We start from the raw sequence: 72,089 nt of genomic DNA, 5'->3' as shown, positions 1-72,089 counted from the left end.
TGACAATCACCTGCAGATAACAGGAGAGCTGTGCTATTTCATTTTAGTGATTTATTAAGTAGCAAAAGACAAGCACTGGACTCCATCCTTTTATGAAGCAATTCCTGCTGCTGGAATTTGAACTGAAGGATGGTTCCCTGGTAATTTGTAATGGCTTGGGTGACAGGGCTGCCTAAGCTGGGCAGGGCTGCAGATGAATCAGCAGCAGCTCCCCCAGGTGAAAATAGCTGTGTGTCTTTTAAATTTTTAATGGAGATTAACACTTTGTCACTGCAGTGCATCACTCAGTGCAGCGTGTGGAGAGATGCTCTGTGCTGGGCAAGGAGACGAAGCTCTGAACAGATCCAGTGACAAATCCCTGCCATAAAGCCTGTCCTTGTTTGAACCAGCACTTGCCTTTCCAAAATAAAGGCAGGCACATTCCCATGACAGAGGACATGGGATGGCTTTCCATTTATTTGTTAGTGGATGTATAAATCCGAAGGAGAAAGTTAATTAGACTCCCCGTGTGCAAGGCAGTGGAGTACACTCTGATTGCTAATTATTTTAATATAGGTAAACAGCTATTGACAGTACAAGTAATTTTCCCCCATCTCCAGTTAAGAGGCTGCCAGGTATCAGTCTAACAGCTCCGAGCGAACCCGAGGCAATTTAAATTTTGGGTTTTAATCAATATGTAAATTGTTATTGTAGAACCCATCCATGATAGCTTGCTGCAGCTGCCCCACCACTCCTCAGACCTGGCAGCTGCTGGCTCAGGTCAGGCTGGGATTGCTGCTCCTCAGCCCAAGTCTCAGAGCTGACGCTCCTTTATCTCCTCATTCTCTACTCCGAGCATCCCTTACTCAACAAAACCCCCTCCCTGCTGCTCCCCAGGCTCAGCCCTCCCTGTCTGTGGGTTTGAGGAGGGGGCTTTGGGGACACCGATGCTCAGAAGTGCCTGATCACATTTATTTGCTTTTGGCATTGTCACCCAGAGGCAGTTCTGCCTCAGAGCTTTTGGAAAGTCTTTCAGCTCATCTCTCCCAGCAGCCAGCTCACCTTGTATTGACCTCTAACTTTCAATTTACTCGTTACCTTAGCAATAATAACAAAAATTAATAACCACCCCAACTTATTATCTCGTAATTTCCTGTACTACAGCCTTTAAGGCATAGCCTAATTTAAAACTGTCCAGTTCTCAGTGTTTTGTACTTAATATTTGAGATGTAGCAAATGATGGCTCATTTGTTCTTGCAATTCTGTCAAAAAGCTCTGCAATATCTTCAATTTTAGTGAGCAAGTTTCTCTTGCAGTTTAATTACCACGTTGCACATTTTCCTTTGGTGGAATTAGATTTAATGCTGATTTGGTGAATGATAGCTGAGATTCTTTTCTTTTTTATTTAGTTGTAAGTTTAATGGCTTGGGAGCCATTTCTGATCCCCTCTGATATAGTCAGAAGTGGAAAACAGAGAGGTCCTCCAACATTGCTCCTTCCAGCTGGCCTCAAAAACATATTTCTCTAAACCATGACTAAAAATTTATGGTTTGGATCAACTTTGGATTGAGCAAGGCCAAAAAAAAAAAAAAAAGTGCAGCAATTAATATTTTCCCTCCTTCCAGAGACCTGCAGAAAGCAGCACAGAGTAATTGGTCATATTTTTCTGCCCCAGAGGTGTCCAAAGTGCTTGGTAAAGTAAAGGATAAATACAAAACCACTCCAGAAGAGGGTAAGAGGCAGAGAAATTAGCAAAGAATTAGTCTGAGAAGAAATACAGAGCAAGAAGCCCAGTGGACAGAGGAAGAGCCTCTCCATCAGCCTGAAGGTTCCTGTTTTATTGTGGAGGGCTGTCCTGGGGCAGCACCAGGGACAAATTTGGGTGAATTCATGTTTTGGCACCCACCTCTGGCCCTGGGCACAGTTCAGCGACCACTCAGGATCTGCACAAGGCCCACCTTGGCTGTGGTTGGCACTGGAGGGGATCCATGACCCAACTTGGAAGAGTTTGGAATCCCTCCGTTAACCACCACCCCACTTTCAGAAAATCTGGTGAATTGCTGCATTTATTACCCAACCCTTGCCCGTCCCAGCCCATCAGACATTGTTTGTGCTAGGTTCTGTTGGGTTTGCCCTCATGGACATCCCTGGGGCTGCTCACCTGCCACCTCCATGAGCTGCTGGTCACTCCCTGCAGGGTTGGCCTTCAGTCCCTACTCCTTCCCTTCCATTTGGAGCAGGAGCTGGCTCTATTCCTGAGCATTCAGCATACCTTCTGGCCTTTTTGGGGGAAAAAAAAATTTTTACTTGAAACCACCAAAATACATCTCCTTAAAAATGAATTTTCCATGATACCGTGCTCTTGTGGCCCCCTGTTCTTCTGCAACCTTGAAACTGCACTGAATTCATCACCAACATAGAAATTGGTTCTTCTGTACCCCTGAAACACCCAGCATGCTTTGGGCAAGAAAAAAAAAAATAAGATTAACATTGTGAAAAGTTTCAGTTCTTTGGCTTAGTTTTGAGAGGCCGATTCCGTGGGATCTGTGGACAGTTATTTTTATGCATTCATTGCTCATTGACCAGGATAATCAAATAGAATATTCCATTTGCTTCCTGATGTTTAAGTGCCTAATTCAGAGCTAATTGAAGTCAATGGGCAGATATTCACAGGCTTTAATGGACCAGCCATAATCTTATGTCTACCCTTGTTGTGTAAGTTATTTTATTTATCCTAATTATTTTCATCTTCCCATGCATGCACGACCAATTATTTATTTTATGTGCATAATCATCATCTGTAAGTGGAAGTATTTTAAAGTAGTTATTAAAAGGTATTTCAAGGCACATATTTGCACAGACCTGTGGCTATGATAATGGCACAGAGAGAGATTTTAACACACTATTGCTTTGGTACCCACGATAACAGTTAGCACTATAAAAATGTGTTTAAATGACAAGGGTTTTTTGTCTCTGCAGCTCCATGGGCAGAACTTGAGCCCCTAATGTGATTATAATAACAATCTATACATATTTATGCCCTAATGGCACAACTCTTCAGCTGCTGGGAGCAGAATATACCCTGAACAAGAGACAAAGTTTGAGATCTCTGGAAAAAAAAAATATGCTTTGGACTTTGTCATTAGTGTTTCCCAGGAAAAACAAACAAAAAACCCCAAAAGAAAACAACATAAAAAACCCACACGCACACAAAAAAAATCCCAACCACGCAATGAAAAACAAATGAACAAAACAAAGCAAAACAAATACAAAAGGAAAAAAAACACAACCAAGGCAAACACAACAGAACGATCCTCCAAAACCACAAAAGAAAAACCCATATGTCAAAACCTATGGTTGTTTCTCTGCATATTAAAGCATTTGCATTTTAAAATAAAATTTTAAAAAAACCCCACTCATATTTTTCAGCTTTTTAAGCTGAGATAGGCAATGAAATCAATACATTTTGTTAATGCTGATGGCTCTGAAGTTGGAATAATTCTGGAAAGAGGATGTGAATCAGGAAAACCAATGACATTTACTAATAATTCATACTCCCTTCTTTTTTCTCAGCTTCTGAGCATTCCTAAAGTCCCCAGGGTGCTGCAAAGTCTTATGTCACTTGTTGTGAAGGTCTGGATCTTTTGTGACAAACTACAACCTGCCTTTTCACCTTTCTCAGAGGTTTCTTTTTGTGGGTTTACATTTTCAGGAACATTTGCATATGCTGTAAAAATTCCTGTTATGAGCCCTATTAACCAGGAGAAAACAAAATCCTGCTCAGTTCAGTTTTGCCATTGTCTCCCACCAGGGTAAAGACAAGTCAGCCTCAAGTGTTTGGGAAAATTTGATTTTCTCCTGCCACACAACCAGCACAGAACCCAAGCCCATAATTACCATTCCATACACACAATATTTGGATACTTAATAGTGCATTAAGCAAGTTACACTGAATGTTTTGATATAATTTAATCTCTCAGTGTGTCAATATTTAGCTCCTAATTAATAGCATATTTACTTCCCTGCCATACATTGGTGTGCCAATTAGGAGCTTAAACACCCTTCCCCAGCTCAGTTCTTGCCATGGAAATTAAACACACCAGGCTGAACCTGTCTGTGGTGGAACTTAATCAAAAACAAGGAATTTGCTCCCAGAAAACCTTTTATTTTTTTGATCCACTACAAGGGTTAATGCAATCTGAAGGTATTTTGTGGATTATATTTTCCTTCTGTGGTCGGTGTTGCTTTGATGAGTGTTGTACATCCCCAAAAAACACAGACCTGCATCAAGAGGACTTGAATTGCCACCTCTTGTTTCCCACACATGGATTATTTCCAGTTCATCTCCCTTTCAGGTTTATTTGGGCAATAAATTTACAATTAACTCAAGCCCAGCAAGTACTACAAAAACTGAAATTGTGCCTGACATGCTATTTTTTTTTTTGTTCCAGAACTGATTAATTAAGAGGTTTAGGCAGTCATTTTTCATCCAACATTTGAGGAAGAATTTTGACAGACCCACATTCAATTAAAGTGTCTTCCATCTCCTTTCACCTTCCCCCATTTAGCCCTTGGTCTCTGCAGAATAACTCTGTTATGCAGTGTCTGTGAAGAATTTATAAATATTCCAGTCTATCCTTTTTTCTGGAATTAGGATAGTGGAGCTTTACCCTACAGACATTTTCTTTTGAGTTTTCAGTTTAGAAGAAATTCCATTGCATTTTTGTCCTATCTGGATATATATATATATATGAAATGATATGATACATTAATAACTTTAAAGTAGAAGATTTAGCTAAATACAAAACTTACATAGTTTTTAATATAGAATCATGTATAATTATATATTATCACATTTATATGTAATTATATATATTATAATATATTACACCATAGTATTATAATATATTATATATAATAAATATTAATATAATAGGTATAATAAATAGTAATATAATAAATACTAAATTAATAAATGATATAATGGATAGATAATAATGAAACTAATATAGTAAATAATATTATATAATAACATTGTAATAGTATATATTATAATATTATCTTATATATATGACATACATATTATGCATATTATATAAATTTATATTGTTACATTTATATTATTACACTAATATAATATATAAAATATATATAAATTTATATTTAAATTTTCCAATTCCACACTATAATAAATATAATACAATATTGGACCTATTTTAAGCTAAATAATTTATAATGAACATGTATATTAAAATACAATATCTTATGAAAATATAATATATTTACATATTTGCATTACATGAAATTCTGGTTCTATGTGAAATAACTGCCATACAAACATTCCTCAGTATCTCTGGCATCTTTTAATGTAACAGACTCTGCATTTAGTCTACATTAAATACACGAAGCATTTTAAGACAGCAGATGAAAAAAATGCCCTGTTAAAAACTCTTTTAAATCTAAGACAAAAGTGCCTGTGGGGCTATGTACAAGGAAGAATTTTAATTTCAAGAGCAAATGTGCCACTCCTGCTCAGAAAATTTTCCCCAGAATGTTCAAACTTATATTCCATGCTCAGTTTTTTCACAGCTTGCCTTGTTGGAGGTGATCACTAAATGAAGCAGAAAACTAAGAAAAGGGGAAGATTATTCTTTTGTGATGAAGCCATTAGACAGAGACAGAGAGAAGCTATTTTTGATGGAAATACTCATGAGGCTGACAAACATTAATTTTCTACTTTATTTTGCCTGTTTAGTATTGAACTTTTGCCTCTTCTTTTTTCCGCAGAACGTCTGATTGACTCACCCCATTTTCAGTTTGAATGGAGTTACATGTCATGACTGCTTGCAGGTTTTAATTCATTTTCCATTCTACTTAACAAAGCTATTTAAATACCTAGAAACATGAATTAATAAAGTTTTGTCTCTATTAGTTGCTGCCTTACCCATCACCTCTTGTTCACCTGGCTGACTCGTTTTACTGCTGTTGATATTTACTTTACATATAAGCTGATTAGTAATTTTTGCCATTTTTTCCATTATCAAATATAAATCTAATTATCACCTCTACCATTTTTCAGACTCTCTCCCAAAAATATTTAATTTAAATATTTAATCGAGTCAAGCTTCTGTTGTTTTACCCATTTTGGATTGACTGACTCTATTTGGAATCATGGACGAGTTTTGCTTTGAAGAAAGCAGAAGACTCTTGCCATTCAAAAGGGCAGTTGAAATGCTGGCTGGAAAACAGAGCAGAAATGAGCTGAAGTTCTCTCCCTGTGTTGCTCTGGCTGGTTGGTGCTATCCTTGCAGGATAAATAATGAACCAGAGCTAAACTGAGTCATAACAAGGCTCAGCTTAACAGCCCACATGTGATTAAAGGGTGACATGAAACTCTCAGGCTCATGCCATGACTCATAATTGTTATTAATCTGGTTAAAACAATTTGTTACTCAGAGCTCAAGGGTGAAACTCAGACTTTTTCTGTTGCTTCGTGCCGTGATTAATTTCTTCCTATATGCAATAAAATGATAAATAACCTGGAATGTTTCTTTTCCAATGGAGGCATTAAGGCTGTCAGTCATTGAACATTTTTATGGCAGAACTTGAAATCAAGTTCATTCTTATGTTTGCTGTTTAATAAGAAAATTGATCAAGGTGATAAAAGGGGATAAAAATGATAAAAAGCAGATGTTTCCAAGCTGTACTTCACTGGTAACAAATGCTGTCTCTTAAAATTTTATATTGAGTCTCCCAGAACCACAAGGTAAATCACGCAACTTGCTCCTTAGTGCTTTGAAACATTTACATCAAATAAAAAGGTAAATGCAAATCAAGAAGGAAATTAATTATAAAATATTCACCTTGAATGCATACAGCTTGTGTACACAGTCTGTTCCAGGAAGGCATTTTTTGAGGCTGCTTCTCTCAGAAACAGTACTGGAAAATATTGCAGGAGTGAGGAGAGGATCTGCCCAAGTGTCTGCTGTGGGGGAATCCAACAACATTCTGAATTTACACAAAATTACAATGAAAACCAAGGGAGGAACTTCTGCACAGAACACAGATAATTACGCCACTTTATTTAATATAGTTGCCATTAATATTATTAAAACCATTAATGTTAATCAGCTTGGAATTTGCATGAGAATACCAGCATTCATTCTACACTGAATGTTATTCCAAATTTTGTTATTGGAGTTTGGGCTCAGTAGAACTTGAAAGACACACAGTCTTATGAATCTTCCTTCAAAATTTATTTACCTGTAAATTCAAATGGTTCTCATGTAAATGAGATTAAAGTGCTTGGGAAGGAGGGAACTGAAAAAATGCCTTGCTTTGTCTGCTTTATATAAATACAAATAAAAAATAAAAAATAAAAAATATTTATGTTAAAATATAATTTTATAAAATATAAATAGTATTTATAAAAATAAATAATTTACAATATATAATTAATAGTTAATATATAAGATATTATAATATATAATGTATTAGAATATGGTATAATAAATATATTAAATATAATTATAAATATATCTAAAATAATGTTATAATATATAGCAATTCAGAAATAAAATAATCTATCATAATATATGAATTTTATATTATTATTATATAATATTTGTTATAAACTATAATTTTATAATGCATATAATTAATAAATAATATTTATATAGCTATAGATAATAAAAATAATAAAATATTTCTATAACAATGCCTTGCTTTGTCTACTCTATATAAATATATCCAAAGAGGGAGCTGAGTTTTGCAAACAGGGCTTAAGCTGAGCTGGATGAGAAGAACCACCAGGCCCTTTTATGCCAAGATCACAGAATTTTAAATCCAAAACCACAGAATCCCAGGGTTATGGGATGGTTTGGGTTGGAAGGGACCTTAAAATTTATCCCATCCCCCCTGCCATGGCAGGGCCACCTTCTCCCATCCCAGGTCGCTCCAAGCCCCAGTGTCCACCCTGGCCCTGGATATTTCAGGGAATGAGCTGTCTTTATTTTCTGGCTTCTTTCTGCCACCCTGGTTGTGCAAAACAACCACAGACTTAATCGAGCAACTCAGGGAAAATAATGAGATGTTCTTTTGTCTGCTCAGGTCAGCAGCACATCCCAAAATCCGAGAGGTGACACCCCCACAAAGGGTTTTATCATCTTCCTCATGTCCTAGGGATGTCTCATCTGCACCCCACAGGAATGCAGGCAGGGTTATGTTGTTTGAAGGAGCAAAGCTGGAATCCCGTGGAAATCAGGGAATGGCTGAATCTGCTCCTCTGCCTCCCAAGCACAGGCACAGCGTGTGCTGGGGGGACAAAGGGAACAGTGACTAAAACTTCTCCTTTTTGTTGTTGAAAAGACATTTCAACACTTTAAAATAAACTTCTTTGCAGACCCTACTTTTATTTCAGCCAGGTACTGGGTGCTTTGGCAAACCTGCTAATTCAAGGAAACCCTTAGGAGTGCAAGTCCCATTGTAAATCCTTATGGTAATAAAGATCAAATTGACAGCCTTTTCTGTCTCATTGCTCTGTTTGAAACTGCAAAGGGTTCTTGAGCTGCTGCTGCTCGTGATTAAATTTGCTTTCTGTCACGCAATTACATTTTTAAAATTCTGTTCAGTAAAATATTTCTAACTCCATTACAATAAATTGAACCCGGTGTCACACGGACGCATGAGTCACATTAACAACTGTGCTGCTGCTGCTGCTGCTGCTGCCTGTTGATGAGCTTCCAGCAGCAAATGGGGGCTTGGATGGAGCTTTTTTCCTTCTCCTTCAGAGCTACATCCATCCCCAAATTGTGAAAATAAAAGTGCTATAAAATAGGAAAAATTAGGCTGTTGCAGGTGATCTGCTAAGCCTTGGCTCGTTCCTGTTGCCAGAGCACAGATTTGCTCTTTAGCTGTCACTGAAATGTTTGACATCTGTCACAAAGGACCCAGTGGCTCCTTAAAGATCTCTTAGGCTGCTCTTTTTTTCTGACAAGCTGCTTCTACCAGGAACACATCTCTAACTGTGAGGAGAAGGTGAAAAACGAAGGGAAATACCCCAAATTTACCCAACAAACCATCTGACAAAACCTGCTGGTGGGTGTTAAAATCAAGAATATCAAAACAGAGCCCCAGCACCTGCTCTGTGTGGTTAAGTGACAAGGATCACACTCAACCCCTCCCTCATTTGCTTCATCTGGCATTTTTCTTTGCAAAAGACAGATGCTCAATTAGAAAAATAAGGTGTTTTATTAATAATCGAGAAAATGTCTGCCTACTGGTTTGAATTAATTTTTATTCTTCCTTTATCTGGCTGAGCCTTTTAAACTGTTAATGTACTGAACTTAACCAGCTTCAAACTTTTCTTCATTTACAGTAATTTGGCCTATCAGAGTCAATATAAAGATAGTAAATATAACATATAGGGAAAATACGTAAGGATAGCAGGTGGAAAAATCAGGCCATGTATGAACCCAAGTGGTTCTTAGAAAAAACTCACCAGGAAATAATTTAGCACCAAGGTTTGCAGAAGTTCAGGCAATAATGCACTATTATATTTCTTTTCTGACCACAGTCTTTTCCTGCAAAGATCACTACAAAAGTTATCAGCTTCTTATTCATCCCTTTCTACATTTAGTGGCTCTCTTTCAGAAGGTTCAAAATTTCCGTTTTTGTAGATTTTTCATTCAGAATGAAAGTTAAAAATTTAGATTCATGTTTATAAATTAAATTTACGTCATTTTCTGACTATGTAGTTGTCAGAAGGGAAGTCAATTAAAAAGAGTAATACTTGCTCTGAGTCATACAAATTTACCCCAGCAAACAGATTTTTTTCCACAGCATGACTGTTCAGATATTCTATTCCTATATCATAATCAAAACAAAGGTAGGCTTTTAATTTCTTCAATGAGATAAACCTTAGCAGGGAAAAGTTAAAATGCAATAAAGCAACAGAGCTGAATTTAAAAAATAAGGAAAAAAATCCCTTTTCCTCCAAACCAAACCAAATGTTTTTTCCACCCTTTACATTGTTTTTGTGGATGGCACAGAGAAGGGAACTTGTCCTGCTCGTTTTGTGAATTTATGCCCCATGGCCACACAAACGAAACCAGAAGTTTGTTCTGGAGCCTGATTCCCCCCACGGGTCAGGATGTGACCTGGCAGCTGCTCCTGCCCACTGCCTGTGCATTACTTCTCTCTTAGTGACCTTTCAGAAGTGTAGAACAGCTAAAGTTTCTTTATCTAATTATTACTTGCAATATTCGAGTCATTTCTGTGTGAACAGTATTAAATCCTTCAAGCATCTGCCCTTTTGTGTTAAATGAATTTAATCAACCCTACTTTGACTAAAATGGATTTTTTGATTAGAGGCAAGATTGCTGAAAGCAGTTATTTATTTATTTTTATAGTCACAAATTATTTACTCTGCAATCCTAACATTTATTTTTTATGGGCCTGAATAATGAAAGACTAGAGATGGTGTTTGAGGGGAGAGAGACAGTTCATGTCTGCAAATCAAGTCATGGTCTCTGATGTCAGAGATTGATCAAGTATAAATATTAAACAAATGGGAAACTTCTGAATAAAAAACCTGAAGTAATAAGAATTATAGATACAACATCAATGAGTTAACTCCAGGAGAAATTCCATCTTTTTCCTTTTTCAGTGGTCTGATGTATGACATGACTGGTACCTAAATAAGAAAAAGTGGGCAAATCATTGTCACAGCCTAACTCTGAGTGTGGTTTAAAAGAAAAGAGATTATACACACAGATATTTGAAATCAATGAAGGCAGCCTGGTTTTAAGAGCACGGATTTCCACAGAATTTCCCACAAAAACTGCATGACAAAACTGAAAGCTCTGTAAGCATCTCCTTGCTGCCAACATGCAAAATTTGAGACGAAATTGTCTTTTCTTTTTTTTGTGGCAAGAAAAATACTGCAAATTTTTACCAGACCAGTGGTCAGACAGGTCAGAAGGGAAAAAAGAGCTAAAAATAAATTCATACAAACGCATGAACATTTGGCCACTTCCAAAAAAAATAAAGGAATTAAAATTCTTTAGCGATTCAAAATCAGCTTTCCGTAGACAATTTCCTCAGTTATATAATTCATGACTGAACTGTCGTGAAAACTTTTCACTTCAAAAAAATCTGAATAGTCTGTCTTCTGAACAATGCTTTTGAACTGCCAATATGGCAAATAATCCCAGTGCGTTTTCCGTGGGGGAGAGGGAATCGTGGGCTTTGTTCTCCTACTGAACCAGCAGAAGTTTTGCCCTGGACTTCAATGGAAAGAAGAGGAGATTTTGTGCCTTTAAAGAGGGAAGAGCATCAAAGTGGACACTACACAATGCACAGATGCATCAGGAAGGGATTTTGTGCTGTAAATCACAAAATCTAGGCCAGAGTAGGGGAGTGATTTCCAATTCTGTTTCATTTCTCGGCATCTCCCACTCTCTGCTCCTGCATAATGAGAGGATGAAGCTGAAGTTGCCTCCATCACTTTGTGAGCTGACAGTCCTCCTAAGATGTATTATGTATACAAATGATGATACTTAAGGAAACTTTTGTTCTGAGGAAATCTCATCAAAATGAAGTCCTTTTCAAATGAAATAATTAGCCATGCCATTTGATGTAGGAGAAAACACAACACGGCTTTGGTGGAACCATTGCCATGTCTTTAATGCCTAAGGCCTTACATGCACTGGGGTTTGGAAAAATTCATCTTTTAAAACTTCTGAACTTCCTTTTTGAAGACTCCTCAACAAGTTAACAGGGTTTTTTTTTCAAGCAAAGTCATTGATGAATCTGACTCTGTCTTAAGATACCAACTGGCAGAGGCTTTGCAGAGTGAATGGGCCAGAAATCCATTTCATGGACAAAGCACCTGGGATCTAAGCAGCCAAATTTTTTTGGATGAGGGTCTCGTTTTTCCCTTGATACCACAAATTCTCCCATAAATTTCTGTGCATCCATAAGAGATTGGACTTTTACTCTGCACCATGGGTCTGAATTTGAATCCCATAATCCAAACCCATCCCAGAGGATTGTGTACACCAAGGAACAGGAAACTGGGGACAGAAGTTAAATAGCTTTTCTTGTTGGGCTTCAAGGACATGAAACCCACATATGTAGGGTGCTTGGGCAAAGGTGAACAGGTGAACCAAACAATTTAATAATCAGCTGTGTTTATTGACTTAATTTGTTCAGCAGTTTCTAAAGGGCTCATCCTGAAACCTCTCATTGAGTTCTCAGTACTCCTGGAACCACTTTTTTCACTTAAGCTGATAAAACTGTCACATTTTGGGTGTTTTATTCAGCTCCATTTCCAGAGGGGAAGTCAAACACTCAATCCCAGCTGCCCTTGGAGCAGGGAATTTACACGCCCTGTTGCTTTGTGATGGCTGTGTTGTCAAAATAAATGACTCCAGCACTGTGAGTGTATTTCAACACCAGAATAAATTCATTGTGTGTGGTTAATGTCACTGCAATCCAAAATCCTCACAGGAAATATAGGGGAGAAGCTTTGAGAGGACAGGCAGGTTTTTCTAGGTTGGGTGGGACATGGAATCATAAAGGGTTTGGGTTGGAAGGGACATTAAAAATCAACCCATTCCAGCCTTTCCCATGGGCAGGGACTCCTTCCACTGTCCCAGGCTGCTCCAAGCCCTGTCCAGCCTGGATTTGGACACTTTTAGAGATCCAGGGGCAGACAAGCTGCTCTGAGCACCCTGAGATGTTACTGGTCAGGAAAAACTCTTTATCATTTATTTTTTCCTGTTTAGCAGCCACAGATATCTAAACTCAGAATAGACACAGAGTGTATGTTAAAAAATTCCTAGACTCATGTGTAGAAGGATCAGCAGGTGACTGACATCTCCCAAGAGAGGTTCCTCAACCACAGAAGGCTCAGACTGATCCCAATCTTCATCTCTTGGTCCTGCAGGAATTACTGCAGCACGTGGGCAGAACAAGGAAATCAGAACTTCCCAAGGCCACGACTTGCTTTATGTATGTCTTGCAAATATACCTCAGATCTTCTTTTGACTTTTAAGAAGCTCTGTGGACAGTCTTTTCTCTAAAGCCATCAGTTATTAAAAGGTCAAGAAAATGTAGCAGTCCTAGGAAAAGAGATCAATTAGGAATGCGTGCTGGTGAGCTGATTAAGTTTTAAAAGCTCTTCATGCTAAAATAACATCTTTGAGATAATGTATGCCACTGCACCCACCACCCTGCCTCCAATCTTTGGTGCCTCTGTGAACTTTTGAAAAGGTTCTTCAAGAAAAGAAAACAGTTAAACCCTTTGAATTGCAATAAATTAAAACTCTAATGAAGAAATTAAAACTGGAGGAAACACAGTTTCTTTTGCCAGGCTCTCATCAGTATTTTCCATGCAGATGTTATGCTAACACCAGGATACCGTTCTTTGGAATGCTTTAATTTCTTCTCACATGCTCTCAGGAGTTCCTGCTATCATCTGAGACCTCGGTTTATCAAGGTGATTAAGCTTGTGACTGATTTGATTGATCTGTCCCATAGTAGATATTCACATTTTTAAGAGACTGAGGATCCAGGCTATTAGCCAAAAAACCCACAGCAAACCCAAACCAAAGAAATGAAAATCCCATCCAACCCCAAAATGAAGCCTGGGTCTGTATTTCTCTCCTTGGGTAAAGCCAAAGAAATAAAAGAAAAAAAAAATCCCACCCAAACCCAAAATGAAGTCTGGGTCTATATTTCTCTTCTTGGATAAAGCCATGGGCTTTATTGATGGGCTGGGTTTAAACTTCCTGAGAGAAGAATTCCCAGTTATAACAGCAGGGTTTGTATCCAGAGCCTAATCCTTCTCTCTAATTACACACAGTGTGTAGCAAAAGTACCAGGAGATACAAACACAGGACAGCAAGGAATTTGGTGCAATAAAATCCACATCTAATTTTTCCTCTAGTTGCTACACGACTCCGTAATATTTTCTTGTTTCTCCCTAAAACCTTTTTGTGCTTTCCCAGCTGAGAGTAAAGATAGAGGAAATCAATGCAAAAGCAGAGTTTCTGCTGATATTTAATGGGGTAAACAATCTATTCTAAACTCTTCTTAACAGACAGCTCCTCTGAGATGTACTTGGCAGATGCTTCTCAATCCAGATAAAATAGATCCCATTATCTTCTTTTCATGTGGTAGTCACTTGGCTCCTCAAAGATTCATATCTCTTCTCATTTGGAAATTTTTTATTCTACAGGGAAATGGCTTTTCTCAAAGAAGCAGGTACAGAAGAGGAGCTCTGACAAAAGAATGACTCAAAGGGAATTAATACCTTCCAGACCTGAGGGGAGTTTTGTGTCAGCTTCACCAAGTCAGAAACTGAGGATCCCATGCCCAGATTTATTAAAATTCCACTTTATTTCTAATTATTCTTTTTCTTTGTTAGGACCACAGCTTTGCTGCTTGTCATTGGGATAGGGCATCTGAGTCAATGCTGTGAGAAATGTTATGAGATGACTGAATTAAAGATTTTTTTAAAGAAGAATACAAATTGCAAGTTGAACAACTGGGATCAAACTGAAATATTAGTGGAAAGTGGAGGTGAAGCTTGTTTCTAGTGGCACATCTACTGAAGGAAGTTGTTCTGTCTGCCAGGGTTGTTTTTCCTGGCAGCTTATTTTCTGCTCATCTTTATTTTAGAACTCCAAACACATTGATGATAAAAATTATAATTCGTAGCTAAACCAGCAGCTCACTGACCATTCTCAAGACTGAGATTTACCTAATATTCACATCTTCTGCTTCTAAGCTTCCAAACCAGCTCTGACTCCAGGCAGCCCCTGAGCCATTCCCTAATTCTGTGGCTTTAAGAGGAACCTTTTCTCCAAGGTTAAGCTCCTGTTTATGTGGCTTTTTGAGAACTCAGATGTTTTCCAGAGCCATTTGCTACAGTTTTTGGAATTAGGCATCAGCATGGAGTAACCCACAGGTTATAACTCCTGCAAATGTGCAAATGCAGCCCCAGCTGATGCCAAACGGATTATGGATGCCTATCTTGGATATCTAATCCTGAAAGCTTGTCCTTGGGGAGCTCAGACAAGCATAAAGTCATATTAATAACTTTCTATCATCTTTCAGAGATGAAAACTTGAAGAGGCAAAATTAAAAAAAGGACCTGAAGCATTCAAGAAACACTTTAAAAACAAGATTAGGAATGACAGGTTATTCTCAGGATTGTCTGTCAGCTCTCTGGAGGATATTCTGTCTTCTGCTGTTCATATCCATAAAAGTTAAAGGGCTGTAAATGGAAGGCTGAGAACAGGGTTTCCATCCTTGGGCTGTGTAAACCAGGAGTAACTCCAGTTTATGAACCTCTTAAAAAAAAAACCAAAAACAAAATCCAACAATCCAACCAAAAAAACTCAAACAAAAAGTCAAAACCAACAAAAAAAAAAAAAAGCCAACAAAAACACCAAGCAACCAACCAAACCACAAACAAATCCACAAAAAGAAAGAAAAACAAACAAATTTTTAAAAACCCCAAATCAAAAACCAAAAAAAGAGAACCCCCAAAACCCAAACCATACCAAAACAAAATAAAACAAAGGGGCGAATTTTCAATTTAACTCTAGAATAAAAAAATAAAAGGTTGTTGTTCAGTAGAACTCATATCTAATACAAATATCCCTACAAACCTTGGTTACTCCTGGGATGCTCCACATATCAGGAGTTTAACTCCAAGTCTTGGTGCATTATTTATTGCCAGAATATTAAACAACATCCCCCACTATTTGTTCAGGCTCCCAACCCCGGTGTCAGAACAGCTGCGTCTCTTCAGAAGTTCATCAAGCTGTGCAAATTATGAAGATTTTCATATTTTAATAGTAAGCCTTTCATTTCAGGAAATGGAACACAGTTATTTCCTCCGTGCAAAACTTCAGAAACAATTACCTTTCAGGAGTGGACACTGCTGCAGGTTGAGGCTGTCAGAATTGCCTGTGCAGCCTCTTGCTGTAATGGATGCGATATTCACACCCTAATTTCCATAAAAATAGGTTTTACAGAGTAACTGTTCTGGGATTTATTAGATTTTCCTGCAAAGCATTATAATTATCTCATACATCAACCATAACTAGTGCTTGTTATAAATGCCAGTTGCAATCATTCCCTGATTTTGTTGATGCTCTAAGAATATTGGAGTTATACTTCGGTTTATTGGGAGAAGAAATTAGTTCATGTGATTACAAACTGTGCATTCACTTCATTGTATTTAAATTAATGACAAACTTCAAACTCTTCATCATTTGAAGTTTCATTGACGCAAAAACCATCACACATATTAAATGTATTAATTAAAAAGCTCAGGGCTTTTTTAACACCCATTATTTCAGAAGTGTTTGGGCAGCACAATCTTGAGTTTGGGAAAAATATAAAGCAAAAATATTCAAATTTTCCCACTAATATGCAGATTGACAAGAAAATGTGCACACTAATTATGCTAAGCAAGAGTTTGGGCTAAATACCCTCCTTGGGTCCCTCTGAATCTGAATTATCCTATCCTGAATTATCTTTATTATTAAAGATCATAATCTATTCAATGTTCAGTCTCTGAAGGATTAGACAAAAATCTGGCTTGAATTGCAGTAAAAATCCCTGGGCTTTAAATAAAGGTGACACAGCCCAGGAGTTCACAGCTGAATTTTCAAAACCCAAACAGGAGAAACAGCTGCTCTACAAAAATGGATGGATGCTTCCTTCTACCAATATCCTGAAATTTCAGATTATTTTCCTGTTTGGCAGAGAACTCAGAGATCTTTGCTTTGTTTCTTCCTACGTAGATTATTTCTCTGAGTTTCTCATAAATGGTGCTACTGTCTGGGTTTTCACAAGTGTGAGCGCCACTTCAAGACTGAAATGTTGGGTTTGACATTTAATCTGTTAGGCAATACTTACAGAAAAGTTACTCTTTTTTTTTTTTCTTCTTTTTTTAATTATATATTTTTATTTTGTTCAAAATAGAAACGTTTCATAAAATGGCTTGGGTTGGAAGCCACCTTAAAGATTATTTATTTCTAACCTCCTTGCCATTTGGGGTTGGGACATTTGCAAATCCTCTCTCTGATGTAAAAGTGGTTAAAAGTATTAGAGAAGGAAGGAAAAAAGAACAATTCAAGTAGCTGGACCAAACCAAGCATCTGGTTTAGCTCACCTTTACTGAGGTCTTTGCACTGCTGGTCGGTGCTGCCCAGCTGCAGAGAGATACTGAGCAGGTCGAGAGAAGGAAAAACCTCTTCAGTGGGGCAGTGATCAAGAATTGGAATGCATTGGCAAAGACAGCTTTGATGTCCCCATTGCAGGACTGAGGTTTGCCCTGCTTGAAGCAGGAAATTGAACTTCCACACTTCCAAAAATCCATTTCTGCTTTTTTTCCCTTTTTTCCTCTCCTTTGTTTACCCTTGATCATACATTATTCTATTTGAAATACCTCTAGGCTAATAGAGAGTGAAAAAGAAATTTCAAGTTTAGTTGAATAAGCCCCTTTGGTCTGGGTGACACCAAACCTTTGGGTGACAGGGTGTTCATCAGCTGCATTTCTTAGGTTCCCTCTGTGAAATACAAAGCTGTGTTTCGTGTCAGGTACAAGCAGGTGACGTGTGTATTTGTGAGTGCGAAATGTGTGGAGTCCAACAATGGGAGAGCTGCAAATTCTAATAATAAGTGAGGAAAATAAAGCATGGAAAAAGGCCTTTGAACCTATCTTTTGTTTGCAATTAACCCTGGTTGATTTAGGAGCATTGGAATTAAGGTGTTAAGGATGTTGCTTTTTGCTTGCAGTTAATCCATAAAGAGCTCTGCAATAATAACCTTTTGAAGTATAATTTTAGAATATTACTTGGATCCTTGAAACTATAGCTTTGGAATATATATAAAGGATATATGCTTGTCTCACACCTTATGGAAGCAGAGAAAAACAGCTTGAGAAAGGAAGATGAACGTCACCTCAAGGATTTATGGTTTCGACCAAGGGAAGCTGGACATCACTGTTATTAGATTTAAAGTCTCTGCAATTAAAAGGTGGGCACACATCTGGGGAGCTGGACTCCACCAGATGGGATTCGTCTTTCTTCTTTCGGAAACTGGACTGCCACCATCTGGGATCCTCCTTTGAAAATACATCCTGAGAGAAATTAAATCACAATAGTGTATAGAATTGTGATGTAATAATTTGGAATAAAAATTGCTGATGAGTAAAAATTTGCAATAGAAACTGCTGAAAAAAGCTGAGGAGTACCCCTATAAATACCTATAAAACCCTCAAGTATCGGTGTGCAGTTGGAGGGAAAACTTCCCCCTCTGTACCCAGCACTGTATTGCTCATACTTTACCATATTAAATAATAAATTGATTGCTGCTTGAATATTGGCCTAGTCAAGCTTCTTATTCCTAACACCTCCCACAAATACAACTGAGATATTCTCATCTTATGAGATAAATATGTTTTTTTCCCCAGGAGGAAACAGGGATGGTGATCTCAGCCAGAAACACTGTCAGAAGCTGAGATTCACAACATTAGCACTTCCATTAAGCACAGAGCAGAAGCAAAACAAGGTGGAGAGGAGAAGAGGCCATAACCTGGTTTGTGCTTCCACAAAGCAATTTATAAATACTACATTTCTCCCAGAAAAGAGAGGAGAGTTTTCGAAAGTCTCAGAGGTAATTAGCCAGACAGGTTTTGGCACTTGATTGATTGCTTTTTGAAAAACATTAAAGCCCCCAGAGCTGCAACAAAGTTAAAAGCTTAGGTCTAGACATGAGGTCATCATTCTTCATTATCACTTTATGTGGAGAAATAAAACAGCGATGCACTTGTGATTGAAACCGAAGCACTTATTGATAGAACTGTGCACCATAAACCTCCTTTCCCCCTCTCTGCCTGCTAACAAATTATCCTATTTACCAGACAGCTCTTCCAGGTGCTTCCTAACAGGTTCCTCACTGCAGCCTGGAGCTGGCAAATTGAGCAAACAGGGGACGGGAGTTAAAGCCACGCTGGTGTGCCGAGCCAGAGCTGATGGATTGTTATAAATTGTGCCCTTCCACAGCGCCCAAACACTCCTGGGCTGAGAGGGGGAGACCTTGGGAGCCTGACGGGCCATTATTTATGTTCCCCAGCATTGAGATCTCACAAAAAGCACAGTTTCTGCAAGGAAACCTTCCAAGGCTGCCAAAGCCTTGGAGGAAGGAGCAGCAGTGATTCATGAGCTGATCTCCAGCCCACTGCACCCATGGCCCTGCTGGCATCAGTGGCTTCACCATGTAAAAAAGCTTCTGTTGCATTTCAGGTGGATGAAAAATACACCCATCAGTCATTTCTCACTAATGTATCGCACAGATCTCCCAGGACTGCAAAAAGAAAAGAGTGCAAACACCCCTGGTGACCAGGAGTACTTATGGAAAATGTATTTTGAAGTTTATAGTAGGAATATTGTGATGGTGAAGTTTATATTAGGAATATTGTGACATTTCTGGGTGTCTTGTACAACTCCAAGAGGTCTGGAACTGATAAGGGGTTTGTGAAGCCAGGAGATCTCAGCAGCTCTGTGTTGCACTGTAAGGGAGGTGCTGGAGGAGTCTCTCCTCTGTAAAATGCACAGAGATCCCATTGTAAGTATTCAGGGACTGAGATTCAATAAAAGTTCCTCAGAAATATCTCAGGAAAGCTGATCCTGCTGTGGACCAGGAGGAAAAATCACAGACTTCTTTCACTTCCTTTATGCCCTGCATTTTGTCATCTGAATTTGCAAAAGGATTGAAGTGCAGCTTTTGGTTAGATTGAGCTAAAGGTGACTCCTCCCCAACTGTCCTGATTCATGCACAAAGTTTATTGAAAAGGTAATAAACTCCAAATTATCTACAGTGATGTCTGGCTTTGAAACCACTGGGTGAAAATCTACATGGAAAAACCCTTGCACTGCATCCACAACTGAACTAAAATATAAATTAAAGATGCAACCTGAACTTGGTGACTGCTGTTCCACAAGAGGGGATCGTTCCAAGGAGTTTCTACGCACTCCAGGTTTGGAAAATTGGAATATCTCAGAATGTCAGAGTTCATCACCGGCAGTGATGTGACATTAATGTGACCTTTGTTTGACAATATTGATATTAAAACAATAGTTCTGTGAAATATTGGAAGGGTGCTGCTGTCCAAGTGTTTTGTCTCAGGTTATCTCAGTGCCAAACCCATGTGGTTTTACTGCTGCTTTCTCTTACAGTCACAAAAGTTATGGGCATGCCAATGAGAGTCAGAGCTAATGATAAACAGCCTGATGTATCCCCCACCAACAGAAAATTCATCCTTCTCACTTTTAAAACATTCCAGCTCCTAAATCAAATCCTGCTGTTGAACAGAAGCCCTGCACCACAGCATGGGTCTCTGCAATGTGGTACAGAGACACAATTTCTGTTATTTTTCCTTGCTCTGAGAAATCTACAGTAGTGGGTTTGTACATGATTAGATTTAAAAATGCACCATTTTTTCCTTATAGGGAATTTATTATTTCCTAATAGCATCAGTTGTTTCTTCACAGAATTCCCTCCTAAACCCCACTTCAAACCAGCCACAATAACGAAAAAGAACCCCAAAAAATAAAAGAACAAAAACCCCCAAACCCTCCCACATCCAGACATGACAAACTGACTAGAAGTTGTTATTAAATATGGATCAGTTGAAATTTTTCCTTTGACAAGAATCCTGGGATACTCCTGAGTGGAAAGGCAGGGCTGGCCCAGCTCCTCAGGAAGGCAGATATACAGCAGGTTTGATGGAGAGAGGGAGAAGTCAGCTTTTATTACATGAGAAGGGGAAAAAAAAAAGCACCAAGGACTAAGGGAGAGAAAAATCCATAGCTGTATTTTCTGTGAAAAATTCGAATGACTGCTCCACTTTTAAATGTACTCACTACACCTATCAAAAGAAAATTAAGAATAAAAGTTACCTGAACATCTTGGGACTAGAAGTATTTAATTTCACAGCCCAGCCAGACTGATCCTAATTCATATAAATCACAGCCCAGCTTAGCAGAGAAGCCATTTCCAGGGATTGCCAAGATATGTCTCTTTCAAACTTTTGAAAACACTATTTCACTCCTCACATAAAAGTGACTGGAGAAGCTGACTGAAAGTCCACAGGTTCCTCTGGCTGACTAAACCCCATTAATATATTGGGCCATTTGCTTTGGTGAAAGCCACGTTCTGGGCTCTGGACAGGAGGCTGATGGCTCTGTGGCTCTTCATATTTCACTTTATCACCTATTTTGTGCAAGTGGCAACAGCTGAGTGCCTGAGATTTGTTTCTGGATAAAACACACCATGAACAATTTCAGCTGCTCCCTGGATTTTCTTTGCTGCAGCCATCACAATAAACTGTACTTGCAGCTCCCATCATTTCACCTTTTCATTTTTTTGGCCACCTTTCCCTCCAATGGCCTGCAGCACATTCCGCTCATCTCGCAGTATTAATAACACTTCCACCCTAATGCTAGCCTGCTTGTCAAATCAGAGAAGAAAAATAACTACATGGGCTTTAGGTTGATTAAAGATAGTAAAACTCCAAGTTACAAAGATGTGAGATCAATACTTTATGTGAAATCTGTGCTCTGTTAAATCCTGCTTCCAGCAAGGCTTTAAAAAGTCCATCTAAAGCCTGGCCCAGTGCAGGCTCTGCCCAGGTAGCTTTTGTCTCTAAATTTTAACACAAATTGGACAAGACATGTCCAATGCCTTGCACATATTTTAGTGTCTGCCTGGAGCCTGCATATAATTTATTCCAGAGAAGACAAGCCTTTCCCTCCTCCTAAAAAAGGTGAGAGTCTCTCAGCGAGTGTCTAAGAGGAAATGCTCCAGAACTATTCAGAGGCAGATGCACATTTTTATTTATTAAGAGATCTGGGAAAAACAGGTAAGAAACATCAGCCAGTTGAGCTGTTTCAGGAGGAAAGGCAAAAAGCTGGAGAATGGTCACCCTATGGCCATTTTACCTTTTTTCTTGATACCTCTTTCCCTTGTAAAAGAATCCTTCAGTCTCTCCAGCTCAGTCCCAGCATTTCTCCCAGAGATTTCCCCATCAGTTACACAGGGATGGGGAGGGAGGAGGGAGCCCCAGCAGCCAGGGGCAGCTTTTCCAGGTGTCTCCATCCTCCTCGGGCAGGGCTGCAAGAGAACATTAAAGAAAGGAAGGATTTCATTTCTTAATATTCCTCAACCTTCCTGAGAGGAGACACAGCTTCCCGGGGCACCAGGGCTCTGCCCGGCTGCGCTGTGCCTTGCACCCAAATCCTGCCTCTCACCCCTGAGCTGATTGCTCTCCCTCAGTGCAATTATTTAAACTTTCTCCCCTCCTCGCCCTCCCCTGGTGATGCCATTTTCCTGGTGAAGAGCTTTCCTCCAGGTGCCACCTGCCTGGCAGAGCTGAGAGGAGCACACACCCCTGCCAGCCTGGATTGTTCATTCCAGCACCCAGAGCTGCCCTTCTGAGAGCCCCCAGGAACTCTGGAGATGCAGAAGCACGGGATTGCTCCTCCAAGGACACAGGCAGAGGCTTCTAAAGGCCTTCAGCACCTCCCAGAGATGCTGACACACGAGGTTTTGAACTGATGGGACTGGCACCTCATTATATCAAAATGTGAGGGCTCTGGAGGGGGGACAAGGCAGGGCTGACTGCAGGGGCTGCTCAGGGGTCACATTTTCTGACTGCCAGAGGGATGGGCAGTCCTGCTAAAATTATCATTCATAAAAATATAAATTATATAAAATACATTATATTTATTTTTATATAAAATATAAAATTATCATTCAATTGCTTGTAAAGCACCTTCAAGACATGGGCATTTGCCTGGTGTTGTTATGACACGTTTCAGGACCTCCAGCAAGACTTCCCTGGGATTGTATTCAATGCTGTGGAAATGTCCCTACAGTGTAAGGCAAAGGGGCTGCCAAATTAAATTACTATTACTATTACTATTACTATTATTACTTTATTAATTCTTCCTATTATTATAATTATTGTTGGTATTGATCTTATTATTAATTTTATTTATATTATTGTTATTATTAATATTATTATTATCTCGGTTAATCATGATAAATACCCTAAGTACAAATTGTGATGAGTTTGGTTATTCTACCCCAGTTCAGGTTTATCAGCTCTGAAAAAAGCATAGAAAATAAAGTATTAAAAAAAGGAGGAAAAAGAAATCTTAACTCTTCTGGCAAACTGGTAAAGCTGAGCTTTGCCAGGGAGAGGGGGGAAAACAATCAACATTGGATTAAATTGGTAATAAAAAAAAACTTTAAAAAGAAATTAGCAAGTTGAAAAGCTTATTGAGATTTGGGGAAGAAATCAGAACATTTGTGTGAAGGAATAAACCTTTTTGTGGAAAGAAAAACCAATGATTTGCAGTAAAAGCTGTCTTGCCTTGACCTAGGAGGGAACACTCTGGAGCTCGTAACAACCTGCAAAGGAAGGGAGTTTACAAAACCTTTAACTACAGGACTCATTCAATTTAACGTTCTTATCACCTGCTCTTATTTCTTTGCTCCCAAGAGATGGCTGGGGAAACTCAGGATGGTTTCAGTGTACAAGCACTATTTTTTAAAGATGCAGCATTTAATAAAACACTCAGGTTGCTTTGTGTGCTATGGCTATGGAAAAAAAAAAGGGAAAGAAATCCCAGTTTTTCTCAGAACTTCTGTCACAGAGGATCCTGGCTCAGATACACAAAATAATCTGGAGCAGTTCCCTGCTATTCACAAATAGCAGGTCTATTTTCAAAATTTAACCATCAGGCATTGAGGTTTTGTTTCTAAATTAATTTCCTAACGTAATTGTGTTATAATAATTCAGTTTATTTTTTAATTTAAATGATTCTCACTTTGTGTCACATAATTTTACTATTATGTATTTTACATTATGCTAGGTCTTTCTCACTTATTCAGTCAGAATATTTTTTTCTTAAAAACGTGCAAAAGAATCCAGTAAAACACAGGTAAAATATTCAGATAAAACCCAGTCTTCTTCATATGCAAAAAAACCCTATTCTTAATGGGTAAAATTTGAGTTGAAAACCTGTTGAAATCTGACTGGAAACAGTTGTCAGTTTGAAACATCTGAAACAATTAATTCAAAGCTTAATTTTATTTAACAATATTATGACCTAAAGCAGCTATTATTCCTAATTGTTTTATAATTCAACTATTCCACGCTGCTCTGTGCTTGGTTCTGTTAGCACAAAATCTGAAGCAAGATAGTAATTGATTGAATTTCAAATGTCAGCTGTCTTCATGGAGCAAACACCTCCTGCATAAGAACAAATATTAATGAGGAATTCCTTCCAGAAGGGACAGCTGAGGGGTTGTTATTTATTTTGATTAGAAATTGAGTGTCTAAGAGGTGCTCCATTATTCGGGTGATGAGTGGAGGGTGTGGATGGAGCCAGTGGGGTTTAACCAAGCCCAGCTCAACACACAAAGGGAAGCAGCAAGGAGCTGATTCCACCCCTATCAAACCCAATGGAAACCCTGGAGGGAAAGATAACAGAATGCAGTGCACAGGCTCCCAGAGTGCAGGGCAGAGATAATCAGCTCTGCCTGAAGCTGCCCAGGCAGAAATCTGGGGCTGGGCTCCCCTTTTGAGGAGATGCTGCAGACCCAAACCGCCCTGCGAGGCTTCTCCCGTCCTTGTCTTGCTCCCACAGCAGCTCTGCCCTGCATTTCTGGGGGCAAACCCCCCAGTTCCACATTGGGGAGGGTGGGAATCCCAGAGGAGGAACAGCTGCTAGAAAAGAATTCAGAGAATCCAGGATGGTTTGGGTTGGAAGGGACATTAAAGCTCATCCAGTGCCACCCCTGCCATGGGGACACCTTCCACTGTCCCAGGCTGCTCCAAGCCACAGCCTGGCCTGGGACACTGAATAATTCAAGGGATTTATGGACTGGGTCTCCAAGTGGATGAGCAGTGAAATTAGGCACTGGCCAGAAGAACAGAAAGGATTTTTAAGAGGTTTCTTCCCTCTCCCGTGTGCACCAAGTCACAGATGCACTAAATCTGCTTTAATGATTTATTACATCACAGCTCTTTGGGCAGAAGGATAATCTAATTAGCTGCTCTGGCAAAAAGGGTTGTCTCACATCAATAAAATAAATCACCAAGATAAAATTAAAAAAAAAAAAATCCCCAAGAATTGGCCAGGAAGTCCAACTGGTCCAGTGGAAGATGTCCCTGCCCATGGCAGGGGTGGGATGAGGTGGGCTTTAAAGTCCCTTTAAAACCAAACCACTCTGTGACTCTATGAATTAATATTTACTAAACAAAACAAACCAAAAAACCCTGAGCAAACCCACCAGTATGAGACAGTAGAATGATAACATCCCAGAGTAGCTCTGGTGAAAATCTGTAAAGATTTAGACATCCCCTATCAAAGCCTTTTTGCCTGTAAGAAATACTTCAAAGGGAATTGGGGAGTTTTATGCATAATGTGGATGTATTTATTTATTTCACAGGAATAAAAGTATGATTTGAGTGGAAAACAAATGTGAGAGAGGATTTTAGAAAGCATCTACAAGGTAATTTTAGAACCATTTTGCCTCAAGCATTAAGAATTAAGAAGGCTGAAAAAAAGTAGGAGATTGTTGGTTTCATCACCCTCTTCCCTAGCAAAGGGCTGTAAAAAATGAGTGCTATTGAAGAATATTGAATTTCCAACACATAATGTATCATGCATCAGAATGTTATTGCATTTTCCAGCATAATTACAAACCTGAAACCAGGAATATATTGAGATATCTGAGCCAACTGGAGTCACTGCCTGATCCCATCAGTGGGATGTCTTTAAAAATTACAAGTCTTAATGTACAAAATTATTGTAGCTTGCTTACAAGGTGACTTCCAATATGACTGGAAGATTGAGAACCCTTCACCTTTCACTGCTGGAAAGATTTTTTTCCTTAATTTTTTTTACTCCATCTCTTGCACCCTGAATTTTTGGAATGATGATGCAAGGAGAAATAATGGGAAAAGAGGCTGATCTGAAAAACCAGGGAAAGTTAAAGCAGAAAATGTAAGAAGAGTTTGGACATCAGTTTGATTTTAAATTAAGATATTTTAGAGGATTTGAGATTCCTTTTTTCTAAGTGCCTGAACACAGCAAGAAAGTTTCTAGCACACTTGTTACAGTATACAACAGCAAATAAGTCAACTTTTAAAATAATAATTTGTTTTAAGCCAGGGACTTTATGTTACTTATTAACCTCACTAACTGGTCTCTGCATCAATTAATGTTGCTGACATCCATTAACTAGCTGTGAAATAGTTTTGAAGTATTTGGGGTAAAAATATTAATAGAAAATAATCTGAAACACCAGAAATAGTGCGGGTTTTTCAGAGCTATCTGACAGACTGAATCATCTCTGATGCACACCAAGGACTTATCAAAAGCCCTGAAATTATCTTCCACTTCCCTGATTTAAAATCTCCCAAAACAGGAGAGAATTCACACCAAAAATGAAACCTTCCTTTCAGATTCCTGATTGACACAAAGCTGATTCCTGATCCTCCCTGGCTACAAAAATGGTGCTGAGCACCGGAGTGAATTGTGGAGGAGGAGAGAAAATTTGGGGCAGAGCAGAAAATCTCACCTATTTGAACTGATCTCCAGCTCCTTCTTGAATTTCTGGGGATATTTTTGAGCACATAACTCTTCTGCAAGGAGAGCATTGTTCCTGAGCCCCTCGAATTCAAGAGTCAATTACTGCCACAACACCCCAGAAAAGGCTTTTGTCATGGTCCTGTCCAGGTGCTGAATGAATCATCACTCTCCAGGCTCTCCCTGGCATCACAGCACCCTTTTAATCATCACTTTCATTCTCTTGTGGCCATCAGAGACCATGGAAACCCTGGTGGCTTTGCCCTGAGAGCAGAGGGAGTGTGCAGGTGCCTCTTGCCGGGCCACCTCCAGTTCCTCAGCACATTAATCCCTTCTGCTTCTTCCCCAGTGAACAAAGAGCCTGGCTCCCATCACAGCTGGGCTTTGGGAATGGGAATTATCCCTTCTCTCTGCTTGGGAGGGATGCACTCCAAAATAGCTGTGGCATTTTCCCCTAATAGCCTCACATTTCACTTATGTTTAATTTGTTACCTGCTGTCTCTCTCGGAATCTTTTCTGCATTCCTGCCCTCTGTTCTGCTCTCCTGTATTTTATTTCTGCTTGTTATTCCTTTTTTTTCCCCTGCCCCTCGAGAGAAATGCCTTGCATTTATCCACTTTCAGACACAAACCCCTGGATTTAATCCAAGTTCTGAACTCTCCAGATTTTTCTGTGCACCCTCCCTTCTCCTGCCCTTTGCCAGCAATTTGCCTCGTTGCTTTCCCAGAACAAAACTTGTTTGGTTTTCCTTTAGTTCAGGTTCTCAACCATTAATTTCACTGATTGGAAGGAAGGATGGGAAGGCAATGAATGTGAGTGAAAATCAGATAAACTTTCTATTGGTTTTACCTTTTTTTTCCGGAAGTCTTTGCTTTCTGGTCACCAAGGGCAGTGACAAACAGGATGAGAAGCAGGAATTGGTGAAGGATTTCTGGTGGCAGCAGTGCCAGAAGGAACACAGACATCTCCCAGACCATTTTCATTCTATAGCAGCTGATGAAGGGAGAGGAAAAAAATCAAAATGTAAAAAGAGGTTTATATGGAAATTTGCAAGTGGCAGATTCTATCTTCCCTCTTAAAAAGTTGGAAAATAAACCTCATTGTCAATCTATGGATTATATGGAAAAAGATTTTTTGGGAGCCACTCTGAAAGAGCTTCTAATATTGATAAGCAGAGAAGAAAGGTACTCACTTTATTACCCCCATTTTCATATTCATCCTCTCAATGATAATCTCAACAAGACCCTTTCTATTTAGTTATTAACTCTCTTTCTACAGACATACAGTCAAACAAAACAGCAAGCAAGGAATAAAGAGTCCACGGGGATTTTGGTAAAATTTATAAACTATATGGGAACTAAAAACCCACAAAATTTGATTTTTTTATTGCATCTCTGGGACATTTCAGTAGCAGATTAAGTAGAAATGAACACTTTTGGCAGTGCACAAATGTTCCGTCACAACCTCACTCAAGTAGTTTCAATGTACCTTACATATTTTTTAGTTATTGCCTGGGCAATAAGAATTTACTTTATTTACTTATTTTCTTCTTAATTAAATGGCATTGTCTTTCTTTCAATGACATATTTTGTAGTTTAGAGATGCAGAAAATAAGACTGTGGAAGAGCCACCTTGTATGGAAAAGTCTTTGACTCTGGAACCACTTGAGTTTGACTCTGTGTCTACTTGGTTTTGTTGCAAAATGAGGGCTTTTCCCCCCCATTTCTAAAGAAAACTTCAGTTCTGTTTTTAGTTTCCACTCTGTCTTTTCTTTGTGTTTATTCAGGTATTTCAACTACCTTTGTTGTAAGACAGCGAATCCTCCATCTGTCTCCATCAAGGGTGTGCTCTGCCACGGCCTCCTGCCTCCATCCATCCTCATCCCCTGGCAGCAGTGGGAGTTTTCCTTCAAGCAGCACAAAAAGTGAAAAATCCCCCAATGGTGGAAGCTTTTTCTGCCCACGCTGCAGAACTTTGCAGCCAGGTGAGGACGTGTGTGGGGGAGGCTGCTGGTGATGCCCTGTGCAGGCTGACCTGGAGCAGAGGCTGGGCAGAGTTCCAGAATAAAGCAGGGATTCATTCAAAGGATCTCCTCCATGGATCCACCCTGGGCAGCACCAATACAACTATTTTTGAAGCAAGCTCTTCATTTTTTTGCACAGAGCAGGTTGGTTTTCAGCACAGCAACAACTTGATCCTCTCATCAGCAAAATTGTTGTCAAAACATTCACGGCAGGCGAATCTGGCACTGCTCATTCCAGCCAGCCCTGAAAGGTCAAGGGCTGAATCTACAGCTAAAAAAGAAACAGATAAATAGCAAATATTTAGTGTGTATCTCTCACAGAGAGGGTGACACGAGCTCGTGGTTGGATAAACACAAATCTCTGGGAGTTGTGCTGGTGATGCCCTGTGCAGGCTGCCCTGGAGCAGAGGCTGGGCAGAGCTCCAGAATAAAGCAGGGATTCATTCCAAGCATCTCCTCCATGGATCCACCTTGGGCAGCACCAGAGCCCAGCCAGGGCTGCACCCAAGATGAACCAAAATGGCCCCAAAATGCACGAGCGCTCCCGGGGTCTCTGCCTTGGATCAGTTCTGCTCCATTTGCATCTTGCAGTTCATTGTCCCATTCCAGCTTTAGCCCCTGCAGTCCCACCCTGCTTGTTTTTCTCTCTCCAGCCCACGGGGTTTGTGCTCTTGGGGCTGAGATTTGGATCATTTGTCCTTGGTGCCCAGCTGGAGCAGGAATTGTTTTGTCTCCCTGCTCTGTGCACAGAGCTCACCATCCCCTCATGTGAAGCTCAGACCCGCACACTAAAGCAGCACAGAATGTGGAAAATACAAAAGCTCAAGCCTGAGGCATCAGTGGTGATGCAGGAAGGGCACTCTTTGTCAGGGGAATCTGGGTGAATCACTCAGCTTTGCTGCCAGGCTAAAACAAGCCCCAGCAAAGCCTCAGTTCCCTCTTTCCAGAGTTTGCAGGATGCTTTGATACCCTGATAGGCACTTCTCAACAATTCCCAATAGCTGAGTGAAAACCTCTGCAAAGAATGGATTATTAGCACAGACACCTCCCTGAGTCCTTCCCATGGAAAATGCTGCCATGTGTGGACAGCACCTACAATAAAGCTGATGCTTTTCAATCAAGGATCCTGACAGCACCAAACAATTAAACATTAACATTTTTCCAACTCTGAGTCGAGCCCCTCAAAGAAATAATCAAAAAACCTACAAACATTCCAAACCTCTATCTTGCCATGAACTTCAAGTATATTTTCCCTAAGGAATTTCTACTGGAGAGAGTAGGGCTGACTTATCAAGGAGAAAATTCACCCCCCTGTCTGCTCCTGCAGAGGTTTATATCTCTTCCTCTGCCTGGATTGTTTTCTTCTAAAGATTTTCCCTACAAAGGAAAAAAAAAAATTAGAAAGATGTCTCCACAGATTGATTAACAATGTTGTTAAGCTCATCTGGCAACACTTTATCCTCTGTAAAAGACAGGTGCCCTTTGCAGAGAAATATTCCATTCCTTTTCCCTTTCTCCCTTTTTTCTCTACCATCTTGGGAAAAGCAAGTGCTTTGTCTTAATGGCAGTGATTGTCTGCTCTGGGAAGGCCTGGCAAGACAGAAAATCAAGGTTGGGAAATGGAGAGAAGCACACAAAGAAGTTTTACCACTTTTCAAGGCCTGGGAAAGGCTCCCTGCTCTGCTGGCAGCTCCTGCAGAGCTCTGTGGAAGTGTCACTCCTGGGACACACACGCCACCACTGCAATTATGAGCCTGAAACAGGGCAAAAATGGCAATTTTAGTGAAGCCTCCAGCAAAATGATGGGCCAGAGGGCCTCAGCTCAGCTCCAGACAGTGCTTAGCATCAATTTCCCAGCTCTGGGATGAATATTGACCTGTATGAATATTCCCTTCACCTCCAAGCAAGTCTGCAGCAAAGCTCTCCTTCACAAAGTCAAATTAAAAATTCCCAATACCAGACACTGGAACGACTGGCTGGATGGTCCCAAACAGATTTTTGAACAGCCAGAAGCCTTATAAATTGAACATTAGAAATTGCCTACTCAGAATAACAAAATCCCACTGTCCCACAGCCCAAGGAGGGCTTTGAATGTGCCAACTTGCAGAGCTCTGTGCTGAGCAGAGACAGCAGAGCTTTGGCTGGGCCGACTGAAGGCCCAAACACATTTCTGATGGAGCAGGAGGTCAAATTTTGTGTAAATCCTGGTGTGGGAGCTCTCAGCTTGCTCCATGTCCCGCCCTGGAGCCTCTGGGATGCTGCAGGGACTGAATTTTGGGGTGCTTGGAGGAGGAATCCATTAAAATTGTTGGCACTGCCCTGGCAGCTGGTCCCAGGAGGAATCTGCACGGTGTTGAATCTGTCTGGGCCCTTCTGAACTATCAGTGACACCGCTGAAGTTTCTTTTCAGGGAGTGATGGATTTAGCAAGCAGCTCAGGGGGGGAAAAGCAGCTTTGGTTTCCTCCCTTCCTTCACCTTTGTACATGGTGTTGTTTGTGCTGCAGTGAGCGAAGAGAAGATTAAAACACCTCCTATTAATCTCCCACCCTTCACAAGTGATTGAATGTTTTACAAGCCTGGGTAGTGATTGCTGATAAGGTGCTGGGGAATATGGCAGCAGCTTTTTCCATTTGGATTTAGCACACAGCTCTTTCCATAGCTACCAGTGACCAAAATGAGCTGAAGGATGCTGAAAGCTACCAGGATTTTCCTAATTAGAGTTAAAATCTGCTGTCAGTGCTCAGGGGCAAGGACATTTTTGTAGCATGGGGCCTGTGGAGGGACACACCTGACAGGACCAGGGGATGGTGGCTCCTGAGGAAAAAGGGATTCTTGAGGTGTTCCTGAGGGCTGATCTCAAGATAAAGAAAAAACAAAACAAAACAAACAAAAAAAAAGAAACCCAGTTCCAGATAACAATGGTGATCCAAAGAACAAAGAGAAGCCATTTAAAAACTACAATTGCAAGTTGAGGAGAAATAATAGAACACATAAACCATCCTTTCCCTGTCCATTCATCAACTTCTTACTCCTTCTTTCCAATGCCTTGACAAGATCTACACTTCTTCCCAGGGGCTGAGGGGCTGAAATTGCCACCAGCCCCATTTCCAGGCAAACCTTTGGATGCTGTGGGACACAACAGGGAAATGATGCATTGGCTTTATCCAAGGCACTGGTATTTATGGTCTGGTCTTTTGAAGCAGAGATGAATTCAGTGACTTTTTCAAAGAGAGAGGTGTAGGAGTTGGTAATCTCACTGCTGAGCAATATCAAGTGGTTGGCACTGGAGTCATTCCAGAACAATCAGCATTTTTCCTGCCTTTAGTGAAGGTTTTTTTGAACAACAAACCACCTTACAATAGAACTGACAGCTGTCCCAGCCCTGCAGAACTGCTCACACTGCAGCACCTCCAGCAGCCCATGAATATTCAGAAAACGTTCTGGGGATCATTTTGATCTCTTTTTACCTGACACAATACTTCACATTGAAATTCAGCTCCTGAAATGCAATTTTATTTGTGTTTTACCAGTAAGCCCTACCCAAGACCTGTCCCACTGAGCACTGTGGCACCTAACTAGGGAACATGGATGAGGTTATCCTCGATTCCCTGCAGTGGGAATCACAGCACGTGGTGCTGGAGCAGGTCCTGCTCTCAGATTTCCAGGCTCTAACCCTGGCACACCAGCCACAACAGCCAGAGCTGCTTCCCCGGGCACAAAGTGTGGGATTGCTCCAACACAAGCTGTTAGCTTCAATGGAATGTTTCATTTCAACAAGATGAGCCTCTTTACCTGACTCTCTAATGCCTTTCCTCTTTTCCAGAACGTGTCAGAGAGAAGTGATGGACAATTACTGCCTTGTGTGGTGAGTGTGCAGTGTTTCTCCAAAGAAATGATAAAAAGCACTTCCACTTTCCCTCCTTCTGCTTCTGGCCAGGCTTCCAGCAGTAATGAAGCCTGTCATAAGCAGTGATTTGTCCAGAGAGCACTGCAGGTTCAAAAGCACATCTGAGGCCCTTTCTGAAAGTCCATTTCAGTCATATTTGCTGTAAGCACGAGGAGGCAGCAGGCTCCACATGCCCAAGCACTCCGTCCTGTCACCATTTCAGCCTCTCAGGGGTGAAATCTGATCTGTACCAGGGATTTCCCCTCCAGATGCCAACAGGGCCTGCAGGGTGCATCCTGTATGGGGAAAGAACCTGGGGTTGGAAAGCCTTCTACCCATCATTGCTGCATGTTTTACTGTTTTACACTCAAATCCCCAAATGAGGATGGCATATTTGATAGCAGATCATTTCACCTGGAATCACATCTGAATTAAGGCTCCTTTTCCTCCACATTGCCATCTGATGTTATAATCATTGGCACTGACACTGCAACATTTTGCTTTCAGGATTATGTCTCACTTTAGACCAGAAATATCCCACAGAACTCCTCAGAATAAGTTTTTCAGGATCCACTCTGTCCCTTAGAGCAGGGCTGACTTGGGAGTTAAACCAGGATACCTGGGGTTAAATTTTTAATTTAACATTACAAAAATTTTTAATTTTAATTTAACACTACAAAAACAGTGTTTCATCAGCCTCTGCAGGGCCATGTCCCATCACCACCAACACCACCAAAAAGCAGATTTAGTGCCCTGTTCACCCCATTGAATTCCTGAGTTAAGAGTGGAGGAAAGTATTCAGGGAGATGTTGCAAACTTGGAATTCTTAGGGGTCAGACATTTTTCCAAATTCCAGTAGCAGAGTGAACAGTTTAGAATAAGAAATCTCACAGAAGACAAACCTTGGATTTTTACATTTAGGAAAAAAAAAAAAAAAAAGAAAAATTTGAGTCTTAACGTATTCAATGAAAAATAAAATAATTGCTTGGCCAATTTTATTTTCCTAAAAACATTGCTAATTTCCTGGAGTTGTATAAGCACTTATTCAGAAGCAGAGCTACTATACCACGACCAAAGGAAATAATTCTTTTAAATCCTTAAAAGAAAAATCCTTTAAATATACATGGCTTGCAAAACAAGCAGCAAAATGCTGTTTTATTAAATGGATTCCTTTCCAGTGGTTAAATTTTTAGAGCTCAGATGGTAGAAATAACTGATTTTCAATGACAGCATATATCTTTCTTGTGTCTGATTAGCTGTTGCCATTATTTATAGCTTTGTGCATGTGATAGAAACATAGAGAAGACAACATGAATCTTTCTGCCTCTGCTGACAGGCCAACTAATCCATTACTAAGTCTCCTCCATTCTTATTCCACTTACCTGTAAACCAATAGTGTCAGTGCTGAATTATATTTGATATTGAAACTATTGATGAATTGCAAAGGTTAAAATTAAAGTGTGATGTATGTTTTGATCAGCAGCATGGTGTTAGAGCACCAAGTGATCTGTGCAAAATTATAACCATAAATACATTTCAGGCTCTGCTTTAGAGCCTCTGCCAAACAGCTCCACTCTCCTGTTTCATTCTCTGTCCCCCCTCTCCTCTCTCTGAGGCTGTAGCAAAAGAAATGCAAATAATTTTGCTGATAAAGATCATAAGCTGCCTGGTTTTGATGACTTTCTGAACAAAAGGAAGTTGCTGTATTTCCCTGGGGACTCATCTGAAATACTGCTGCAATCAATGGGGAAAATATTGAGTGGTGCAACACGTGCTCAGCTTCTGGTTTATACAGCTACAGTTTATAAAATTCCAGGTATAATTCACTGCAGTTCAGCAGTGCTGGACATCTTTACTATGGTAAAAAAAGTACTTAGCAAATGAAAGAATTATTTGCTCAAAGCAGAATAAAAAGTGTCTCAATCCATAAGCCTCTGTGCCTTCGTGTAGGCACCAGTTTTTCAGATGACATATTTAGCAAAAATGAATGGTCCATTTTCTATATACACAGCCTGCACTTTGTAAGGAAACATTCCTAAAATATCTTCCTCAGAAGAAGGTTGGAAATCATTGTCCTACCCATACTTCCCATTTCTGTTCCATTTTCTCTTCAGGTGCAGGACCAGCAATGCAAGTCCCTCAATGCCACTGAAAACAGGCTCATCCTGCAGCTCTGACCTGGAGGAGAATAAAGGTTAATAAATTCCCTTTCCTCAGCAGGTCTCCCACTCCACGTTGAACAACAAAAGGGAGCTCCAAGTGCACTTTTTGGGATGTATCTTCAGCCAATTCCTCCATGGCACAACCTTAGGGAGCTGCGAGTTCTCTGTGTGCAGATGGCAACTGCTGGGAAAAAGAGTCAGAAAAGGGCAAAACCACCAATTTCTGGGAGCAGCAAATCAAAATCTGTTGATCCTATCCTCCCCAAATATAGAATTATAGAATCATAGAATGGTTTGTGTCGGAAGGGACTTCAAAGACCACCTAATTCCAACTGCCCTGTCCCAGGCAAAGACAACTTCCACTGTCCCAGGCTGCTCCAAGCCCCATCCAGCCTGGCCTTGGGCACTTCCAGAGATGGGGCAGACACAGATTTTCCCTTTCAATTTGAAACCACCCCCCCCTGCCCTGTCACTAACACCCTTGTGAACATCTGCTAATTGAAACTGAGCAGAGAGCACAGAGAGAACATCGTGAGAAAACCACCCAGACCCCACTCACCCCTTACCCTGGGTGACCAAGGTGCACCAAAGAGTTTCATTGGGAAGTCCTTGCAGATTTAGAATGACCCAAAATCCCAGGCTGAACTCCTGGATTTGCTGCTAAAAAACTCTTTTAATAATCCAATAGTCCCTGTGATGCTGAGAGTTGGGATTTTCTGTGGTGAGAAGCACAGAATGTGACACGGGTGGCACCGGGCGTGACTTGGACAGGCTGGGACAGCAGAATTTCTGTAGCTCTAAATAAAACCTTAAAGAAATATCTCTCCTGATATTCCCATGCTTTCATCTTGCTGAAATTTATGCTTGACTTTCCTGCAGTAATTTATTGCCTTTTTTTTTTTTTTAATAAAGGAGCAACTTCTACTGGAGAGCAACCCAAAGGGAGAGATTTGTTAGCACAGCCCCAATTTAATTGGTTACACTGAGGTTTTGCACTTCTACAGGTGGTGGAGGAAAAGTAAAAAACAATGACAAATGAATAAATTCCAACTGCACAAGAAGTATTTATTTCTCTGTTTACAGTTTCCAGTCACAGAAAATGTTGTATCTATTGATCCTGACATTCTGTGTGCCAAGGATGAGTTATTTCATCCACTGCTCCTCAAGCACTGCTCCACACTTTCCTGACAGAAAAAAAATATTTTAAAAGTGTTGCCTGGTCATCTTTTGAGGTATAAAGGCCAGGTGATCTACTGCTCTGAGTTCTCATTAAAGGGACTGGATGGCTCTTTGATGACACACCAGGAAAGGGGAATATATGGCAATGTCCTTATGTCTGTCTCAGTTCAACTGCAGAAAAAAAAATCCCCACACCCAAAAATATGTCCAGTAGAAAGAAAGTGTCACAGGATAGAATTAATTCTATCAAAGTTAGGCACAGCTCCCAAAATTTGTGTGATTTTTCAGGTACTTGCAAGATTTTTTTACCCCAAAAAAGAATATTATCTACAATTGTATTGAGAAAAGAAAAATGGAAGCTCTGAGCTTCATAAACTTTACCAGGATCTTTGCCTGATTTTACCCTAAGAAGAAGATTCAGGTTTTGGATAAAGGCATAAATCTAAACTCTATCTATAGGTTAGAGCAAGAACTACACACAGCTAAGAGAAACAAATGGTATTTTGCACACAGAAGGAACTGAGCAAAGTTTGCTTCCACTTGTTTTTAGATTAGTTCATTGAGATTATTAAACAGCACAACAGCACTGGGCCATCATTTTTGTGCCATTAGTGCACCAAAAATGGTGGAAGTTTATAGTGAATATAAATGAGTGGAAAATTTCTCATTTGGTCCAACAAAGTTCCCTGAATTGCACAAATGTCCATGATGGAGCTGGAATGTTACAAATATGGTGGAGTTCCTAATATGGAAGCCCAGGAAAGAGACAGAGTAAATGACACACAATTTATAAAGTAAACAGTAGGGTTTTTTTCCCCTAAGTTGTTTCTTTAACTTCATTGATTAGCAATTCATCATCCTATTTAAAATTCAATATTAACAAAATTGTAATGGATCAGCCTGACTCTGAAATCAATTCCATAGTCATGGCCATGGCCTGTTATGAAGTAATGGCAATGCTAATTTTATTCTGCCAAATGTAAATTGAGTGATTTATCACACCATTATACACTCACACCGCTCCCCCAGTCGGTTTCAAAATAAAAGGAGGCAAAAAGAAGAAAGCTCAGGGTGACAACTCCTCATTTTTGAATTAAGCAGCAGCGAGTTTAGCCAGCCGGTCCATATAAAATGCAGCAGAGGATTTTAAGGAAGGAGTCAGAACCTGATCCTGCAAGTCACTGGGGCCTCCCTAATGGCCCCTGAGAATGGATAAACCCTGAGAATGCTTGGGTTTTATGGCAAGTGAGAACCCAGCCCTCAATTTCTGTCACATTTCAGGAAGAAATGTGACAGAATATAATATATTTATATTTAATAAATATAATGCAGGACTGAGAAACAGAAAAGATTTCAGTTCTGTCCCTGATTCAAGGCAAACTTGCTGGCTCAAGTTGTTGCTTTATGGTGAAAGAACATCCCACAAAGACATTTTGGGAGTTATTTGAGATTTAATTAAGGAAACTTGCAAAGCAGCCACAGTTCTGAACCTGAAGCAGGGCTGCTCACAGGGGTTGCCCTCACCAGTCACAAATTAACAATTTTGCAGAGCAAATGTCCCTCTCAGCAGCCCAACAGCACGAGTTAAACTGAGCAGAGCTGAGTTAGAAAACCCAAAACATCCCCAAAATGGAGCCTGATGGAATCAAAGGGGTTTTGCCCACCTAAAGGCAGGAAAAACACAAACCACCATGGCCAGAGCAGGCAGGAATGGTGGTGCAGGTCAGGCCCTGCCAAAAATCCTTCACAACACACAGATTCCCACTGCCTGGAACATCAGGAGAACTCCTCTGGCTGTGAGCGGAGAGCTGGGCCAGGCACTGCCACCACCCCCAGAACAACACCAGCTGCCCTAAATAAAGTGCTTGGCCTGAATTAATCTATAGAAAAAAAAAAAAAAACAAAAAACAAAATATTCGGTTTACAAAGCATAAAAATGCCCCAAGTTTCAGCCATCCCTAATTGCTGTTGTGAATAATCTTTTCCAGGCCTTTTTTTGCATTATCTAAATCTGTCTCTTACCCCTACTTATTGCTTATCTAATTTACTGTGAACAGAAGAAGCAAATAATATTACAGCTGCTAAAGGAGTTGGGATGCCTGAAAAAGTCCAGCCATTAATGTTTTGTATTAGGGAGCTATTTTAAGGGGTTTGACTGCTGGCATTATGCAAAGTAAAGTCATTTTAGTCATTGCTTAGGTGGCTGCCACATTTTCACAGGGACGTGCTACACGGCCTGGGGCATCTTGAAATAATGATTCAAAAAGTCAAAATTAAAGTTATTTGGCTTATAATTACGTAAGAATCACTCTAAGCCAAGCCCAAATGATAACATTTATTAAACTTAAGTAAGAGCTTGGGTTCTTGGCAGAAGCCTCAGGGATTGATGTGATGCTGTGACAAATAAGCAGAAGGACAATTGTTAAAAAAGCTGCATGAATGACTGATTTGATTATAGTGTTGGCCCTCTGTAACCTCGTGTTTGTTTCACTTTTTTCTCCCCTAATTATTCCTGGTAGAAGGAAATGCCTGAACCAAGTCCAGGACAATTTTTGAACCTCTCAGAAAAATCCCAATTTTGATATCTTGGAACGACAACCAAGTGCACAGGATGGAATGGGTGGGTATACACAGGAATGAGTGGGTATTCCTAGAAAACTTTTGAAAGTGAATAAACTCAGTACATTTGCAAGACCTTTGTTGAAGACTGGAACATTTTTTTTTTTTTCATTTCAGTAAGCTGAAAATAAGAGGGATGGGAATGAAATACAGTGTGCCCTTGAAAAATGCAGGAAAGGACAACAAAAAGGAGCAAAGGAGGAGTACAAGAATACAAGCTAAGGTAGGAATAAAAATAAAAGAAAAGGAGAAAAGGAAAAGGAAAGGAAAGGAAAAAAAGAAAAGGGAAGGGGAAAAGGGAAAGGAAAGGGGAAAAGGGGAAGGAAAAGGAAAAGGAAAAGGGGAAGGAAAAGGAAAAGGAAAAGGAAAAGGAAAAGGAAAAGGAAAAGGAAAAGGAAAAGGAAAAGGAAAAGGAAAAGGAAAAGGAAAAAAGAAAAGGGGAAAAGGGAAAGGAAAGGGGAAAAGGGAAAGGGAAAGGAAAAGGAAAAGGAAAAGGAAAAGGGAAAAGAAGGAAAAATGCTGTTAATTGTGAGCTGTCCTGGGAAGCAGGATGGAAATATCAAGTTGAAGGTAAAGATCCCCTTTAGCTGGTTTGATAACACACACCTGCAGTCCCAAAGCACAGCACAAGACCAAGGAAACATCTGTGTGATGAATTTATTGCTCACTGATGCACTGAACCTAAACCTTCACATAATACCTGGAACATTTTCCTTGATTTCCATGGGTCTGAGCTCCTCATTTCCTTTTCATCCCATCCTGCTAGTGCAGGAATTGTTCTGAATTGCTGCACTATTTAAAATGTTCCCTTTCTGCCAGGCAGAATGGACAGGACTGGATTGTGGCAGGAGAGATTTGCTGTTGATCATCTTCTTCTCTTCCAGCAGCATTTCAGATGGCAAAATTCAGTGTGAGCAAAATGGATTAACTGAAGCAGCTCTGCAACTGAGGCAAAAGCCTGTCAGAAAAAAAAAAAACAGATATTTTTTGCCAAATACTTAGAATTTCACTGAAGCAAAGGGTGAAGCTGAAGTTACTTCTCCCAATGCATTCAGAGAACCTTTTGAAGGGCTAACACAGCGTGCTGTGTGTCTGATAGAGTCACACAGTCCTCCCAAAGTCCTCCCAAAGCTGTAAAAAAGCAGCCTTTAACAATTTCCAGTGAACTTTTATAGAGGCTGGAGCCAATCACTTAACAGGGCTTGGAATCTGGAACTTTATGTGCCATAAACACCCAAGGATCACAAACTTCAACCAGGAACGCCAGCACTGCCTGATCTCAAATTAGAAAACAAATAGAAAAATAGAAGGGAAGCAAGAGAATGAATTGTGAAGCAGAGATAGTACCCAAATATCCAGCACTGAAGGGATGAACAGAGAAAGGAGAAGAGACTCTGAGGTGTCTGACAGAGCTCTGTGAGGATGCTTTTCTCTCAAACCTGCAAAGAGGGCAGCTTTGGAAGAAGATATCCTAAATTCAAGCCGTGGGTATCACCCCAAAAGGGGCACCACAAAGTTGTAGGTTGGTATTTTAAACTCAGTCTGGCAGAGACCCACGTGTGGAAGGGACGGCAGCAGCTGGGTCAGAGCTCTGGGAGAGCTCAAGCAGCACAAACACTGGGGTGGGGGAGCAGAAATCTCAGTACTGGGTGCAGATCAGATGCCAACAGGGTGACAGCCCCAAAGAGATTCACTGCCCTGCCAGCTGTCCCTGAACTGGGGGATCTGGTGATAGCTCATGTCACAGTGAGCCCAGGGACAGTTTTTGGGTGGAAAAGACACAAACCACAGTCCTCTGGGGAAGGAAAAACCACAATGCCCTAAGAGCATGAGGGAGATCCTAGAATTCGAGTGCTCTGCAGGCTGGACACAGTCTCTGGCACTCCTGAATCCAGCAGGATGTGAAGATGGATTTTCCCTGCCATTAAAGGAGCCCATGGGCAGGCAGAGCTCAGTGAGCCCATCCATGGGGACTGCCCTGCACCCCCTGGGAATGTGGGAATTCCATGGGAATGTGGGAATATAGGAATATGAGGAATGCTGGATGTGCTGTCAGCACCATTCTCTGCTTGGAGAATGTTCTTTTCTTTTTTCCTTTGATTTTTTTCCTACTCACCAATATTCAGTAGAACTCTATTTTTTTTTCTTTTCTTCCAGAGGGAAAACACTCTAAATGTCATGCAGTGCACCTGTTTTCCTGCTCCAGCAAATATTCATCCATCCCCTACCATTCCAAATGCTGGCACTAAGGCATCACATTTATTTCCTACAAGGGATTAGCTCCTTATAAACCCACACTGCTGCTGCACTAACAGGGAACACTGAAGGTACAAGTACTGCAGTAATACTTTACCATCAACCAGCTTTGATCCTCCGTGCCTGCAGCTCACCAAAGCCAATTAATTCCTGCTGAATCCCTGCCTGTGGACTAAAAACACCTAAGCACAAGTTTAATGTACTCTGGCTGCTTCCCCTGGGAGGTACCTGCAGGCAGAAGCCAGTTTTACACTAAAGCATCTCCCGAGAGCTGAAGGGCCCTGGCTTCCCTCTAGGCTGTTTAGCCAGGGATTGTTTTTGGCACCCAAATGGGTTTTCTGTCAGGGATGAAGCTCGTGCTGACACTGCTGTACCACCACACACTTGCATTTCATTCAGGGCTGGTGGAACTATAACACAGCTGTGCTGGGCTGCAGGGCAGGCACACGGATCTGGAAATGTGGCTGAATGTTTGTTTGTCCCAACACACCTGGGAAAGCCTGGTGGCCTCCAGGGAGAGCTGGGAGAGCACCACACGCAGTGCAGACTCTGCTCCTCAGCCTTGCACAGATTCTGTGACCTTCCCAGGGTGCTGGGATTCACATTCAGCCTTTAATTCCCTGGAACTCGGCTGGCACACCCCATTTCTATTTAATCCACCAACTCCTGAATGTTGATGTGGTGTCACAGACATCTTCTATGAAAAATCTTTTCCTTCTCAGGATTTTGTCCTCCTGAGAAGCTGAGAGGCCTCAGGAACAAAATGTAAACATTGATTATCTGCTGCTGTGGAATGCAACAGGTACATCTGTGATTGGCCCATGTTGGATGTTTCTAATTAATGGCCAATCACAGTCCAGCTGGCTCGTACAGAGAGCTGAGCCACAAACCTTTGTTATCGTTCCTTGCTATTCTATTCTCAGCCAGCCTTCTGATGAAACCTTTTCTTCTGTTCTTTTAGCATAGTTTTAATGTAATAAATATCATAAAATAATAAACCAGCCTTCTGAAACATGGAGTCAGATCCTCATCTCTTCCCTCATCCTTGAACCCCTGTGAACACCGTCACAGATGTGTGCCAGAAAATCAAATGTAAAAGCAAAGGGATATGTAGTCTGTGAGAGCTAAGGAAAATGATCAAGTGACACACATTACCATGGGAAGTAGCTAAATCAAACAGGATTCCTTCCACTTGAGCAGAGATGAGCACACTGTGCTGAATTGAAAAGGTCCAGCAATCCCAGAAAAGCTCTGGTAATGAATTTCCAAGGGGATATGGAAATAACCCAGCTCAGCCCAGGGTTCCTTTTATTTGTTTCATTCATTACTTTGTTTACCAACACTAAAACTCTCTGCACTGCAAGGTGGCCATGAAGAAATCAGATTAATGGAGAAAATGAAGGGAAACCAGTCCCTCTGATTACCTGGGAGATGAACAAGATTCTTCTTTTTTAACCAAGTTCCTTGAGTTAAAAGGAGACTCAGAAATCCTGAAAAGCACTGCTCTTGTATTAAACATCCCCATCTTGAATCTGGCATCTAATTCAGAGGCAGACTTCTTCAAAGGTTATTCATGTGTTATTTTTACAGCTTTTTATTAGTGGCTGCAGCAACTTGCCGAAGAGTGAAGCTGAAAAACAACCCAGGCACCCTAAAGGCTGAGAAAAGAGAATTAAGAGAAATTTAATGTGCACTTCAAAAAGCCACAATCTCACACGTTCTGGGGTGGGTTTGTGCAGGGATGGAGGGAGGGGTGCAGCAGGTCACAGGAGCAGGCAGCAGACCTGATTGGGCACGTCCTCCACATCCCAAACTGCCTGAACTCAAATGAGGAATGATTTGTCCTCCATTAAAAATAAAACTAAATTACTGTTCATGGGAATTTCTGAGCTTCAAGATTCCCTCAGAAATTGCTTTCAGAGGCTGTGAAAATGCTGCAGAAAACAGAGTTCTGTTTCTTTTTGGCTTTTCCAGCCAGCTGAATGTGCTGAGATTTGGGCTCCTCTATCCTGATAGAACTTGAGAACTGCATTTTGCACGAAGTCCTCAGCACCACAACATTAAATGTGACATAAAGGGCTGTAATACACCCACTGCCTTTTTACTGAGTGCTTGCAGTTGCAGCACAATCCTATATAATAAAACTTCTGCCCAAGTTTTTTATTCTCTTCTTTTTTTCCCAAATGGCATGACAACTGGAATCACTCCATAAATGCGCAAGCCTCAAAACACTTTCTTAATCTCAATTTAGGATTCCTGAAAAGACTTAAAAGGGATTTTCAGGTGGTCTGTGGCCATTATAAGTGCATTAAAACAATAGAGCTGCACTGGGTTACATCCTCTGATTCAGAGTCAGGAACATCCCAAAATTATCATTAATATACTGATGGAAAAGTAGTGAAATTGTCACTAATGCACTTTATGTATGTCTCAGAACCTGATTCCCCCCAAATTTGTGAGGGTTATGGACATTAGATCCAAATTCAACCATACTTACAATTTTGCAGTCGTAAATCTTTTTCTCCTTCTTTATCCCTTTTTATTTCCAGCTGAAATGATGGACTTGTGCTGATAGGACTGAAGGACAATCAGAAACAGAGCAATAATTAATTTATAAATCTGATTAGAAGGTATTGATTTGGGAATTCTGAAAGAGTCTCTCTGCAAATGACTCTGTGGGATAACTCAGAGGGCTGAGAGGGATCCTCAGCTGAAGAGCTGACAATAATCCACTAAAATCCACCTGGGGGAGGATCCACACACTCACCACAGATTAAATCAGACCCAAAAAAAAGAATTGATGCTCTTTACGCTCCAGATGAGCAATTTATGGGGAAACCAGCAGATGCTTTCCCCACCAATTTGTGGAGCCAAACCTACAAACCTTCAGCCCCTAAGAGCAGCAAAGTTGTCACTGAGGGGTGAAAGTCCCATTCAGGTGTTTTTAAAACTTCCTGAAGTTTCAAACACAGGTGTTTTTGAATATGCCAGCTGGGAAAATCCATATGATTGGAGTGTAATTTTAAGAATATTGCTCTGCCTGTCTGCTGTAATCAGGGCTTTCTCTGAGGAACTCATCTTCCCTGTATCACCCAAGAGCTCGTTAATAATTACTGATTTATAAGATACCATATTTCTGCTCAATAATGCTAATTTTATGGATTCCTGAACAGCTTCTTGAGTAATGTCATTATTTAATGTCAAAGGAGTGGGGGAGTTCAAATAAAGCAGCTGCGTGTTTTCTCTGTTTTGCATTCTGCCTCCAGGGGAGAATTCAAAAGAAAAAAAATCAAGAAATTTGGCATAAATCACATCATCAGGATGGATTTACCAATCACACAGAACTGAATTATACCTCTTATTAACCAACAAACTCAATATTTAATATAAAGGCAACCTAAAGGAGATAATTACTTTTGCAATATCAGCAGAAGATTGCAGCATGCAAAGGTTCCAAAACTGTCAGAAAAACAATGTTTTGTAGAAAGCCTTTCATGAATCCTCCTCTGTCTGGAGTAAATTGGACCTCTCTGATTAACTCTGACACGTGAAGGGGTTGCAAATAATTCCATTAATTCAAAAATTATTTTCATGGGAAAGAAATGTGTTGCTCTGCCACTTAACTAATAATGAAGTCAGTGTGGTGCAACTTTTAAACCCAGGAAAACTTCTGCTGGAAGGACCCAAACAGCACAAGAAGAGTCTTTTTGTCAGCATTTTCACTTTGCAGCCAGATCTTACAGAACTTGTTGGGATTTGAGCAGAAAATTCCAGTTGCAGACCAAGCAGCCTGCTGGGTTTTAATGGCAGATTATTTTGATGGCAGATTATTTTGATGGCAGATTATTTTAATGGCAGATTATTTTGATGGCAGGTTCTTTTACCCCATGATAATCAGCACAGAATAAAGCACTTTTCCTTCTTTCTGTGCGTTTCTCTTTGTGCCCCTCAGCAGAATTCCCTCTCTGCTGGTGAAGCTCCAGGTGTGACCATGGCCCTGCTTGCTGCCCAATGTTTGTGTCATGTCCCAGCCCCTGCTGCTCTGTGCCTTTTCCTTCTCTGCATTTCCTCTTTTTCTTTAAATCACTTGGGATTCAGTGTAATTGTGAGGAGATTTTAAGTTCCCACATAGATCAGCTATTATATATATCAGATATTTTTACAGTTGTTATTTCTAACGCTGACACTGCAGACACTCTGTCACTGCCAGCAGGAAGATCTTGAATGGATCTGCACTGAAGGTGTTCTCCAGCATGATTTTTGTCTTTTTTTTTTTTTTTTTTTTTTTTTTTTTTTTTTTTTTGTGGGAGTCTAAAGTTCTGTCCACATTTAATCACAGAAATGCCACTGTGAGAACAGAATTGCAAGAAATGTCTCCTGGCTGAATCACAAATGGGGTCAAACCCTGCAGTCTCCATCCAAAACCACTCCCAGTGACATTATCACCTCAGTGGCTCCCAGGTTTGAGCCCACCTCAGATTTCACCTAAAATCCCACCTGGAAACATAACTTGGAGTGCACCAGAAGCTCACAGCCCTCAATTTGAGCCAAACAGGGATGAGGTGTGTGACGGTGCTCACGGGGGTTTTCAGGTGAGGGAAGAGACGAGGATCTGACTCCATGTTTCAGAAGGCTTGATTTATTGTTTTATGGTATATTTTACATTAAAGCTATACTAAAAGAATAGAAGAAAAGGTTTCATCTCAGAAGGCTGGCTAAGCTAAGCATAGAAAAGAAAGAATGATAACAAAGGCAGCTGTCCTGGACTCTGTCTGAGCCAGCTGGGCTGTGATTGGCCATTCATTAGAAACATCCAACATGGGCCAATCACAGATGCACCTGTTGCATTCCACAGCAGCAGATAATCAATGTTTACATTTTGTCCCTGAGGCCTCTCAGCTTCTCAGGAGGACAAAATCCTAAGGGGAGGATTTTCCATAAGAGATGTCTGCGACAGAGGTTTATCCCAGCTGTGGTTTCTGCAGAAAGTCCTGCTGCAGGATTAAAATCCCTTCCAGTTTGCAGAGCTTCTCCCTTAGAACCACATTACCAGCAGTAAATGTGCCCTGATCTCAGCTTAACACATCAAAGCTGCTCTGGAATCAAACTCTCCTTTGTTATTATTACACATTTTTAGGTGTAAAGGTGACAAAGCCTCCCCAGGCCACCTTGACCCTCCCCTTCTGCCCTGGGCTGATGTGAGAAAGAGCAAACAGACTGCAAGGGACTGGGATGAACTCACACACTTGGCTTGTTGTTATCTCAGTGTAATTCCCCCAGTTCTGTAACTTCTGCCCAAGAAACTCCTGCAATGAGATTACAGCAGAGCTGAAGGTCACTCCTGGCCTGTGTCATCCCCAGGAAATTCAATGTATGCTTGCACTGTATTTATCTGCAGTGAATGTTGTGCAGCAAATAGGATAAAGCAGAGGTGTGCAGTGGGCAGAGAGATAAAATTGAGAGTGAAGTGTTGGCTTGGGAGGGTTCATGGCAGGGAAAATCTCACCAGGCTGCACAAGGCAGCCTGGGATGCTGGGGCTGGGTAAACTCACCTGAACTCATTTCTTTTTAAGACTCAGTTGTGTTTAAGTAGATTTTTTGGCAGAAAATGAATTGTTGCACATAAACATATGAGGGACAAAAATTAGCAAGGATAAAGAGCTCCCAGCCCTGCAGAAAGTCACAAGGCACTGACAAGAGGTAATGATTTTTTAGCTGAAAATCTCACCAGGCTGCACAGGGCAGACCTGGGATGCTGGGGCTGGGTAAACTCACCTGAACTCATTTCTTTTTAAGACTCAGTTGTGTTTAAGTAGATTTTTTTGGCAGAAAATGAGTTGTTGCACATAAACATATGAGGGACAAAAATTAGCAAGGATAAAGAGCTCCCAGCCCTGCAGAAAGTCACAAGGCACTGACTAGAGGTAATGATTTTTGAACTGAGGGCTCCGTGTCAGCCTTCCAGGCAGGCACAGGGTTTCATGTCTGCTGTAGGAAGCAGAGAATTCCAAATACCTCAGCAAATGCCTGCTAAAATTCAGGTTTTACCCGGAAATGTGCACTAAACATTAAACAGCAATGGATTTTCTATGTGATCAAATTGTTCTCCTATTAATACTTTTCATGAAACACATTTTACACTGAATCCCATTAGCTCTCCTTTTTGCAATTCATTTTTTTTCACATAACTCTTCTCCTCCCCTTGCAGAAAAAGGAGGGAAATATCAGAATTACAAATTCCATTTTTGTTTCCATCAGCTCATTATATAAATTATTCAGAACTCTTTTATAAAGTGGGGATTTCAGCTTCCTTTACAAGAAATAAGGAGAAAAGACAGTCCTGAAACAAAACAAAAAAACCTAAAAACCCCCTCAAACATTAGATGCAACTTTAATTATCTTTTCCATTAAACTGCAGCTTGTTCACCAGTTTATAATCTCAAAAAATATCCTTTATACAATAGATGTTACTCAGAATATTTTATACACTTATAATAATCACCATTCCAAACCTCCTAGCTCTCCCTGCACTAAGAAAAGAGGAAAGGAAGCAACAAAGGAGCAATTCCCAAGGCCCAATATTCCTTGTGGGTTTGAACTCTCCATTTTCACATCCATCTCCAACAATCACCATCTCCTGCCACCTCCAAGTTCCCTTTTACAGCAAAATCTCCTCTCCCTCTTCAAGTCAGAAGCCACCACCTTGCCAAATGAGGGATTTTAATCAAAGAATTCCAACCTGTGGCATATTTCTTAACCAGAATTTATTTCCAGTTCCTATTTTGAAAATAATCAAAGTATTTACATCAAAACCAATGTGCTTCTGAGGGCAAAGGAAATTTCATGCCAAGCACCAGGAAGAGTTTGGGAGAACTTTAACTTTTCTATCCAAATTCATTTGCTGTAGTGAAATTCAAATGCTGTGTTAGCAGTCAGTGGTTGTTTAGCAATCCAGGAAAAATTAATTCACTTTTTTTAGGTGGAGATCTGCACCATGCCAATAAAAACCACAGGTTTTCTTTTTCTTGACTCATTTAAATTGAGTGTCTACCACTCACTGAAAGGAAACACAGGAAAAGGATGTTATGATGAAGTAGAAAATCCTTTTGGATTACTCAGGGTCAGACAGGTTTTGGGGTTTTCCTACTGGAATAAAACCAAAGTTTAGCTGCATTCACAGTCACTGATGTTGATTTTAGGGTCCAGCAGAGAACCACACAGGGGTGTCCATCCCTGCCTTGCCCTAAGGAATGGGAAGCTGGAAACTTGTGCTAAAGTCTCACCATAAAGCAGCAAATTTGACAATTCTCAGATGTTTAGGTAAGAGATGAAATAGTACAGAAAATCAATGTGCTTTGTTCCAAGAAAGCAAATGTCAACAGGAAAGCACCAGACAAGATTCTACCAGCAAGAGAAATAATGGAATGAGTGCCTGGGACAGGGAAAGAGGAGGCACAGGGAGAGGAGCAGACCAGGGATGATATTTAAAGGTAAAACAACAGACAAGATGTAGCTGAGGGTCCTGCCTGACTCCATTTCCTGGTGCTGAGTGTAAATTCTGCTTTTCAGCTCTAATTCAGCAATGCAGAAAGTGGTGTTCCCTGGGGGAGACAAACCTGGAGAGTGAATCTCGTTTAACTTCTGTGTTAAATGTGTTAACACTCACCTGAGGACCAGGTTTGCTGAGAGATCTCCAGATCAGTGCAAGGTCTGGAGAGCCAAGCAGAGCCTGAAATTCTGGGCCAAAAAGGAGGAAGAGCTGGAAAAGGAGTGTGACAAAAAAAGGGCAAAACTCTGGAAATTAAGAAATCAGTGAACACCCAGCACGCACCAGCAGCGTCATCCACATCAGAGGAGAACATGTTTCCTCTGAACATGAGAAAGGGAAGTCAAGAAATCATAATTCTCATCTGGAACATCAAACAATAAACTGATTTCTTTTAGATAAAACCATGTAAACATCTGGATTGTTAATTATGAAGCAGATGACAGCTGACAGCAGATGTCAATTGTGCATTTAGAGAGAATTCCATTGATTTAAAACTACATGTTTTATCTCCCCAAATAAAAGACACATGAAACAGATTCCAACAGTGTTGCAGGGGAATGAGGCAAGTTTAGAACTCTGCATCTAGGAGTGGGTTTTTCTAAGCTATCATATTAAACTGCTCATATACATCCAGCAAAATTAATAATGGAAACATGCCTGAATCCTTTCAGTCAACATCACTCTGTGCTTCAAGGGAATATGATAAAAGCTGTCAACAGAATTATATAAAGGAGGCAGGATTAGTGGTGTCTCTTTGGAAACTGATAGCAAAGTTTCTACTGAACAAAGTTTTGTTGCTGATACTTTCTGTCCGTGCTTGCTCAACTTTTCAGTAGCATAACAATGGGTGAACATCCAAATATATTATTTGCTCTTTGATAATTATTTATTATCATGTGTTCACTGGAGGAAGAATCAAAGAGCAAATAATATATAATATATATATTATATATTATAATACATTTGAGATAATAAATAATTATCTATTATCCAATAATAAATTACTCCAATAAACAATCACGCTTGGTGATTGTTGTTTTTTTTTTAAATATCCTTTAACTTGGTTTTGCATTTATTGATTTGTTTATAAGGGGATGAATTGTGTTGTTTGACAATCTCAGAGGCTGAAATATTTGATAGTTGTTGTTCACGACTCTGAGTTTCAACAATCTGTGGCACCTCCTTGTCCTTTAAAATATTGGCAGCACTCTGTGCTTTTTATTAAAATATCTGGGATGCTTCTTTTTAATTTGTCAGACAAGGGGTGGCACAGGTGGCAATGCAGAACAGGAGGATTCATCTGAAACAGAAATAAACCCCAAGGACATTGCCCTGCTGTCTGTGTTTATTCAAATCCTCCTGACTTTTGTGAGAATCCTGAGTACCAGTCCAGGTTCCTTTCACCTTTCCAGCAGGTAAACAATCATTCTCGTCTGCTCTGATAAATTCCCATCATTTCATTCCCACCTTGCTCAGGGATATCTGGAAGAAGTAAAAATGTCCACTCAGTTAAATCTGACCTGATCCCAAATAAGCTTGGAAGTTGAAGCAGTGCCCATTCCTGTTACCAGCACCAGGAACAACCAGAGCTGAGCAGAGAGCAGCCAAAGACACAAACACACGACCCAAAACAATAATTACTGCTTTGGGAAGCTGAACACCCAGCAGAAAAACAGACTTTTCAGGTAAATAAACATGTCCAGATTGACTTGGAAGCATTTGCAGCTGGGGCAGAGGAGCCATCATCAGAGTGCAAATAAACGAGAGTTCTCAGAATTAATATAAAGCCTCATCTCATCTTGCAGCCTGAGAAAAACTAATCAAATCAAATAATTTATTCAAGGAATAGCAACTGGAGGACAGCTGTCATCTCAATTAAATGGGCTCCTATTGCCAGTCATGCCACATCACTCGTCTCTTGACCCCAATCCATCCCTTGATGTGGGTGTGTGTTACACACACTCCTCAGAGGTAATTCTGTCTTCTAACCCCAGCTCTGCCTTCTGGGAATGCAGTTTTGTCTCACCAAACTCTGTTTCTTGTCTGACCAGCTGATAACTCCCAGTCAAACCTGGTAATCTTTAAGGAGTCCTCAACAATTTGACCCTTTTTATGCCTTCTTCTGACCTTTATTATTTTTTTTTTTAACTTAGAAATGAAAAGTCATTTCATAAATGTGCAAAATGAAAGGACATGGTTGAGAATTTGAAAAGTTTGCCATGTAATAGAGGAATTCTAATAAAGGATTTGTCATGGTAAAAAATAAAGTCCCATTTGATTGCGCAGTTCTTCTGAAATTATTCAGTCTTTTGTTCACTTTGGCAAATGAATTTTTTAGTAACATAAAAATCATTGAATATCCTGAGTGGCAAGGGACCCACAAGGGTTATTCAAGCCCAAATTCCTTTGTTGTCATGCAGAATCAGCATTACCCTGAGTGTGGTAAGATACACCATATTTGCAGTACATTTATCTTACCTGCTTTAGCCCCATGTACTCAAATGAACATCCCACAATTCCTGACAGAGAAAGTTGTGATATTCCTCCTTGCCAGACTAGTTTCCAAGCATTTCCTCTGGGACATGGGCAATTGTGAAATCTGTTGAAAGGAATAAGGAAAATATGAGAAGAACTCATCATGGGGATGATTTAAAACATTCCCTTCACGAGATGTGCCTGGAACATGGAGATAATGAAATCACACATCCTGATGAAACATCAGGGAAGAGTAAAACATTTTATTGAATGTGATGAAAGTAATGTGAGATGTTAAAGTTTAAAACTCTCCCACACTGTAATTTGTAAGATTTTATGGCCAATATCCATGCAAGGCATTGCTACAATAATCACTTAATTCCTGACTCCACAGAAATTAACTCCACAATCCAATGGCAAAGAGCAGAATCATTTTCATATTCTAGCAGTTAGTGGATAGAGTGTCTTATTTAAATACAGATGCACTTTGAACTACCTGCTCTTTCATAATTTGGCTGGAAATTAGAATAATTATACTGCACATTATTATTTTTCACCAGTTGTATCTTATATCCTTAGACAGAGATAGGAATACGTTCCAGCGAGGGAAAACAATTTATCAGAAGTGCACAAAAAATAGGATCTCTTTCCAATTAGACAGCTAATAAAAGTAGCTTAATAATCCTTTGGAGGAAAAAAGACACTGGTATCTTCTAAAGTTCAAATTTAAGGCTTCATTTATGTACTATATTCTAACCAGGAATAGAAAAGAAAGGGATGTATCCTAGATAAAAATAGAAAGGGATAGGCATAGCAATTGGTTTTTACCAGGTGTGCTAAGAAAGAATAGAAAGAAGAAAAAAAATTGATTGTGGTTAAAATTTGATTATTATCTGGTAAAAGAAATGCATTTTTCTCCTCTTTAAAAAAAAAATCAAATTAAACCCTGAGGAGCAGTTTTTAATACCAGAAACTGTGATACATCTCCATAGGAAACATTGTATTATTAAAGGAATTCTGGAGCATTTATTCTGGAGATATAAGGGTAGATCTCCTTCATCACACTTTTAATCTGAATTCTGTCAGACAAGAGGTGCCTGCTGTCATCAGCCCTGAAATGACCAAGCTCATTTTCAAACCAACCAACTGGAAGGTAAAGACTGAGGGCTTTGTAAAAGAGACTTCAGGAAAGGAAACACAATAAAGAGATATAAAAACCAATGAACAAATAGCAACCACTGAATATTTCCAAAATCTGCTCAGCCCAATCAGAAAAGGCTCTTCCCTAACCCAGAACATAATTCAGCCGACAGGAAAACAGAAGCTGAATAAAAACCACTCCTCTTTTGTGCTCTGGGCTGTTTCCATTCCTCTCCTTGAGTGGACAAGTCTTGAGGAGGATACTCCCAGCCAGATTTGTGCTGTTAGCTGGGACCTGCACCCATATTTCCTCAACCAGCACTGCATGTTCTGCCACCCAGCCAATATTTGACCTTTTGTGACCAGGTTTTCAGCACAGCAATTCAGGGGTGACATCCTGGACAGGCTCGAGGTGTCTTTGGTTGTGAGGCTCCTCCCTCTGAAGCTTCATGTGCATAAATTAGGCTGTATCACTGCCAGGCCTTCAATCAAGAAGCAATTTGTTTTCACTGAGTTGAGATGGATGGGATTGAACTCATCAGGGTTTTGAGTGGTGCTGGTTATTATGGACCATGAATCCTCAAGGAAGGGACCTCGGTTTTCCAGCCTTGGTCATGGCAATAAATTGTGGAACAGAGCTGGAAAAGGAGCCAGACTTTCAGCTCAGGAGTGTTCTAGAAATACAGCAGATTCCTTAGACTGTATTCCAAAATCATAAGAGCAATTTCTTCAGTGCCAAACCTACCAGAGCCCCAACTCTGAATTTGTAGAATTTCTGGTTTGGGCAATTTCTTGGAATTTCTTCTCAGCATTTATTTAATAATTACAGTCACTTCCTCCTGCTGCTCTGTATCATGCTATTTTTAGCACTTGCTTCCCAAGAGATTCCTTGCTAGATCCATATAGTTTCTTTTTTTTATGTTTACCCTGTTACCTTTCTAAGGATTCCTTGATTTTAGGAATGTGAGTTTTCCCTGTTACTGTTCAACAGCTACAACATTTTCTGACATTTCACAGAATTTACCTCATTTTGCTGCTTTGGGCAATTTTCCTGTAGCACAGCTGAAGTCTTACACTTAAGGGAAAGAAAGTCTTACTTAAGGGGAAGAAAGTCCCTTTTGATTTCAGGCAGAATCAGATCAAATATCCCTCATACTGATCATAGTCCTTAAGTGATCAATAGAGAAAAATATTTTGGAATAAAGGTGCTTCTCTCCAAATAAAAGCACTCCAGAATTTCTTGTTTACTGCATCTCTTCAGTGGCTTCACTGAATTTGTTGCAGGTTGGCATTTTGTATTTCCACAAAAGGCCAACAGTTTCTGTACCAGCATTTGGAAGATCAGTAATTCTGGGTTCTAAACTTGGCTTTTAAGTAAAATATGGAAAAGCATGGCTTGAGGCAGAAAGGAAAGAATAAAGATAAAACATCTGATTGTTCTAAAAATCCATTGTTCAGCTGTGTTTACAATGCCTGAGTCAGGAGTTATCAGAATGCTGCATGTGCCATCTATTTCCAGTGTGTTCAATAGGAAGTTCAGGAGAGTGGGATTGAGATTTGAGCTTTTAATCTCAAAAGCCTCAGAAGTTTTTTAAAACTTGACAAATGAGGTTATTGCAAAGCAACTTTAATATCAAGCAAGGTTTTCCCCACATTTTTTTTCTGTACACAGTAAGGTTTTTGGACATATCTATGTTTTCTACCATCATATAGATGTGAAATGAATTGAGTTTAGAGATATTTTGTGTATTTTTCAACTCACTGTGAGTCCTTGAAAAGTACCTTTCTAAGGAGGAAAAAAAAAGAAGCTCCAAGAAAAAGCTGTTCAGATGTTAAGTCACCTCCTGAAGTTAAGGAAATAAAAGAAATTCATCCTGAATGTTTCCTTTGGCTGAAATAACCTTCATTCTGGCTGGAAAAGGTTAAACATTGACACACCAGGTACTTTTCAGAAGCAAATTAAGAGAACTGGGAAATCACAGGAAACAAATCACAGGGGTAATTAGGCCAGAGCAATTTTCTGGATCTGTGCAGTGTAAAACCACATCTTTTTAATGTCTAACTCCCTGTTCCACCCCAGTGGGAATTAGCACTCATGCAGGGATCACGGCCAAGTTAAAGGCACCCTGAATCCCTGCTTGGAGTTTCCTCTCCAAACTGCTCTGTGCCCTGCAGACTTTTGACTTCTGGAGGATTCTCTGGGTTCGATTTTTAGCAGGTTTCCAGGCCACACTTTTTAGCTAAAATGCAGAAAATCTGATGGTGCCTTCTTGGCTTGGCTCAGTGGGAACCGCCCTGGCAAGTGACACCAGGTAAGGAGCCCACAGTGTCCACCATCAACCCCCAGGGCAAGGAGAGGAGGTGCCATTGTTATGCAAAAGAGCAAGAAATCACCTTCCGGGTTTTGCTATTTGCATTTGTGTGGTTAAACTCCCCCGTGGGATGGGCAGGGAATTTTGTCAGGATTTATCTGCCAGAGTCAAAGTCATTATCCACTCTGAAGTCTGTTGCATTTGTTCGGGTGATAGAAACACCAGGGAATTATTCTGTTTCAAATTCCTATCTGATTCTGAACTGTTAGTTTAATAAAAAAAAAAAATTAAACTGCTCTCGTCTACTCTGGAAAAAAATATTCCTTTGGTTTTGGAGGACATGCTCTAAGCTGGTTGCAATATCAAATAACCCTGGCATGGCACATGTGCTTTCCAAAGGAAGCCATGAATGACCAGAAACAAATTATCTGGAGGCATAATTTTGTGAGCTGACTTGCCTGAACTTTTAAAAGAGATTAGCTTCTCACACAGTAGTGATGACTCCAAATTTAACACATATTAACAATATTATTTAATCAGCAGATTGGCAAAGACATCTTAGGCTTCTCCTGGACTCTACAAGAAACAGATCCAGACAAATTTAGAGCACAAACATCCTGTTAGCACTCAGGATTTGGAAACTTTGATACTTTGCCTTCTCCAAGGTCTCAAATTATTCACTGGAATAGATTTTCTTGTACATCAAACCAGGTGGGTCACTCCAGTTGTACTTTGGGGATTTGTAGAAGGCAAAGAGCTTTGATAAATCAAACATGTATTTACATGAACTGGTACATTTCTTTTACTTATGATAAGGGAATACTTTTTCTTATGAATTCACCTTGCCCTTCAGAAATATTTCTCTTTTCGCTAGGATGATAAAATGGTGTTATCAGTGTTTTAATAAAATTGCATTCTGCCAGGGTGAGCAGTGACAAAAGGAACCAGAGCTTGTGGTGATCAGGTAGATCTCCCTGACACCCGGGTGGGAGTGCACAAAGCATCCAGTCCAGGTTTCCATTTAAAGATAACATTTTTCACCGTGGCCAAGCATTGCCATCAAGAATATTTTGCAAAATACCCAGGAAATAAAGTGGCACAAGTGGAAAGGCTCTGAGGCTCAGTAAATCTGGCTGTGAACTAAGGGAATATAATGGGTGCTTACCCTGTTATTGGGTTTCTTCCCTTTATTTATTTCCTTGGCACCAATTATTGGCCACCATTAGGGATAAAATACTGGAGAACTCGTGCCTTTGGTGTGCCCCAGAACACACAGCACACAAATAAATGTAATGTCCACACAGGGTGAAGCTGAAGGCAGGAGGAGATGAGGATTCTTCTCCTTTATGGCTTTTCACTGTGGAGAGAAGAAAAATGAAATGACCTTGATGAAGGAAATGAGGAAGAATCCTCACAGCACAGCAAAACCACAATGTCTGATTATCTTAAATCAATTGCAGCATTGGAAACTCTAGCAAAACTCTGTATTAGGAAGTGTTTAAATATTGGGAATTGCTGCAAATTAATTTCTCCAGTGGCTGCCAGAATCATCCAAACCCATCCAACAGTGCCACAGTTGTAAGAAACTATTTGGAAAAATGTTTTGCTGACTTTAGCTTGTTAACACTCACCAAATCTGATCTGTCAAATTCAAGCTGTTCTCAGTTCTGGAACAAAGAGATGAGAGAAGGAAATTATTGTACAATGGAGAAGAGAAACCCAAACCTGGTTGTGGTGGTTTGACAGGAAATGTGTTTTTTGGGATGCTGTGTTTTTGGCCAATGGATATTCAGACTTTAATATTGGCATTTAACCTGGCCATTGGGACATGGACACGCTTCTGAGAACACGGGGTTAAAAGCAGAGCTCTCCCCTGGGAGGGTCCTTTTGGGTTTCTGGCGGGAAAGAGTTCGGGTCTCTCCCCCGGCCCAGCTGCTGGCTGGGCAGGGGGAGGGGAAAGCCATGTGGCCGGGAGAGGTAGGCCTGAGCCCCGGGGTGGAAGGGTGGAAGAGAGAGAGAGAGACACCGGGAGCCATCGGGCAGCCCCCCCGAGAGACACAGAGAGACAGAGAGAGAGAGAGCCGCTGCCTGGGACTGTAACCTTGAAGCTTGATAAACATGGGCCTGCGCCGGCAGCACGGCTGGGACGGAGAAGAGGGGGGGGTTCAGCCGGCCGCTTGTAGGAGCTTTTAACCCCTTTTTGGAGAATGAGAACTTTACAGAACATTGACCTTTCCTAGAAGATAGAGTGGAAGATGAAGAAGGAAATGGGCCAGTGTGAGAGAGGTCTGAGCGAGTGAGAGATAGTAGAAGAATAGAGAAGAATCCTAGTGAGAAGAGATGATGGAGTGGCTTTTGCTGGACTCTTTTTGTATAGCCATGGACAGAACCATGTTCCTTGTGACACAGAGACTGCATTCTAGGGGGAGGCAATGGCCTCAGAACCAAGAGAGTTCAGTGTTGATGCCCCTCGGCCCCAGAGGGTGAAAATATGGAGGGGACAGGTGTCCCAAAAGAGAGATTGTTTGTGATACAGAGACTGCTCAGTGTTGATGCCCCTCGGCCCCAGGGGGTGAAAAAATATGGGGGGGACAGGTGTCCCAAAGGAGAGATTGTGGGGACAGGTGTCCCAAAAGAGAGACTGTGCCTTTTTTAGATCGAGACAGAGCATCCTTAAAAGACAACCCTAGAAGCAGTTCTGGTCCGTGTTCAGTGGTGAGAGCACTGGACATGAAAAGGAAGAAGTCACAACGGCAGATGTACTCCGGGCGGTGCCACGAGTGACACGGAAACACACGAGGCTTCAGCTGTGTTTCCAGGGGAAGCCCATGGTACAAGAAGGACTCCTCTCCTCTTGATGAACTGAAGATTGATTGTCTAAAAAGTGCTGCTAGACTGAGAGTTGGTGATTTGAAGAACAAATGTATTAGGTTAGAAATTTGGTGGGGGGAGGAGGAAATGCATTTGTGAAGTTTTCATTTTCCCTGTGTGTGTGTTCCTTTTTATCTGTAGTTGTAGAGTAGTTAATAAAGTTCTAGTTCTTTTTCCCTAAGTAAGAACCTACTTTGCTTATTCCTAGTCACATCTCACAGCAGAAACCAGGGAGAAGGTATCTTCATGGGGGCACTGGCATTGTGCCAGTGTCAAACCATGACACTGGTAAATAATCAAAGAAAGAAAAGTGGCTAAAACCATGACTTTCTATAATTGTATTTTTTCTTTTGACTGATTAGGGATAAAAGATAAAAATTATGTGATTTATACCTTAGAAAAATAATTTTTCTTTATTTACACAATAAAACTAACAGAAACCAGGAGAGCAAATTGATGTCACCAAATGGTTTTTGCCCAGATCAAGTTGAAAAGGAAGGAGGAGGACTGGCAGGAAACTTTGTTCTTTGAGTCTCTGCTCTTCTTAACCAAAGTAGGTTTGCTGATCTTTGTGTTGTTATTTCTGGTGCTGTGAATTCATTTAAATATGATGGCATTTCTCATCTTTTCAGCTGGGGAGGATTCATTTGACAGGTTCAGATGGCTGTAGATGGATGTATAGGAACTGATATATTTTCACCATAATCCAGAGTATCTGAAGGTCCAGTTCATTAGCCCAGAATTAGTTTGGTGACATTTAAAATCCAATTATCCCTCCTAATCCACTGCTCTCATATTGCTGATCAATCTCTTCCTTCGTCTTGTCTTTAGCATATATTCCATCCTAGAAATCCAAGAGTTTGACTGACTTTCTTTAATTTGAATGGATATAACATGCACATGTTTATTTTGCTTCAGCTAGTGCATTATTTCTCCTTCAGTTTGATTCACAACACGAAAATTAGTATTTGCTACTTCTATTTACTGTTAACACTACCAGTAAATAGTAAATGTTTCTATAGTAAAAGTTGTGACTGCTTTCCACACAGATCAACTTTTTAACTGAAAACAAAGTCTTTGATCTTCCAATGATATTATAGAGTCTTCACAAAGCTTTTCCAGCAAAGAGCTCTCTGGTTTTCCAAAGAAAAAAATTAAATTCTAGATGAAAATCGCTGAAATTTAAAATGAATTGAGAATACTGCTGTATTTTCATTACTTGACACTAGTAATGGCTTTTAAGCAATTTGAGCACAGGGATATTGTGCAACTCTGTAAGATATTTTATTCCTCCTTAATTATACTGCAAAGGTTTCCTAAGCAACATGGGATTGGGAAGCTTCAAACCAAAGATTAAACCTTCCTGGGATCACAGAAATGCTCTCCCAGAGTTTTCCACGGGCAAAGCAGCAAATTCCAGCCTCGATCTTCTCAACCTTCTCCTGTCACGGGGTTATTTTGAAGAGTTTTGTGCAGACCATTGGATGGGATATTTGGGATGGAACTCCAACAGCCACCCAGGATTTGTTTGTAGACTCTCAGAATTTGCTGATCCTCCCCTCTGGCCTGGAGTTCCACTGGATCCATTCTTGGCTTTTCCTGGCTGCTGGTGGCAGGATTTCAGCCCTGCCCATATTTAAACCTCTCTGCAGTGTTTCCTGTGATCTCTCTGGTTATTCCCTGTCTGCCTTTGGCACAGGAGCTTTCATTTCCTCGCTGCTGCTCAACTGCTTGTTTGGGTTCCTGGGAACTTGTGCAGCAAACACTGCACTCCCCCACAATTCCCAATGTACTGGCTCTGCCTGTGGGATGCTATTTACACCAGAAGTGGTTATAAATAAAAAAGTCAGTATTTTTTCATTTTCACGATCCACAGATGTATTTAACAGTGTAAATTCTGTAGAATACAAGTCTGTAGAATAGAAATATCTCTTAGCTGTTGCTGCTGGTTTGAATTTCCCTTTGCTTTCCTTGAAGGACTCTGCAGGGATCAGAATATTTCACAGCAGCCACTCCACAGCCTTAACTCTTTTTATCCTTTTATTATTCTGGTCATTAGGAATGTGTGAACTTCATTCCAAACCCTGATTTTATGGCAATAAATAAGTATGGAAATATTTATTTATTGCCATATGGGAATATGGCAGGTGCAACCCCTTCAGGCGAGCCAGGAGAGTTTGTAATTTTTGCAATTTTTGACACCAGCCAGGAAACTCAGGGCACTCCACTGCTACCTGCAGTTCCTGCCTTCAGGGAGAGGAGGGAGCACAGGAATTCCAGCTTCTCATTCTCCAGCTCTGGAAGAGCCAAGCTGCTTGTGCCAGATGAGCCCAAATGGAGCAGAAGGGGCTGTGCCCCCAGGAAAGGTCGGGAAGCTCCGTCAGGGGGGAAGTCACTGCTGGATTCTGCTCTGCTGGGCTCTGTGCAGCTCAAACTTCTGCTCCAGGCAGCTCAAAGCTCCTCCTGCACAAAGCCTGAGACAGAGGGAAAAGTGAGAGGTGAAGGAGAACCGGGAGAGAAGAGAGAAGAGAAGAGAAGAGAAGAGAAGAGAAGAGAAGAGAAGAGAAGAGAAGAGAAGAGAAGAGAAGAGAAGAGAAGAGAAGAGAAGAGAAGAGAAGAGAAGAGAAGAGAAGAGAAGAGAAGAGAAGAGAAGAGAAGAGAAGAGAAGAGAAGAGAAGAGAAGAGAAGAGAAGAGAAGAGAGAAGAGAGAAAAAAGAGAGAGAGAGAAAGAGAAAAGAGAAAGAGAAAAAGATAAAGAGAAAGAGAAAAGAGAAAAGAGAAAGAGAAAAAAGAGAAAAGAGAAAGAGAAAAAAGAGAAAAGAGAAAGAGAAAAAAGAGAAAAGAGAAAAGAGAAAAGAGAAAAGAGAAAAGAGAAAAGAGAAAAGAGTTCTCTCCCAAAAATTGCTCCAGGCCCAGCCTAACTTGGAACCCGGAGCACAAAGACCCGATCAGGGAATAGAGACAGACCAAAATCTCCATTTCTAGTGCAGAGGATGCAGTGAAAAAGCAGGAATTTTCACAGGAAGCAGCAGTTGGAAGACGAACACTGGGGCTAAGTCTGGAAAACTCTGGATGGGGTTTAATGAGCTCCCCTGGCTGCCACAGCTGCACTTCACCAAAGGGATTTTAAGGAAGAGCGGCTGCTCCCTCACTTTCTCCCAATTAAAAAGAGTCTGAACAGATTTATCCAATTTGACTGAAGCCACCACAGCTTGAAAAGAAAACAGTTGGTTTATGAAAATGTTGATGGATCAGTAGAAAGAACAGAAGACTTTGGAAGTTTCTTGAATTAGTCTTTGAAAAGGCAGCCAATTTTCATCTTCATTTATCCAGGCACATATGGATGGTTCCATAAGCAAAAGAAAAAACCCCAAAAAACCCCTCCAAAAAAACAACTTATCTTGGTCTCTTTAGGGTATGAGATCCAAATGAGCTGAGATAGAGTCCTCTGAAATCTGGCTCATCACTTATGAAACCTGAGTTTTATTCTTTGGAAAACTTGTCATCTTGGGAGAGCTGATATATTCCAGGTGTGCTGTTAAAGGTAGGATGCAGAAGAAGTTTTAATCAAATTATGATTCATTAAATTATAATCCTGGAGATTTTTTTTTCTCTGTTTGTCATCAAAATTAGAGAGGCATAGCTGTGGGGGTTGTTTGCAGTGTTGGTGAGTTTTCTGGTACAAAATTGTGGGATTTATTTTAATTAAATCAAAGTTCCTTTTTCATCAGATGAAATTACCTGAAGTGAATTTCTAAAATTCCCATTTTTTTTTACCTCAGCATCACAAGGCAGGCTTGTTCTGGGGATTGAGAATCATGACAAATGAGGAAAATGTCACTTTGGAGTGTGCCTGAAGCTGATTATCCAATATGATGGGGTGGGGCCTGATGCGCAAGGACATCTCCTGACCACTGGGGAGTTCTGGGAAGTTTTACAGCAGTTTGATTTCATGGGAACTTTCATCCCATGTCTCCTGAATATCAAAATACCTGTTGGGCTGTAAACAGATCTCAGTTTTGGATGTAGATATTCAAACCCCTCAAGGCTGAGTTAATAAGTTAGAGAAGCTTATTCAAGGGAGAAGAAAGAGCCTACTTAGGCTGTCAATACAATTCACAAAATGAATTTTTGTGCTCTGTCAAGGGAATGTTGGAGTCAATATCTGCTGCACAGAAAATGTCAAACTCTATAGGAGTACAGAGCTGTCTGTTTTTAGAAAGGTGCAAACTCTTCTGCTTTTAAAATGACAGCAATAATTTGGAAGTTTTTTAACTTGCGTATTGAAGGGCTGGGAATTTAAGAATTTTGTCTTATTTTTATTTTTTTCCCCAGAGCTTGGGCATGTTGCCATAAGAACAAGGGTTTGCTGTGGAGTGATATGAACAAGACTGAAACACCAAAAGCAGGAAAAAAGATGAAAATGCAGGATGAATTAGCACAGGTAGCCAAGTGCCACATTCCTGGAATGCCACATTAGGGAAAATGCCACATTCGGGAAAATGCCACATTCCAGGAAAAGCTCCCAGGCAGCATGGGTTGGGTTGGTGCACTGGAAGGACACCACTGATCCAAAATCCCCCCTGCTGCAGAGCTGCATAACTCTCTGACACCTAAACATTGCACTTGTCAGAGATGAATGAGACAGGGAGAGGAGTTTTAACAGGGAATAAAGAAAGCCAGAGCTGAAATAGGTTCCTGTCCTTGTGGAGGCCTTAAATTCATTATTCCCTGAGATGACAAAGAGGAGGTGACACAGATGAGCTGTCTCTGCTGCGCCAGGGCAGAGCTGTGCTCAGCTTGGCACCTCTGTCAGCTCAGAGAGGAGCACATTTGTCCAGGATTTCGGAGTCCACAGCCCAGTTTAGGATCAGCTGTAAGTGAGATGCCTGGGTGGGATCCAAGCATGCCTTGGGTGACATGAGTGCCTCAGGAGGTCTCTCCATGCACTGCAGTGACACAAAGCTGCCTCCAGCGTCAATGGAAGGGAAGAAAAGAGGAGGTTTTCCTGCTCTGAACTGAGATCTCCCTTTTGCAGGAGCTCCCCTTCAGCCCAGCAGCACCTGCAGCTCCAGGGAAGGTCCCTCCATGAGCACCAGGCAGGACAGAGCTGTGGAAGGGTCTGCAAAAGGGTCAAACACCCCATTTATAACCATTTCTTTTTCTTTTATACGTATTTCCTTTTATATATTTTATCTTGTTTTCTTTTATAATAATTTCTTTTCTGTAACACATTTTCTTTTTAAGCTTCATTCCAGTAATTAGCAAAACTTAGAGTCTTCCCTTTTAGGACATCCTGGATTGGCAGACTGTGTAAGATTTGGGGTAAATCATTTTTACCTCAGAAAAATAACCAGCTGCACGTTCCCAATGCCTTTTATGGCTTTTGGAAGGTCGATGGAATTTCATCCAGAGGTGGATTTGGACACCTAAGGACAGTTTGTGCTGGGAACAGTGGCAGGTCTGCAAATCTGGATATCTGGGATGATCTGTCACCTTCCCTTAAGGAATTCTTCTTAATTCTTGTTTGGTTTTTTATGGTACAAAGGTTTAACCTGTGCATGTTCAGCACCATGCTCTTAATTCTCCCCAGCCCTTGCAAGTGCCACAAAATGTGAATACCGAAGGCAGTATTTAACATTATTGTAATTAATCCACACTCACTCTGGGCTTTTTGCTTCACACTTTCTAGGATTGTGCCATTAAAATTCTCTTTCCTGGAAGTCTTAAAGGTCTAAACTGTCTTTTGGAGTCAGAGGGGATCTGAAAGCAAGTGCCAGACTCTTTTTTTCTCAGAAAAAGAGTAAACTGCTGATATTCCTCTCCTGCCTAACTCCTTCCAGCCCGTCAGATGTGACAAACATTCCTCAGGTGCTTTTCTCCGTATTTTCCTCTTCTCTTCCTCACAAAAAGCTGTAGGAGCCCCTCCCACAGCCCATTTATCTGTCTCACTAATTACACTGACCAATCAGTCCGTTTGGTCCCTGGATGTGCTCTCAGTTCACAAGGAGTGTGGGGGAATTTGGTTTAATTTAAAGTCAAGACTTCAGGCTTGATTTTAAAGTCAAGATTAATTTAAAGTCAAGACTCCAGGCTGGGCTGCAGGACCTTGGTGGAGCAGGAACGTGGAGGTGAGCTGGTGCTGGACACCTGAGCTGAGCTTTACCTGCTCAGAGGCCCCAGGGTCACTTCATGCCCACCAACACCTGATGCCAGCAATGCCACCAAACTGTGCCCAAAGCCAGGGACACTCAGTTTTATCTGTCTCCCCCTGCTCAGGTCAAGGCTTTCCACAATTCAGCAAATTTTGCCTGGTCCTTAAGAAAGGAAACAAGACAAACAGAGGGGGAAGTCCATCCTCACCTGGCCAGGTAGCAAAGGCAGCTGCAGATTTCCCATTTGGACATTAGAAGCGAGAAAAGGATGGTTATTTATAAACTGGGCTTTGTAAACTTCACTTAAGATTTTCAGCTTTTGCATCCAGGAGAACAAAATAGGAACCAATATTTTTCATCTTCACCTTTCTGTGGAGAAGGATCTGTTAAACCTCTGGAATTCTCAGCTCAGCTCAGGCTGGTTGGGTGCTGTGACCCCACAGGCAGAGCTCTCCATGGGCACCCCCAGGAGCAAGGATTGCATCTCTGCCTGGGTGCATCTCATTTTCCTCAGTGGCTCCTGGCTCTCAGTCACTGAGGCACTGCCTGGACCTGGAATTCTTTGATCTGGGCGAAATCCCAGCCAGTACAACAACCTTTACAGAAGTTTTCTTCTGTGTGAGCAGCAAAATCTCGTGGTTTGGGATTGAAAAATTCAATGTGAGGTTTGAATACATTGAATACAACAGATCCACACCTGCTGTGGATTTGATCAATGTCCGCAGATAAGTGATTTAATTTTCATTTATAATTTCTCTTTTGAGACAGGACTTCGAACTATGGCCCATGGTACTTCTCTTACTATGCAAAAATAGATTTGATTCCAGCATTTTACATAAATAAATTGTATAAGTGTTCCTTAAAGCAAGATGCCATATACTGAGATGAGTATATGAGGTCTGAAAGAAATGAAAACTCTGACTTTCAAAGCCATACTCTGGTGGGCTGACATTTAACTTTAATTTTCTGCAAGTCAGTCAAAAATATGGACTCCAGATCCCACGGAAGGGACAGACAAGAACTTATGAGAGGGTCAAATAGCAATAGTTGCCAATAGTAAAATTTATATTAATATTTGCCCTCTCCAGCTCCTCCAGGCAAAGATGTCTCCAGTGAAGTCTATTTGAATTACATAGAAAAAGAATATGATTATTACAATGTGGAGAAACAGATTAACATAAAATCATGGATGGCTGTACTTACCCAGGAGAGGGGATAATGGTCCTTTTCTTAAAAAGTGACCTAATAAGTGCAACTTAGTTTTTGAAATGTTACAATTAATTCATCTATTTGAAAAAAAAAAAAAGAGAAATATTAAAAAAAACTATTAAGTGGTGAATTTCAAAACAACAGGGAAAAGCAATAAGTTATTTACTTGTGACAAGATAGAGAAAAAAATTAGGGAAAAAAAAAAACCTCAACAAGTTCTTACCTTTTAAAAACAGAGCCCTGCCTCTCCACATGAAGACATCCACAAGCTCCTCCTTTGCTGCTGCTTCTCTTCCACCTGCCCGTGCCCGGCATCTGAGTCCTGCCTCCTCCAGCCCATGGCCAGCTCCATCCTGCTGCTCTGCCTCCACAGCAGGAGCACCTTCCCTCTGCAGTGCCTGCAAGCCTCCTGCTCTAAAATTCATTTAAGTGCTGGAGGAACGGCCTGGAGCAATTAAAATTAGGAAATGAAACAGAACAGTTCTCCAGATAACATTTACCGGTCTCCAGCAGAGTGAGAATGTCAATATGGCTTGATGGGGGTTCATTTGGAGCAGAGGAAATGAGGTAAAAAAATCACAGAAAGCCCCTGGTTCTCCAGCAGCAAAACAATCTGTGAATGCACCCAGCAGAAGCAAATAAATCTCGAGCCGTGGCCTTTTTAAAGGTCACAAAATAACAAGTGGATCAAGATTAATTGGTATTGGCACATCTATTGTAAAGAGAGGGGAGAAGTGATCAATGGTCAAATGACACAGAGAGTCCCAGAAAATGCATCCATCACAGAATAATGGCAAGGTGGAGGCAGTGGCCTCTGGTGTGAGCAGAAGAATGCAAAAGTGGGGTGTCACTTTAGGACCCGAAATAGAACCACACAGACATTGCGTTCTCTAAGGTAAAAAAGAGGGGGTTCAATTTTTGATTTTAATATTTATAGATTTTTGAAAGTGGCAGTGGATTGGGGGGTGACAGTGCCACCTCTCCAATGACGCTGGACAAACCAACAGTGCATCAGATTTCTTCTCCTCCATCAAAGAATGTAAAACAATTGGTTATTTATGTAAAGTGTGTGAGAAAGTTCATTACAAGAATGTAAACGTCAGAAAGCTTAGAAGAAGTTAAAAAAAACCAAGGCAACAGTGGGGAGGAAGGGAATGATTGGAAAGAGTGGATTTAGGCTGGGGAGGGGTGAGGGGGTGGTTATTTTATGGGGATAATAAGATGTCAAAAGAACTCAGTTCAGTGGAGAGGCAAAGTATCAGCAAAAGGGGAAATGAAAGTTAAAATTTGCAAATCCTAGAAAACCTGAAGTGTTCAAACAAACTCCTTTGGAAAGCAGGGATGAAGAGAAGAGACCAGCAGAGAATCATTATCCAGTGAAGCCAGATTCTGAGAGATAAGTGGGATTGATTGTTCACATGGAAACAAAAAATCAACAAAATGCATTTCCACGGGACTTTGAGAGGTTTCCTCTTCTCTCTGGCTTTTTGTTAATTCTGCATTTAATGAAGATCCTTTACAGTGCCAGGGAATGTGAGCCCCTGAGGGGTTTGTGGTGCATTTTTATGGCAGTGAAGCCACAGGGGAATGATAAAACCCCCCTGATATCCCCTGGGATTCCACTTTTACTGCCCCAGAATCCCAGCGCGGCTGAAGTCAGCATGGGCCAGCTCATCATGAGGAGATCTCCTTGCAAATCACACAGTGAGAACATTTCCAGGCTGGATTCTGCTCCCAGGTATCCAAGTCAGTAAAACCAAAACCTGCAGGAAGCACATTTTGCTGTGAAGAGGGAAATTCAAACTTTTAGGATGTTTTCAAAGGGTGTTCTAAGTTTCTTTACCAAATTCCACCATCCCACAGCACTCACAAATAATCCTGTCACCCCTGAAGGCACTTTTAGGAATTCCTTATGCATCTTGAACCCCTTTGACTGAGCACCTTTTAAAACAGGTTGGAATTTTAATAATATTTTTGTAAAATGCAAAAAAACCACAAAACCAACAAAAAAAATCCTTCATATAGTTCTGCTAATACCAGAGTGGAAACATTACAGATGTGACTAAAAGTGCTCACAAGAAGAGATGGGAAAGTTGTTTCTATTCAGTTTCTGCTCGGAGCAATGTGAGAATTTAATATTTCTGTATTTTTTAACATCACTCCACACAGATCTTTCATTCCTTCATTCCCTTTCTCCTCCCAGATGTGTGGCTGCTGTTTCACTTGCCTTAGGATTTGCAAATTACCTCAAAAGAGCACTTTTAAAATTGCATTTAAAGATCTTTTCTTAGGTTAAAAGCATTCCAGGAAAAGGTTAAAATGCTGCTTTTCCTGCCGGCATTTTAGGAGCTGTCCAAGGCTCCTGGTGCTGTAATTGATCTGAATTCAGATTATTCAAATTCTAAAGCAATCCAGGAGCACTGAAGACCCCAAGCACAGGAACCTGTGCTAAATATTCCTTTAAACACTTCATTTTAAGGCACTCAGGTCTAAATATTGGCTTTAGTCCCCAACTAAACCATCTAAGCTGAGCTTTTAAAGGTGATTTAGGGGGTGAATAATGGTTTTGAAAGGGCAGATGCAAAGTTTAACTAATGAATCAATTGGGTTGTTTTTATAGCAGGCTACTTGTGCAGCCTGCAGATGATATTAAGGAATTACAGCAATTTAAATTGTGTACATGCCACAATTTAAGGAATTAAAGCAAAGTAAATTGTGTAAATCACAGAATTTAAGGAATTACAGCAATGTGAATTGTGTAAATCATGGAATTTAAGGGATTACAGCAATGTAAATTGTGTAAATCCCATAATTTAGGAATTCCAGCCATGCAATTTGTGTAAATCTCACAATTTAAGGAATTACAGCAATGTGAATTCTGTAAATCACAGAATTTAAAGGATTACAGCAATGCAATTTGTGTAAATCCCACAATTTAAGAAATTACAGCAAAGTAAATTGTGTAACTCACAGAATTTAAGGAATTACAGCAAAGTGAATTCTGTAAATCACAGAATTTAAGGAATTACAGCAAAGTAAATTGTGTAACACACAGAATTTAAGGAATCACAGCAAGGTAAATAGTGTAAATCCCACAATTTAAGGGATTCCAGCAATAAATGTTGATTCTTACCTTTCAGTGGATGTGGTTATTCATATTGTGGACTGAGGAAAATTGCCACAAAATCAACAAGTTCCAATTTCCCCCTCTTTGTTCACCAACCCAGAGCAAATCACAGAATCACCAAGGCAAGAAAAGAACTCCAAAATCACCAAGCCCAACCTTCAACCACCATGGTCACTAAACCCCATCTTGTCTTAAATCCGCTTTTTATTACAATTTTTGAAATTCATGCCACATGATCTCCAGAAGCTTCTTAAATGGGAGTCCACTGAAGAAAAAAATAGAGGTTAATTCAGTGATCAGCATTTCAAGAATGCAAAACCAGATTTAATTTGTAAAACCTTATGAACATATGCCATTATGCCTTGGATTTCACACTTAATGTATTTTCAATGTGGTTAAATTAAGAAAAAATAATTAAAGCCAACTGAACAACCTTAATAGCTGGAAGTAGGAGAGCTGAATTAGTATTTTTTGTTGCAAATTGAAATATTAAGTCCATCTGTTTTCCTCTGAAGAAATTCCTGAAATTACAGGGTTTTTTAATCATTTTAATGTAATTAAAAATTTAATGAAAACCTACATGCTTCTGTCAATTTAAAATGCTAATTTTAATAGCAAATAATTTTAATAGTAAATAATTTTAACAGTAAAATTATTAATTTCAAAACCCAAACCCAAACACCCACCCACAGGAAGGAAAATTGAACACTGATAATTGCTTCAGATGTAGCTGTAAAATTAATATAAATATAATATAAATTAATACCATTGACTTCCACCAAAGAAAGGCCTGCAGAGTTTGGAAATGTCCATTTTCCATGCTGGGCCTTTCATAATTTGTGCTTAATAAACTGCTGGAACTTCTGTATGAATTAACTGTGGAAAGAGTGGAAAGAACTCTGCTTTATGGCACATCTTTTAGAAAAAAAAAATATATATATAGAGATAGATATAGATAGATATAGATAGATATAGATTAGATATAGATATAGAAAGATATATAAAAATATATATAATATTATGTGTGTGTATTTGTGAGTTGATACCTGAGACCATGCCTGGAGAAATGAGAATAAGAGATCATTTATCTCACGATTTATTTCACTCAATTTATCTCACATAATTTATCTCACAACACCCAAACGCAGCAGATATCTGAGATTTTGCATTCCCTACCACTGCATGCCAGAGTGAATTAGAACTTTGAGTCCCCACATCCCCAGAGCTCAATTAAAGCTGGAGTTTGAGCCACAGAGACTGAAAGCAGTTTGTTCCCACAACATTCCAGCCCATTTTCCAAATAAAGCAGAAGGCAATGCACCCCAGGCTCTGTGCCCTGCATAATGAACTTTTTCTCTTTGTTTAACAACCTTGTCTGGAAATCAGCTGGGTCTGGGCTGGGTTTGCACCGTGTCAGGGACAAGAGGGCCCAGAAAGTCGCATTCTGCCCATGCCCTGAGTGGCCTTTTAGTGCTCAATAGATCTCCTACCTTCACACTGTGAGGATTTAACCTAATTTTATTTTATATATTTATTTATGGTATTTAATTAATTTATTTATTTGTCTATTTATTTATTCATCTATTATTTGAAACTACTTTGCTCAAAATCTGTAACTTTCTTTAAATGCTAATGCAGTTGAAAAAGTGGCTGTGTTTAGAAAACTTAAACTATAAATTCCTTCTCTAAACACAAATTCAATACCTTATTTTATTTTTTCTTCTTTTTTTTTTCCTTTGCTGGTGATTGGATGGATGTTCCAGCAGATTCCTGTAGGAATCCCTCTGCCACCTTGCTGGGAATTAATCAGCATCTCCCTGGCCTGTAAATGTTGCCCAGCACCAGCAGGAGGGGATCAATAAGTGACCAATTCTGTCACCACGAGGGGACACCTGGCAGGATGAGAACCCAGTGGTTTGACAGCAATTGGGACATTGCTTTGACTCAGAACTCTCAAATAATCTTATTTTTCATTTGTGCTGTTAAACTTCATGTCTCATGTAAATACCATGGGCTTGAAAAACGCAGTTGATCAACCCCTAGGTAAAATAAATAGATAAAATAAAATTAAATTTTATAAATAAAATAAAATAAAATTTAATTTTCTCCTGAAGGAGGAGAAACTTTCCTGCTGAAAATTTCACCATTTCCCAGGATGTCCATTTTAATCCAAAAACTTTTATTTTTCCTGTCACTCATTTGGACAGCCAATGTTTTACCAATTATAAATATTAATTTTCGTTTTTATTTGCAGCCTTCTAATTCAAAATTATATTCCAAAAAACTCCCAGAAGAAGCAAAATTGTACTTTTCAAACCTACCATTCTAGCAGTGTGTTCAGGAAGGACCCAAAAGGGTTTTGATCCATTTTCAGTCTGTGACTCTCCTGGAAAGATTTGTGAAACCAGAGCTCTGAGGTCCCCAAAAATTGCTGTAAAAATTCAGGTGAGTTCTTCATGAAAGTCTCACTGTCAGCCCAGGGATCTCATCAGAAAAATAGAATTACTTTACACTGAAAAAAAATCCCAGCTGAAAATATAAGACAATATCTTAAATCATATTTAGATTTAGTAAATACTTTTTGTCCTGTCCTAGAAGACTAAAAAGAAATGTTAGTTATAATTCAGTGTTTAAAACCCATGAAAAAGAAAATTTTAACCATCTGGGCCACTGCAATTTAATCCTAGTTTCAAGAAGAAGAAAATACATTTAGGCTTTGAAAGACCATTCTGGTACAATTAATTCAATGAGACATGAGAACAGGTGCAATAATTGCTGAGAATATTAGTACAAATAAGGGTAATCTACTTTTTAAAATTACTTTTATGATTAGAAATAAACTTTAACTAGGTGTCAATTTTGAGAGAAGACAAAGTTTACTTATTTTTAAAAATTCTGAATCAACTCCAGGGTAAACTGGGAGGAGTTCCTGAAGTTATTCCATGTTTCTGCACAGTCATTGAAGGAAAAAAGCTGGAAATAACTCAAAAAAAGCAGACAGGAAATATTACTTCTTCACTAGTGATAAAGACATGGATTAACCAGACAAAGTCTGCAGAAATTTTGTTACACCTTTGCAAAAATCCTGGCAGATAACTGAGAAAACTTAATTATCACCCTACTTATCAAAGGACTTTCATGTGCAGTGTCACTTTCATACCAAGGATGGGTTTTATCTCTTTATTACTGTGACAAATGTAGCAATATTTAATGAAATTTCCTTGACATTTGGCTGCTTTTGTAGTTTGGGGTTATTTTATCGACTCAGAGTGGAGAGAGCTCTGCAAACAAGGTGGAAAAAAATCAAAGTGTCACTGACACCTCCTAAGGTGGGAGAGCCCTGGACTCACCCCAGAAAAACCAAACCAGAGCAGCCTCCTTAAGGTTACCTGAGTTATTGGCCTGACTCATCTCCACCCCACTGAAATAATAATTTCAATTATTATTTGAAATAATGAACTGATTTTTACAATCACATCAAACAAATGATTATTTTCTCCTCTAACTGCTCCTGCATAAGTTGATATAGAGCTTGTGATTCTGTGTGATTTATTTTAAATTATCGGCTGATACAGAAACAGAACTAAATATTTATGAGCTGCCAGTGAGAAATGAGAGAGGTAATTCATTTAATAAGTGCAGGGAGTATCAGATATTTGCTGTATTTCTGCAGCACAGCAGTGAAACATTCACTGGGACTGCAAATATTGGTGGCACAGGGTACAAAGTGGGGCTCAAAGAGGCCAAAATATCTTTGATTCTAGAACAGAATCAAACTCAAAATGGGGCATCTATTTTATTAAAATACACACATCTGTTTTATTAAAAATATCTGAATTTATAGTTTCAACTCCACGCTGAAATTATAAAAAATCCAAACAAACAAAACCAAACTAATTTTCCACAAAGAGAAAGTTCTGAAGCATCACCTGTCTCAGAAAGGAAAAAAAAAAAAAAAAAAAGAATGATATATAAGAAATTTAACTGAGCCTAGAAGGAATTGATAACTTGTAGCTGGAACTGAGAGATAAAAGTTTTAAAAGACAATGTTTGAGGAAAAAAATGGGCTGGAGAGTTTCTGTCTCAGTGGAGTCAAATACAATGTTCCACCACAGAAACCACACACAGGAACTTTGTTTTGATGAGAGGATTTCCATTCCTTTCTCTCCAGTAAAAGCTTTGAATATAATCATTTTATGACTTTATCACTTACAGATTCTATTAATAAAAGAATGAAACAGAACTTACAAACTTGCTGAATTATGAGTTGTGCTTGAAAAGGAAGAATTTCTGTTCAAACTTGGGTTTCCAATGAAATCATCTCATTACTAAAATGATCTCTTTTCAATATACATCCTTTATGCTGAAAAATGGCTTAACTTTTAATTCAAATGTATAGAAAGATATCTGGGAAAAAATATAATTATCATATATATTAACTTCTTAATTAGTCATTCAC

At 40.1% G+C, this 72,089-nt stretch overlaps 2 long non-coding RNA genes across 2 annotated transcripts; both read right to left on the bottom strand.

Moving 5' to 3' along the window:
• Positions 1 to 21,992: 21,992 nt before the first annotated feature.
• Positions 21,993 to 28,573, bottom strand: LOC136560510 (uncharacterized). Its single transcript, XR_010784175.1, has 3 exons — positions 28,466 to 28,573; positions 27,516 to 27,659; positions 21,993 to 22,176 (listed from the first exon to the last, which is right to left on the bottom strand). It is a non-coding gene; the product is annotated as an uncharacterized lncRNA (long non-coding RNA).
• A 14,732-nt stretch (positions 28,574 to 43,305) lies between these two features.
• LOC136560459 (uncharacterized) lies at positions 43,306 to 55,524 on the bottom strand. The gene is made up of 4 exons (XR_010784166.1): positions 55,434 to 55,524; positions 50,820 to 50,940; positions 48,459 to 48,551; positions 43,306 to 43,369 (listed from the first exon to the last, which is right to left on the bottom strand). It is a non-coding gene; the product is annotated as an uncharacterized lncRNA (long non-coding RNA).
• Positions 55,525 to 72,089: the final 16,565 nt, after the last annotated feature.

This window comes from Molothrus aeneus, chromosome 10, assembly GCF_037042795.1.
Source record: "Molothrus aeneus isolate 106 chromosome 10, BPBGC_Maene_1.0, whole genome shotgun sequence".
In the NCBI taxonomy this organism is placed as follows: domain Eukaryota; kingdom Metazoa; phylum Chordata; class Aves; order Passeriformes; family Icteridae; genus Molothrus; species Molothrus aeneus.
This window is presented reverse-complemented; position numbering and strand designations above follow the sequence as displayed.